We start from the raw sequence: 71161 nt of genomic DNA on the forward strand, positions 1-71161 counted from the left end.
TCATTTACTTTCAGATTACGAATTAATCCTGTCTCATTACACAATACACAATACTAGATATAAAACACTAGATATAAAATATTATAATACTAGATATAAAATTCCCTTGTTGGTTCCTCGACATATTGATCTAGAAAACTGTCTCGAATGCATTCCATGAACGCCAGATCTGCCAGGTGAATTAGATGTTTGCTGCAAGCACGGAGAATTAATGAAACCAAGACTTCCCTGCAGAGCAGGGAGTTGGAAAGAAAGATGCTGGGCATTGAGAGGCGAAGGGTTTTGTGGATAGCAGGATGAATGGACAAAATGATCTCAACTCCCTGCTTCTTTTCTACACTGATAAATCTGGACAAAAATCTCATCTCCGTGCTTCTTTTGGTTAATGAATGTCTTAATGCTCAAGAGAGCGCTGATCAAAGCCAATTATCTCCACTCGCACTCTCCTTCCAATCTTGCACACGTTGCATAGCTTTGCAATTGTGCATTTTTTCACACTGGGATTCAATTTGAAGAAAACGAAGCTGTAATCAACTGGTGTTGTTCAGGAAATGGAGTAAAAGAAGATACATAAAAGGCAATGATAACAGTGACTGTTCGAACACTGTGAGCTACAGTTAAAGATTGACAACATTTAAAGTGTCAGGCAGCAGATCTTTTCCAAATCATGACAGAAATGGCAAGAAAACTTCATGCAGACTTTGATGAGCGGCACGACTTTCGAACAGGAGGCATTTTACAGAAGGCAAGAAAGTGCATTGATTATCGCTCTTATGGGGTTGTAAAATTGAAGAATGATGGGCTGCTGGCTGTTCAGGCAGGAGCGGTGAAATTGCTCATGCTGATCAGGAGCGAGCTTTGTGCTCAGTCGGGGGAATTTGGTTGTTGCTATTTTGAACAACACCAGGAAAGTCAAGTTTCCTGATCGGGAATCAAACATGGTGCCGCGGCGGCGATAGCGCCGAATCCTCAGCACGAGACCACCAGCGAATCTGCTGCAATTTTCATTGAAGCAAGCAGACCAACGCTGCCTTTCCGACTTGTCCCTTTGAAACTCACGTCACTTTCATCCCAGGCAAGTTGCTCGCACAAAATGGAATTTACTGTTAGAACATGAAAGACTTGTTCAGACAACGACAGCACCAAGTGCGGGTAGGCAGGTACATCAAATAGACAGTGAGGGGAAATATTACCACAAGCTGCTGGTGGAACTGTTTCCATTTCCAAAACACACGCACCGAATCAGTGCAGCTCCTGGGAAAGGTGCAAGACAACGCAGGGCTGTCATGTCTCACTTGAAGCAAATGACACACACAAGATTCTGCCATCACGAGCCATCTCCTTCTGTTTCTGTCACTACTTTATCTCCAGCTTCCTCTGCTCCTCCAGATGCCGGTGAAATAGATGTTCAAAGCAAATACTGCGACTAAACGAGTAAAAAACCTTAACTGGAAAGCAGGAGAGAGGAAGAATGATGCTGGGCATTGAGAGACGATGGATTTTGCAGATACCTGGATAAATAGACACAATGATCTCATCTCCCTGTTTCTTCGGATACTGAATATATTCATGCTCAAGAGATGTTCTCACTGCCCCAGGCCCATTATCTCCAGTCGCATCTCCTAACCCTCTTGCATATGTTGCTTCGCTCTGAAATTGTGCATTTCTTCACACTGAGATTCCATTTGAAGAAAATATTGCTGTGATCAGCTAGTGTTGTTACGGAGATGGATCTCAAGGAGATGCATAAAAGGCCAATGATAACAGTAACTGTTTAGACACTGTGAGCTGCAGTTAAAGGTCGGCAACATTTAAAGTGTCAATTAACAGATATTTTCCAAACCTTGACATAAATGGCAAGAAAACGTAATGCGGACTTCGATCAATGTTACGACTTTCAAATAGCAGACATTTTATACACAAGGCAAGAAAGATTTACAAAGATGTTGCCTGGACTGTCGAATTTCAGCTAAGAGGAAAGATTGGATCGGCTGGGGTTGTTTTCTTTGGAACAGAGAGGCTGAAGGCAGATTTAATGGAGGTGAACAAAATTATGAGTGGCCTCGATAGTGTGGATTGGAAGGACCCATTACCCTAAGCAGAGAGGGTAGTAACCAGGAGCATAGATTTAAAGTGATTGGTAGGAGGATTAATGGGGAGCTGTGGAGAAATACTTTCACCCAGAGGGCTGTGGGGGTCTGGAACTCACTGCCTGAAGGGGTGGTAGGGTAGACACCCTCATCCAATTTAAAGATTACTTGGGTATGTACTTGAAGTGCCGAAACCTACAATGCTACGGGCCAAGAGCTGGAAAGTGGGATTAAGCTGGATCGCACTTTTTCGGCCGGAACAACACGATGGACGGAATGGCCTCTTTCTGTGCCGTAATTTTCTTTGATTCTATGATTCTAATCAACAGTAATCGGGGTAGCTCAGGCGTCATGAGAATGCTACTGAAGAAAGATAACTGCTGGAATCCAGGCAATGTGTCCTTGTAAACCACAGACTGGAGAAGTTCCAGCTCCAGTGACAGGGATCGATCACTGCAGTGTATAAAAGTGAGGCGATACTGATGTAAGGAGCAGTCGGAACTGGAGGCACTGGAGATCAAGTTCAGGGCGCCTGAGGTTCCATCCAGTGGGATCATCTTGTCTACACGGGGGACTTGCATGTTTACTCTGGTACGGTAGAGGAAAAAGAATTTGCTCATATATTTCTTAATAAGGTAACAAATTTGCTGACTCTCAGACTTGTTAATTAATCAGACAATGCATCAGTTAGAACCTTCTCCCTGCTCCTCTATTTTTAAACTTTGACCATTTAGTGTACGTTTCATCTCATTTTTCCTCTTTCAAAATGTATCACGTCACATTTCTCTCCATTAAACTTCACCTGCCTGATTCCGAACCTGTGAACGTCACAATGAAGTCACTGACTCCTCTTCATAGTTCCCCACGCTGCCAATTTTGGCGTCATCTAGAGATTTTCACCTTGTGTCCCACATACACAAGCTGAGATTATTCTCCATATTGAGAAGAGCAATGGTCCCAACACTGACCCTAGGCGACACCACTGGTTTTCTCCACCACAGAAGGCAGTGGAGGCCAAGTCATAAGATGTATTCAAGAAGGAGATAGATATATTTCTTCATGCTCAAGGGATATGGGGAAAAAGTATGAACATGGTACTGAGTTAGATATCAGCCATGATCATTTTGAATGGCGGAGCAGGGCCGAATTATCTACTCTTGCTCTTATTTTCTATGTTTCTATGAAATTGACAAAGATAAAACAGTCTGAACCCCCAACAGAATATGACGTGTACCATAGATATTAATGAGAGGAAGTGAGAAGCGCTCCCGTGGATTGGCTCCGTGGCTTAGTTGGTTAAAGAACTCTGGTCCTAGATTCAACTCCCCGTGGTGCTTTTGTGGAATTTATGATGTGCAGTGAATTTGACCAGCAAAAACATCGTGCGGTGTTTGTACTTTGCAATTTGTTCAGGGTCCAATACGGAACTTCTCAGAATGTCTCTTCAAAATGCCCCTTTATTTTATAAACAGATCTCTCATAGAATGTGAGTGTAACACGGTAATGTAAGGACACGTTCTTGTTTCTGAGCTCGTTGAGGTCGGGGTATAATTCACGATTCGAGGTTCATATTCCGGAGAATCCCCAATTTAGCCTTAGAATTTTTATCTTGAGCTGCGGTTGAGACTTTTGCAAAGAGGGATAAGAAGTCCGCAAATCACTCCATCTCAATCTCAAACGCTTTCGGAAGAAGTTCATTTCAAACAATCACTACCCTTAAAGGCACGTCAATGACCTACACTTTCATTGAAAGAGCTTTGCTTGCAATTGCATTCGACCTTGAAACCGCTCTGGCCTTTCATCTCACTGAAGCAGAGTCTGGCCGCTTTGTATCTGTGAGCATGTCACTGACGAGGTTTGCTTTGATATTGGTCTCTTTCAATATTTAAAATTTCACCAAGCCTCATGGAAAAGAAACCGAGAATCGAACTGTCCCTGCAAGTGAAGAATTGAAGGGATTGGTGCAACAAGCAGATCTGGAAAATGCACAGTGCAGTCGCTCAGGAATTTCAAATCCACCCTCTCGCCACTCAGCGATCATATTAACTGAACTTTACTCTGGCCCAGTGTCACCGCGCTGAATTCGAGTATTTCTCCGGCACGTTTCTCTTAACTTCACAGTTGCTGGTTTAAGAGTGAAGACCAGCTCGTTGGATTTTCACTCCTGCAAGCTTCAACCAATCATTTTGGTGAAGTAAACTGACAGTAGACAGCTGTTATATTGGTGGCTGCAATCTTAAAGTTCAGCTCAGTGAAGTACTGGTTTAGCAGGTGATCTCTTCGTCTGTTTCGGTGGTGCTATCACTTAGCGAGAAAGTTTGATGGTTCGAACCCTTATTTCATTTTCCCGAAGGATTCATTGCCTCAAAGTTCCAGGGTCTGAATGTGTGTTTGGTCTGCAAGAAAATGTATCGTGATCATTGCCGGCTGAGCAGGGCTGATATTCCACCACTTACCGTGCGGTCGCAAAGCAGGCACATGAATCAGATAAAGGAATGGAACAGTTGCTTCACGGAAATCACAATTCAGAACCCATTTTTTTAAGCGGGTTTATTTTAAATCAGTTAACGCCTGCCTTAAATGGTAGACTCAGGACTGTCACACAAACAGGTTAAATCTTCATAGAATAATTACCACGGTCATTTTTAGACTGGACGCCGTGCGGCGACTTTGCTGTCAGTGAAGAGAGACGGGAAAGACCAAAGTTCCGTTTGCCCCTCTCAGTGTGGCCCTGAAGGACTGTGTCCAGGCTGAAGTTCTGTTCCCACCGGACGATCCTCCCCCCAGATTGTCCTTTCTGAGCTCTCGCCAGGTGATGCTAAACACTCAGGTGGGAAAGATCAAAATCTACAACAAGGTGTTCAAAACAAAGCTGATTTATTTAACAGATATCCAGAATATTAAACTCCAGCCCAGTTATAGGGGTTATTAACATCAGCAGAAACAAACCCCAACTGTCAGAATGAACATGGTTCAGCCCTGGATGGGATTAACAGCAGAATCCAAGCCCTGTAATCAGATGTTAACTCGCTGATGTCTCAGCATGTGTGATGACTGAGCGAATACCTTCAAACACACGGATCATAGAATGATAGAGAGCTACAGAACAGAAGGAACCCATTCAGCCCATCGTGTCTGTACCAACCGATAAAGAGCTATCCAACTTAATCCTACTTTCCAACACTTGGTCCATAGCCCTGTAGATTACGGCACTTCAGCTGCACATCCAAGTACTTTTTAAATGAGTTGAGGTTTTCTGCCTCGACCACCCTTTCAGACAGTGAGTTCCAGACCCCCACCACCCTGTCCGCTTCTGTGCATCCTGTTACTTTTTCTCTGCTATCCGGAAGTCTATAAACAACTCCCACCAAAGTCTTGTATTCTATTCTGTTACTCATTTCTACGCAAAGCGTTTCTACTGCGTGCTCACCTTTACTGATATGTCTTCTTTCTAATGCAGTAATAGTATCCCTCCTCTATATCGCTGCTCCACCGCCTTTTGCAATGTCCCTATCCTTTCTAAACGACTTATAACTTGAAATATTTATCTTCCAGTCATGCCTATTTGTAGTCAGGTCTCAGTGATGAGCACTACGTCATGCACTATAAGCTGAATTTACGCTTCTGATTCACTTGTTGTATTTCTTATGGTACGTACATTAGTGTATAGAACATTTAATTGGGCATTAGAACGTGTCCTACCCTTATGCCCTGATGTTGTGTTTAACATACTTGGTAAATAAGGTTGGTGAGTTGCAGACACAAGTGGCAACATGGGATTATGTTACAGTATCAGTAACGGAGACCTGGCTCAAACAAGCGGAGGAGTGGTCACTTAAATATTCCTGGCTGCAACGTATTCAGGAAAGGCATGGAAAACAAAGTGGGGGGTGGGGTAGAGGGGAGCAGGCACGATTGATCAAAAGTACTGTTACAGCGGCAGAAAAAGTCGCCATGCTTAAGGGTTCAATGGCAGAATCTATTTGTTTAGAATTAAGGAACAATTGAGGATCGATTACGCTGCTGGATGCATTCTACAGGCGACCAAATAGTGGGAAGAAGATAGAGGAGCAAATTGGCAGGTAAATTGCAGAAAGATGCAACAATTTTAGAGTAGTGATATAAAGGAACTTCATTTATCTGAATATAGACTGGGAAAAAGCAGTGTAAAAGTCAAAGAGGGCGAGCAATTCCTGAAATGTGTACAAGAGAACTTTCTTAATCCGTTTGTTTACAGCCCAACTTGGAAGGAAGCAGTGTTGGATTTATTTAGGGGAAAGAAGTGGGGCAAGTGGAGCATGATTCAGTGGGGGAGCATTTGCAGCAGGTTTAGTGTAGTTATGGAAAATGCAAGGAAAAATCAAGTATGGAAATACTCAAATGGAAAGAGCGAATTTCAGCGAGTTGAAAAGGGATTGGGTCCAATTGGATTGGAATCAAAGATTGGCAGGTGAAACAGTAAATGAGCAATGGGAAGATTTGAGTGAGGAGATAGTTCGGGTACAGACTGGACACATTCTTACTCGGGGAAAGGTTGGGCATGGAAAACTAGAGCTCGCTGGATGACAACAGAGTATTTGAGACAGCATTTTGTACATTCTGAATACCAATGTCCGGACAGGTGTGCCCGCGGTTATCAACCACAACCTCGTCACCTCCACGCTGACAGATAAAAAGCGGCCTCATTCTGCTTCAGTGAGATGAAATCCGAGAGCGGTTTCAAGGTCAATTGCAATTGCGAGCAGAATGCATTCAGAAGACGTGAGATCATTGAGATCCCTCCAAACACCCTGCCAGTTTGAACAGCAGCTCAAGATCAAAAGTCATGGGGGAAAAATGAGAGCTCGTCTGGGATTTGAACCAGGGATTTCTTACATATTTCAAGCAACAAACCCGAAGCAAGAATCATACCCCTAGACCAACGAGCCCGCTTCCAAAAAAAAAGCAACAAGTAGTAGTTTCTGAGTATCAGCGGCCACTTTCCTCAAATCTCCCTTAAAGTACCGTAAATAAAAATGTGTCCGTACATTAGTGAAGAATTATAAAGCAAATTTCTTCTCTGTTGGGTTTTGTTTCGGGCTCCTGACGCTGATAAAGATGATTGGGGACAGTTGATGAGTTAATGGTTGTAAGGGCGCAGATACTCCGGTGTAACGGTGCAGATGCACGGATTTAAGGGTGCAGATACTCCGGTGTAAGGGTGCAGATATTCTGGTGTAAGGGTGCAAATACTCGGATTTAAGGGTGCAGATACTCGGATGTAAGGATTTGTTGCCGCCACTGAAATGCGGCTTCGAACTGTTGTTAGTATCCGAGGCAGCGCTGCAGGATCCTTTCATGATCTCTCCCAAATCCAATGAAACCCATCGGAATGTGAATACAATTTTGCGTTTCCAATATAAAAGGGAGTGATATTTATTGTGGAAACAGTCTGGTGTCGCTCACTGCAGAAATATCCATGTCAGAGTGAAGCGGCTCTCCTGCAACCTTCGGACCTTGTCTGTCCAGAAGAATTCAGATTTCCGCGAAGCCAATCACAGGTTAAATGGTGGAAGATCGGCCGCACTCAGCTGGCCATCGAAACCGGGCATTTTGTTTTGCAGCCAAAACAAACATCAGAAACCAGGAAATACGAGACCATGAATATTAAAGTAAGAATTACCCTATCGTCCCTGGGTGGGCTCAAACCACCAACCTTTCGGTTAACAGCCGAACGCGCTAACCGATTGCGCCACAGAGACCACATACGCACTTAGAATTGAGCCACTGATTCAACGAGCTAAAAATTCAGGTTGCATCGATCAATTTCACCTCTCTCGACGATCAGTTCACTTTTCCAAAATAAAGGGTGTGAAGCTTGCACGAGTGAAAATCTGTGCTCTATTATTTCTGAACATTAAACTCACCTTGCCATTAAACACCTGTGTGTTGGAAGGCTCAGTCCCCTCGTGGTCGAGAGGATTGATTTCTCGAGCTGTGATTCGCCATTCTCTATTCCAGTAATATTCAGGTTTGCTGAAAATGAGATGAGATGAAATGAGCAGGTCAAACGAGCAGGTCTGTGAAACTGCATGGATTTTACAAAGTTGTCCCTTGCACTTACAGTGAAGCGGACGGCAGTTTTCACTTTTAAACTGGTAACTATGATGTTAAGAAAAAAATGTGGCCGAGAAATACTCGATTTCAGCGCGGTGACACTGGGTCAGAGTAAAGTTCAGTTAATGTGATTGCCGAGTGGCGAGAGGGTGGAAAGGCGAACAAAACTAATTCAAAGAAAGTGCAGGTCATTGAGGTGCCTTTAAATTCCTGATTGTTTGCACTGAACTTCCTCCCAAAGTGTTTGAGATTCACGTGGAGCGATTTCGGGACTTATTTTCCCTCTTCTCAAAAGTTTCATCTGGAGATCAAGATCAAATGTCAAGGGCAGAATGAGGCGCCTTCCTGAAATTTGGGAACTAGGGAAGCAGACTTTAGAACGAGGTTCTGTTTATTGAGAAAAAGCAGATAAAACATTCATTCCGGAACGATCCAGAATCCTATCAGCTCTAAAAGTAACGGTTACCCGTGATTTGAACCTTCTGGTGACGCAATGGTAATGTGGATAGAAGCAGGAAGTGGAAAAGTGAAAATTGATGGATTAAGTGAGTGGTCAAAACTGCGACAAAATCGAGTTCAATGTTGGGGAGAGCGAAGTCATCCACTTTAAATCTAAGAAAGGTAAATCAGAGTATTTTCTAAATGGTGAGAAACTAGGAAATGTGGAGGAGCAGAGAGATTTCGGGGTCCATGTACAGGAACCGCTACCAACTGGCGTACAGGTACAAAAATTAATTACAATGCTGAATGGACTGTTAGTACGGCCGGTTAGCTCATTTGCTTAAAGTGAGCTGTAACGCCACGATCACGGATTTGATTCTTGTAATTTACTTAATTTATTTCTGGTTTTTGTAACTTTTAAAATCGAAGCTTTGCAAATAAAATCCACGGACAAATTCACGGAGAAAGTTCTTGAATAACATCCATTGTAACTTTGCCCCTGGGCCGGAGAAATAAATCTTTCTTCTTTGGCCTTTTTCATAATTGATTATATGGCGCAATGGATAGCGTTTTAGACTTCTCCTTGGTTTGTTTGAGAAAACCTTTAAAGATTGTGGGTTTGAATCCTACCAGAGTTGGATTTTCGTTTCGGGTTGTGTGTTTCGGGCGCTGGGAAATGAAACTTTGCAGCAAAACCGCAACAGGGTCATTAATGTCCGTCACGGATGTGAAACCGCCCCCGACACTTCATCTTACACAAGTGGCTCCAGTGACGCTCGAATTAATGATTGGATTGACGAAACACTCTCAAGAAGGAGACTCGACATCTGCTCTAACCGAAAGTCAATCTGCTGGTCTTCCTGCTCTGTCAGACTGCATGTTCCTTCAGACAGGTTTCTAACTGGACACATGCATCCTGCTGCCGTGCGAATATTGGTGCTTGAGGGGTAGAATTCTTGCTTGCAGTAATTCTATTCCTGTAAAACTAGCTCCTGAAGTGTAGGATGGAAAGTATCCTGGCTGAGCGGTCAAAGGCACTGGTTTAAAGCTCCAGTAAAATCCCACGATTTGGAGATGGATCAAAATCATAGTTTGCGTCTCCAAAACCGCAGCCTCCCTCCTGTAAACAAGTAATACTAAACATCCCATCTGCTATTGCAAACAGCGTGGTCCGGAGGAATCACATGGCAATACAAATAAGTAGATGCATTTTGGAACACACCAATTGTACCTTCAACTCCGGTCGAAATGTTCACAGGTGAAAGGTTTGTTTAATCGACCTGAGACTCGAGTTAACATCCCGGCATTTTCCGACCTCATATATTGATCGATTGTGCCTTTAGAGCCCAGTCACTCTGATCACCTGTCCCACTCTGCTGGAAAGAATCTTAAGGTGAGATGTCCTTATCTGTGGAAACGTGTCCTATCACCGTGATGAAACTAATATCTGCACTTTCACTTTCAGCTTCTTTCACGTCCTCTGCTCTGACGCACTACATTCGGGTTTTCTGTGAACAGGTCAAAATGAACTTTGCCAAAAATTCTGTCAGTGGTTAAATTTGAACCCAGAAACACCCCAGACATTGGATCCACGCACCTTTGACCACCATCTCACGCTTCCAAAAAACATAGCCACCGTTTAAAGGTCTGTTTAATGCTCAAATAAATGAATTGGAGCTAATTGACCACATTTACCCCGTGCTGGGGTTGTTCCCCTTGAAGCAGAGAAGGTTCAGAGGAGATTTGATAGAAATGTTCAAAGTCATGAAGGGTTTAGATAATGTAAATAGAGAGAAGCTGTTTTCATTGGCGGAAGGGTCGAGAACCAGAAGAAACAGATTTGAGGTGATTGGCAAAAGAACCAAAGGCAACATGAGGAAAAACATTTTTACGCAGCGAATACTTAAAATCTGGAATGCGCTGCCTGAAAGGGTGGTGGAAGCAGATTCAATCGTGGCTTTTAAAAAGGAATTTGATAAATACTTGAAGGGGAAAAAATAACGGGCCACGGGGAAAGGGCCAAACTGAGTTGCTGTTGCAAAAGGCCGGCACGGATTCGATAGATCGAATGGCCTCCTTCTGTACTGTGTCCATTCTATGATTCTACAATAATTATTATTTTACAAAGAGTGAACTGCCCAACCGAAAAATACTGTCCCTCTCGAAAGCAGAGAGACACTTTACCGCCGTGTAAAATGCGATGACCCCGACGTGCTTCGAACACGCATCCTTCTGATCTGGAGTTAGACGCGCTACCGTTACGCCACGAGGCTCACACCGAAAGGTTGCATCCGAATCCAGAAGAGGGAGATCAGTGCCGACCGCTGCAGGGACTCACAGAGACGGAAGCAGCAACAGCAACAGCGCAGGAGCCCCGCTCTCTCATCCAGCCGCTGCCCGGTCCCGGCCTGAGCCCTGTCTGGGAGCCGCCTGCCGCTCTCTCTTTTACTGAACGGGACTGACCCAGTATCAGCTCACACACAGAGTCAGGAATCCCACTCCTGGCAGATTCACTTCTTTAAACCTTCTTTAGATTCAGTTAATTATGATTGAATTCAATCCTGATCTGCCCTCCCCTCTGTCAGTTCAGGACTTTATTTAAACCGATACTTGGATTTCTGTTTTACAGGGTGCCGGCTGTTTAAGCATTTCCCTGTCCCACTACTCCCATTAATAACACTTTTTGCTGCTAACATGTGCTTAATACAAAGTGCCCAGGAATGAGGAAATTTCGCCTGAGGACTGGGGAACTGACTCGGATTCGGCTCAACCCTCAAATACACAAAGTTATTGTCACTGCTGCTGCACAGGATTAAAGGAAGGGACGGATCCAGAAGCTGTTTAAAATTATTACTGGCAAATCAGGGTAAAAGGCAAAAGATACAGTCTGCTTCTCTGTCTGTCTATCTGCCTGTCTACCTGTATATCCGTCTGAATGCGTCTCTGCCTTATTCTCAGGCTTTTTGATTGCTGGCTGCAGGCCTCCCTCCTCCACTGAATTACCAAGTACCGGACCGTGTGTCGGAATGAATGACTTTGACTGACTGACTGTCTGCCTTTTTATGGACCCGCATGGCCACATTTCTGAGTTCCTGCCTTCGCTTTGTGTCTCGGGCCTGTTTCTGTATCTCAGGATGAAAATACACACACAACATTCACACACCAACTTTGACCACTGAACGCATCTTTACTCTGCTGCAGTGTGTACCAACTACAAGATGCACTGCACCAACTCGCCAAGGCTTCTTCAACAGCATCTACCACCTGGAATGACAAGGACTGCAGGCTCATGTGAACACCACCATATGCACATTCCGCTCCAAGTCACACACTATCCCGACTTGGAAATGTATCGTCATTCCTTCATCGTCGCTGGGTTAAATCCTAGAACTCCCAACCTAACAGCACTGTGGGAGAACATTCACCACACGGGCTGCAGCGGTTCAAGGAGGCGGCTCACCACAACCGTCTCCAGGGCAATTCGGGATGGGCAATAAATGCTGGTCTCGCCAGCGACGCCTAAATCCCATGAATTAACATCTTAGTTCCTTAGTTAGTTCCTTCAGGTTTTTTCCATTGTACCTTGTGAAATTTTGATCATTGAGATGTTTGTGAGGGAAAGCGTAAGAGGATTGCCGGCGTTTCGTGTGGGACAGAAGTGATGTTGTCTAACGGAGAAGCGACACAGTGCTATGAACTGAGCAAAGGTTTCTCTAGTTCAGCGGTCGACACGTTCGCCTCACACGCGAAAAGTCCCCGGTTAGAACCCAGGCGGAAACGTTATTTGGGAAGTTATCCTGATGACCCTCCATGGCTGAGCTTCACCTGTGAAAATGTTTGTTCCTGTTAAATTTAACAACGGCTCTATCACAGTCCTGGTGTCATAAACACTGAACATTTTTAACCAGACTCTTAAAATACTTTCCGGGAAATGAGAACGGATGAAAGTTCGTAACATGCAAAGAACAAAGTTTCGCTGTCACTCGTTAACCATGCTAATATTTCCACCGGTCGGCAGCAGAAACTTATCGGTTCATTAATGAAGATTACAGTTATTCATCTTTCACAGAGAATCATCGGTTTCGTGTATTCAATTCGGAATGTTCATAATTGTTTTGTGAAAATTATTTCCTTGATCGAGAATCGAACCCGCAGCACGAAAACGAAACCATTACATCGTAAACTCAAGCTGCCAGCCAGCAAATTAAGTAACGCAAAGATTTCGGGAGATGAATCCCTGAATCTCTCTGCTCCTCCATACTCCCGAACTTCTCTCCATTTAGAAAATACTCTGATCTATCTTAGTTTCTCAGTGGATTATATCACACTTCCCCACATTGAACTCCATCTGTCACAGTTTTGCCCTCTCAGTTAATCATCAATGGCCCTTTGCTACTTTCTGCTCCCATCTACACTATTTACTGCGCCAACTATCTTGCTGATATAAGGGTGAAAACTGCCCTCCGCTTCACTGTAAGTGCAAAGAGGCAACTTTGTCGATGCCGTGTAGTGTTACAGAACGGCAGGTTGGACCTGCTCGTTTCATCTCATCTCATTTTCTGGTAACGGGAATATTACTGAAATAGAACCTGGTCAAATAACAGTTCAAAAAACCAGTTCTCTCTACCACTGGGGACTGAGCCTTCAAACGTACAGGTATTTATGAGTCTAATGCTCAGAAATAATACAGCACAAATCTTCACTCGTGCAAGCTGCACACCCTTTATTTTAGAAAAGTATACTGATGGTGGACAGCTGCTGTATTGGTCGCTGCAACCTCAAGCTTTAGCGCGGTGAATTAATGGTTTAGTACAAAGCACATAGTGTCTCTGTGGTGTAATCGGTCAGTGCGTTCGGCTTTTAATTGAAAGGTTGGTGGTTTAAGCCCGACCAGGATAACTTTTACCTCGGGATTTATTGCCTCACAGCGTCAGGTTTTCAATGCATGTTTTGTCTGCAAGAAAATGCACGGTAAAAATTGCCAGCGGAGCACGGCTGATATTCCAGCATTGACCCGACGGTCCGATAGCAGGCACATACCAAAAATTTAAAAATCCGAGATTGGCTACACGGAACTCAGAATTCTTCTTCACAGACAAGGTCCGAAGGGAGGACTCAATGGTTGCCGGAGAGATGGTTCACTCAGATATGGATATTTGTGCAATGAGCGAGACCAGACTGCTACCGTGTTTCCACAATGAATGTCACTCCTTTATTTTGGAAAAGCAACATAGTTTGTACATTCCGACCGGTTTCAGTTGATTTGTGAGCGATCATTAAAGGCCCCTGCAGCGCTGTCTCGGCGAAAAACAGTTCTAAGCCGCATTTCAGACGGACAACAAAGCCATCAGTTTCCCGCTGTTCCCCAGCTCCCAAATTGAGAGAGGCTGCGAGAGCAGGATTTATGGAGATCCGGAGGGAGTGAAACTTTATTTGGGCTTCAGTGGGAAATCCAATGAAAGTGAATAAGAGCTCCAGGATTTGAACCAGTGAAACTCCCTGAGCGGGAATCAGATCCAAAAAGCAACTGGCAACAGAGCCGTGCAGCCAATGTAAAATTTCGCTGCAACGCAGCAGATCAGCCATCCTTCCGGAACACTGTGCCCATCCAATCTCGCTTTTTTGTACAATGTACGATATACAGCGATATCAGATTCAACACTAATTATTTCAAGTGAACAATATTTTCCGCTGTTCACCAATTCGTTTTGAATGTACGACTTGCATTATAATGATGAGTTTGCAGAATGAATTGCTCTGAAGCTACATAGATGTGGAGACATTGGCTAAGAACTCATCAGCTGGGTTGTAACTTTACTTTTCCTACCGTCTCAGCCTGCTGATGTTGCAGGTTACATCAGCCTTCGCCATTCAAGGGAGTCTGAGAATTCTATCAGGGGACAAAGCAGAGAGACAAGAGACAGAGTCAGGGACGGATACAGAGATGCAAGTAAATAAACAAAGAATATAAATGCCAGGTTCTGCAAACTAGCAGAATTTAAGATGCTGATTGGGAGATATTCCTTCTCGTGTCTTGAAATCTTGAAAGTGAACATTGGGCGGCCGCCACGGTGGAATGTCTCTCCTGCTTTGAAAAAGGTAAATGGGGTCAATCAGATCCAGTTTATTCATTTGTACATTGAACAGATCGTTAAACCGTAACTCACCGAGTAAAATTCAAACCTGTGCAAGAAAGCCCCAGTGGGGTATGAGACTCACGCTTCAAACACTGGGCCATCGCAGCTGTACACAGCAGTTCTTGCACAGCTGTCGGTCAGACTGCGGGGGGTTATCACAGGGCCTCCGTCAGACTGCATATGCTTGCAAACAGGATTCCAAATGGACACATGCAACAAATGGCCATACGAGGATTGGTGGTATTGGCGTTGAATTCTTGCCTGCTTATCGTGCGACCCGATTTTGATACCTGGCCAATGCAGGATCGTTTTACATTCTGCACCAATGAGGAACACGGGAACAGGAGTCGGCCATTTCGCCCATTGAGTCTGTTCCGCTATTCATTCCATAAAAAGCAGGACAAATCGAATCCGGCCAATTGCCGCACCATCAGTCTGCTCTCAATCATCAGCAAAGTGATGGAAGGTGTCGTCGACAGTGCTATCAAGCGGCACGAACTCACCAATAAGCTATTAATCGATGCTCAGTTTGGGTTCCACCAGGACAAACAGGCTCCAGATCTCATGACAGCCTTGGTCCTACCATGGACAAAAGAGCTGAATTCCAGAGGTGAGGTGAAAGTGACTGCCTTGACAGCAGGGCAGCATTTGACCGAGTGTGACATCAAGAAGCCCGAGTAAATTTGAAGTCAATGGGAATCAGGGAGAAAACTCTCCAGTGGCTGGAGTCATACCGAGCACAAAGGAAGATGGTAGAGTTTGTTGGAGGCCAATCATCTCAGCCCCAGGACATTGCTGCAGGAGTTCCTCAGGGCAGTGTCCTTGGCCCAACCATCTTCAGCTGCTTCATCAATGACCTTCCCTCCATCATAACGTCAGAAATGGGGATGTTCGCTGATGATTGCACAGTGTTCAGTTCCTTTCGCAACCCCTCAGAAAATGAAGCAGTCCGAGCCTGTATGCAGCAAGACCTGGACAACATCCAGGCTTGGGCTCATAAGTGGGAAGTAATATTCGCGACAGACAAGTGCCAGTCAAGTGACTTTCTAACAACCTCGCCTTGACTTTCAACGAGATTACCATGGCAGAATCACTCAAATCAACATCCTGGGGGTGACAACGGATCAGCAACTTAACTGGACCAAACACATAAATACTCTGGCGACAAGAACAGGTCAGCGGCTGGTTATTCTGTGGCGAGTGAATCACCTCTTCATTCTCCAAAGCCTTTCCACCATCGACAAGGCAGAAGTCAGGAGTGTGATGGAATAATCTCCACTTGCCTGGATGGGTACAGCTCCAACAACACTCAAGAAGCTCGACACCATCCAGGACAAATCAGCCCGCTTGATTGGCACCCCATCCTCCACACTAAACATTCACTCCCTTCACCACCGGTGCACAGTGGCTACAGTGTGTACCATCCACAGGGTGCACTGCAGCAACTCGCCAAGGCCTCTTCGACAGCACCTCCCAAACCCGCGACCTCTACCACCTAGAAGGAAAAGAGCAGCAGGCGCATGGGAACAAAACCACCTGCACGTTCCTCTGCAATTCACACCCCGTCCCGCCTTGGAAATATATCGCCGTTCCCTCGTCGTCACTGGGTAAAAATCCTGGAGCTCCCAACCTAACAGCACTGTGGGAGAACCTTCACCACACGGACTTCAGCGGTTGAAGATGACGGCTCACGACCACCTTCTCAACGGCAGTTCGGGATGCACAATAAATGCTGGCCTTGCCAGCGATGCCCACATCCCATGAATATTTAAAAAATGGCTGACCTGTGACCTAACTCCCGATAACCGCCTCAGTCCCATATCTCTTAGTACCTTCGGTTAACAAAAACCTATCAATCTCAGATTTAAAATTAACAATTGAGCTAGCTTCAACTGCCGTTTGCTGAACCGTGTTCCAAACTTCTACCAACCTTTGCGTGCAGAAGTGTTTCCTAACTTTACTCCTGAAAGTCCTGGCTCTAATTTTTAGGCGATGTTCCCTAATCCTAGACTCCCCAACCAGCGGAAATAGTTTATCTCCATCTACCCCTTCAGTTCCCCTTAATATCTTGAAACTTCGATCAAATCACCCCTTACTCTTCTGAACTTCAGGGAATGCAACATCGGACGAGGAATAGGCCATTCAGTCCCTCGTTCCTGCTCTGCCATTTGATAAGATCATGGCTGATCTGTGATCTAACTCCATATACCTGCCTTTGGCCCATATCCCTTAATACCTTTGGTTACCAAAAAAAACCTGTCTATCTCAGATTTAAATTTAGCAATTGAGCTAGTATTACTTGCCGTTTGCGGAAGAGAGTTCCAAAGTTCTACCACCCTTTGTGTATAGAAATGTTTTCGAATCTCTCTCCTGAAAGGTCTGGCGTTAATTTTTAGACTGAGCCATCGACTCCGAGAATCCCCAATCAGTGGAAATAGTTTCTCTCTATCCACCCTATCTATTCCCCTTATAAACTTCGATCAGATCACCCCTTAACCTTCGAAACTCGAGAGAATGCAACCCCAATTTGTGTAATCTCTCCTCGGAACTTAACACTTGAAGTCCGGGTATCATTCTAGTAAACCTACGCTGCACTCCCTCCAAGGCCAAAATGTCCTTCCGAAGGTGCGGTGCCCAGAACTGCACACAATACTCCAGGTATAACCAGACTTTTGTATAGCTGCAGCATAACTTCTGCCCCCTTGTACTCTAGTCCTCTCGATATGAATGCCAGCATTCCATTAGCCTTATTGGTTATTTTCTGCTTCTGTTCATGACACTTCAATGATCTATGTACCTGAACCCTTAAGTCCCTTGGACATCCACTGTTTTTAACTTTTTACCATTTAGAAAGTACCCTGTTCTATCCTGCCTTGATCCAAAGTGGATGACCTCACATTTGTCTGCATTGAATTCCATTTGCCACAGTTTTGCCTATTCACTTAATCGATCAACATCGCTTTGTAATTTTATGTTTTCATCTACACTGCTTACAATGCCACCAATGTTTGTGTCATCGGCAAACTTAGATATGAGACTTTCTATGCCTTCACCTAAGTCGTCAATAAATATTGTGAATAATTGAGGCCCCAAGACAGATCCCTGCTGGACTCCACTATTCACATCCTGCCACTGTGAGTACCTACCCATTATCCCTACTCTCTGTCGCCTTTCGCTCAGCCAACTTCCTAACCAAGTCCGTACTTTTCCTTCGATTCCATGGGCTTCTATCTTAGCTAACAGTCTTTTATGAGGGACCTTATCAAATGCCTTCTGGAAGTCCATATAAATAACATCCATTGACAGTCCCTTGTCCACTACTTTAGTCACCTCTTCAAAAAATTCAATCAGGTTTGTCAGGCACGACCTATCTTTCACAAATCCATGCTGGCTCTCTCTGATTAAATGTAAATTCTCGAGGTGTTCAGTCACCCTATCCTTAATTATAGACTCCAGCATTTTCCCCACAACAACCCGAGTTTGTGTAATCTCTCCTCATAATTTAGCGCTTGGAATCCAGATACCATTCTGGTAAATCTATGCTTCACTCCCTCCAAGGCCAATATATCGCTCCGAAGGTGCTCAGAACTGATCACAGTCCTCCAGGTTTGGTCCAAACAGGAACTTTGTAGAGCTGAAGCATGACTTCTAACCCCTTGTATTCTAACCCTCCAGATATAAAGGCCAACATTCCATTTGACTTTTTCCTGTACCTGTCCATGACAGTTTAATGATGTATGTACATAGACCCCAAAGTCCCTTTGGACCTCAAGAGTTTCGAGCAATTCACCATTTATAAAGTATTCTGATGTAACATTTTTCGGTCCAAAGTGGATGGCCTCACACTTGCCAACATTGAAATCCATTTGCCACAGTTTTACTCATTCATTGAATCTAGTAATATCTCTCTGTGATCTCATTCTTCCATCCACACTGCTTTCAATTCTGTCATCGGCAAACTTGGACATGTGATTCTCGATCCCGCAATCGAATATCAATCAGACCGCTCAAACTCGGGTAAATTCACATTCAGCTTCAATCTCCACATCATCTTGAGACATTTTATTAACTCCGCGTGTGCTGCGCCTTGGAAACTTCCACACTCCGTCCTCTGGAGTTCAAATCTCAGAACTGCAAAGATGTCAAAATCTAATCGGTGACTTCTCACTCAGAAACAGTGATATAAAAGGGCTCGTCCGGGATTTGAACCCGGGACCTCTCGCATATTCACGTAGTTGAAACACCCGAAGCGAGAATCATACCCCTAGACCAACGGGCCGCTTGACAGACCGCCAGTCTAACATTTCACCACCGTCTTCAGCCGATTGGCCATCCTTTCAAACCGCTTCTGTCGATCCAACCTCGTTTTCTATTCCGATGTGCAGCAATATCAAGTTTTACACTAACTATTTCCAGTCACCAATATTATTCTCTCTTTACTAAATTCGTTTCCAATGAACGACTTGTTTTATCAAATAAGACTTTTCAGAATTAGTTAATCTGAAGCTACATTGTCATCTGTCTCGGCATCGTCATAGAATATAAGTTACCATCAGTGCACTTCACTTACAACGCTGTTTTCTTTCACTGTGAGGGCGAAGAGACATAAATGTGGAGACATTAGCTCCGAATTTATCAGCTGGGTTGCACCATTAATTTTCCTACCGTCTCGGTCTTTTTTTTCTTTACCTTTCCCTGATGGTGTTGCAGGTGAGATCAGCCTTTACCGTTCCAGGATGCCTGAGAAGTCCATCAGGGGACAACAGAGAGACAAGAGACAGGGAGAGATAGAGAGATTCATGTAAATAAAGTCGAGTATAAATGGGTGGTTCTGCAAAGTAGCAGAATTTTAGTTGCAGATTGGGCAAGATTCTTTCTTGTGTATTTGAATGTTGCAAGAGTACATTGGGCACCCAATTAAAAGCGCCGGCCACGCTCGAGTATCTCTCATGCTCTGAGAGAGATAAATGAAGTGAATTAGATCCAGTTCATTCATTTGAGCATTGAACTGATCTTTAAACAATAATTCAGCGAGCAGAAATCAAACCTGCGAAGGAAAACTCCATTTGATCTTGAATTTAACGCTTCAACCACTCGGCGATCGCAGCGTCACATGGCAGTACTTACATGGCTGCAGATGCTACTTCAAACTGCCAGTTGCTTCAAACGATGCCCGATAGACCGGCGATGTCTTGTAGCTTTCCAAGCAGCTTCATTTGATTCGGTGGGTCAAGTTTGGGAAATTGAATGAATTTCACTGGCAGCTTGTGGTAGTATATTACCTCATTTTCATTACCGGTAATGAACCACTGCAGCCACTGCAGAATTCGGTGCCACCCACAGCCGATCGGCCATCCTTTCAGACCTCTTCTATCCATCCAATCACGTTTTCTATTCCGATGGAGAGAAATGTCGAGTTGCACACTAACTATTTCCTCCGTTCTCTTTCGCAAACATATCACTGAACCAAACTTCACAAGTCACTCAGGAAAAATAATTCAGTTGAAAATCATCAGCTTACGAAGGACCTGCGAGGACAGACTGACCAAACCTGCGTTCAGTCGTGAAGCTTGTGGGTGTGTTGTGATCCTAAGGGACAGAGACAGGCCTGCGACACAGAGCGAAAGCAGGAACTCAGAAATGTGGCCATAAATGGGCAGACAGTCAGTCACAGTCATTGATTCTGACACACGGCCCGGTAGTTGTTCAGTCAGTCGGGGAGCGAGGCCTGCAGCCAGCAAACAAAAAGCCTGGCCTGAGAATAAGGCAGAGACCCAATCAGACAGATAAACAGACAGACAGATAGACAGGCAGACATCTGACTCAACATCAAAACGCAGCGTGATCGAATCACGTTGCGGTGATATCATTTTCACAGCAGCTCAGAGTCCTGCCCACAGGTTTTAGAGCGGGGCAGTGTTTTATGGATGGGCTGTTCATTGTTAGTAAAATAATATTGATGGGAATTTAATTTGTTGCATTAAAGTGCTCTTTGTTTGTTAATTTTGATCTACATCCTCGACAGTATATACATAAACAAGTAACAATGTTTAAGGGATGTGGTTTATTCAATATTCGTTGTAAATACCTGTCAGCTGGTGTAAAAATAAACACAAACTACCCGACACGCGGGTAAGCCCATAAAGCTAAGATGTATACATGGCCGGTTAGCTCAGTTGATTAGAGCGTGGTGCTAATAACGCCAAGGTCGCGGGTTCGATCCCCGTACGGGCCATAAGGTTCCTATTGCAATATTTTGGTAACTTTTAAAAGTTTGGCAGACTTGAGAAACAAGCGAATCCACACAAAATGTCATGAGGTAATTTTTTTGGAGTAACATCCATTAATATGTTTTCTGATCTATCTTTTTGAGGTCCAAAGTGGACGGCCTCAAACTTGCTTACGTTGAAATCCATTTGCCGCAGTTTTGCCCATTCACTTCATCTTGTGAAATCTCGCTGCAATCTCATTCTTCCATCCACACTGCTTACAATTCTGTCTATCTTTGTGTCATCGGCAAACTTGGAGATGTGGTTCTCGATCCCGTCATCTAATATCAATGAGACCGCCGAAATTGGGGGAAATTCACATTCAGCTTCAATCTCCACATCATCTTGAGACATTTTATTTACTCCGTGTGTGTTGCGCCTTGGAAACTTCTGCACTTTGTCCTCTGGAGCTCAAATATAATTCAATTCGAACAACTGCAAAGATGTCAGAATCCAATTGGTGACTTTTCACGAAAGAGCAGTGAGATAACAAGGCTCGTCCGGGATTTGAACCCGGGACCTCTCGCATATTCCATTAGAAAAACCCCCAAAGCGAGAATCATACCCCTAGACCAACGAGCCGCTTGCTAGAAAGCCCTGCAGCCGGTCTAAAATTTCACCATAGTCTTCAGCTGATCGGCTATCCTTTCCAACCGCTTCTGTCCACCCAATCTCGTTTTCTATTCCTATTTGCAGCAATATCAAGTTGTACACTACCTTATTCCAGTCACCAATATTAGCCTCTCATTACTAAATTCGTTTACAATGTACGACTTGTTTCTTCAAATAATACTTTTCAGAATTAGTTAATCTGAAGCTGCATTGGCATCTGTCTCGGCATCGTCAGAGTATACAAGCTACGATAAGTATATTTTACTCACATTGCTGTTTTCTTTCACTGTGAGGGCGAAGAGACAAAAATGTGGAGACATTAGCTACGAATTTATCAGCTGGGTTGCACCTTTACTTTTCCGACCGTCTCAATCTTTTTTTTCCTTTACCTTTCCCTGCTGGTGTTGCACGTTCGATCAGTCTTTACCGTTCCAGGAAGCCTGAGAAGTCCATCAGGGGACAACATCGAGACAAGAGACAAGGAGAGATCGTGAGATTCATGCAAATAAAGTCGCTTATAAATGGGTGGTTCTGCAAAGTAGCAGAATTTTAGTTGCAGATTGGGCAAGATTCTTTATTGTGTATTTCAATTTTGCAAGAGTACATTGGGCACCCAATTAAAAGCGCCGGCCACGTTCGAGTATCTCTCATGCTCTGAGAGAGATAAATGAAGTGAGTTAGATCCAGTTCATTCATTTGAGCATTGAACGGATCTTTAAACAATAATTCAGCGAGCAGAAATCAAACCTGCGAAGGAAAACTCCATTTGATCTTGAATTTAACGCTTCAACCACTCGGCGATCGCAGCGGCACGTGGCAGTACTTACATGGCTGTAGATGCCACTTTAAACTGCCAGTTGCTTCAAACGATGCCCGATAGACCGGCGTTGTCTTGTAGCTTTCCCAGGAGCTTCATTTGATTCGGTGGGTCAAGTTTGGGAAATGGAATGATTTTCAGCGGCAGCTTGTGGTAGTTTCTTACCTCATTTTCATTACCGGTAATGAACCACTGCAGCCACTGCAGAATTCGGTGCCACCCACAGCCGATCGGCCATCCTTTCAGACCTCTTCTATCCATCCAATCACGTTTTCTATTCCGATGTAGAGAAATGTCGAGTTGCACACTAACTATTTCCTCCGTTCTCTTTCGCAAACATATCACTGAACAAAGCTTCACAAGTCACTCAGGAAAAATAATTCAGTTCAAAATCATTAGCTTCCGAAGGACCTGCGAGGACAGACTGACCAAACCTGCATTCAGTCGTGAAGCTTGTGGGTGTGTTGTGATCCGAAGGGACAGAGACAGGCCTGCGACACGGAGCGATTTGGAACTCAGAAATGTGGCCATAAATGGGCAGACAGTCAGTCACAGTCATTGATTCTGACACACGGCCCGGTAGTTGTTCAGTCAGTCGGGGAGCGAGGCCTGCAGCCAGCAAACAAAAAACCTGGCCTGAGAATAAGGCAGAGACCCAATCAGACGGATAGACAGACAGACATGTGACTCAACGTCAAAACGCAGCGTGTTCGAATCACGTTGCGGTGATATCATTTTCACAGTTGCTCAGGGTCCTGGCCACAGGCTTTTTTGCGGGGCAGTGTTTTATGGATGGGCTGTTCATTGTTCGTAAAATAATATTGATCGGAATTTAATTTGTTACATTAAATTGCTCTTTGTTTGTTAATTTTGATCTACATCCTCGACAGTATATACAGAAACAAGTAACAATGTTTAAGGGATGTGATTTATTCAATATTCGTTGTAAAACCCTGTCAGATGGTGTAAAAATAAACACAAACTACCCAACACGCGGGTAAGCCCATAAAGCTAAGCTGTATACATGGCCGGTTAGCTCAGTTGGTTAGAGCGTGGTGCTAATAACGCCAAGGTCGCGGGTTCGATCCCCGTACGGGCTATAAGGTTCCTGTTGCAATAATTTGGTAACTTTTAAAAGTTTGCCAGACTTGAGAAACAAGCGAATCCACACAAAATGTCATGTGGTCAATTTTTTGGAGTAACATCCATTAATATGTTTTCTCATCTATCTTTTTGAGGTCCAAAGTGGACGGCCTCAAACTTGCTTACGTTGAAATCCATTTGCCGCAGTTTTGCCCATTCACTTAATCTAGTGATATCTCTCTGTAATCTCATTCTTCCATCCACACTGCTTATAATTCTGTCTATCTTTGTGTCATCGGCAAACTTGGATATGTGGTTCTCGATCCCGTCATCTAATATCAATGAGACCGCCTAAATTGGGGTAAATTCACATTCAGCTTCAATCTCCACATCATCTTGAGACATTTTATTTACTCCGTGTGTGTTGCGCCTTGGAAACTTCTGCACTTTGTCCTCTGGAGCTCAAATATAATTCAATTCGAACAACTGCAAAGATGTCAGAATCCAATTGGTGACTTTTCACTAAAAAGCAGTGAGATAACAGGTCTCGACCGGGATTTGAACCCGGGAACTCTCGCATATTCCATTAGAAAAACACCCAAAGCGAGAATCATACCCCTAGACCAACGAGCCGCTTGCTAAAAAGCCCTGCAGCTGGTCTAAAATTTCACCATAGTCTTCAGCTGATCGGCTATCCTTTCCAACCGCTTCTGTCCACCCAATCTCGTTTTCTATTCCTATTTGCAGCAATATCAAGTTGTACACTACCTTATTCCAGTCACCAATATTAGCCTCTCATTACTAAATTCGTTTACAATGTACGACTTGTTTCTTCAAATAATACTTTTCAGAATTAGTTAATCTGAAGCTGCATTGGCATCTGTCTCGGCATCGTCAGAGTATACAAGCTACGATAAGTATATTTTACTCACATTGCTGTTTTCTTTCACTGTGAGGGCGAAGAGACAAAAATGTGGAGACATTAGCTACGAATTTATCAGCTGGGTTGCACCTTTACTTTTCCGACCGTCTCAATCTTTTTTTTCCTTTACCTTTCCCTGCTGGTGTTGCACGTTCGATCAGTCTTTACCGTTCCAGGAAGCCTGAGAAGTCCATCAGGGGACAACATCGAGACAAGAGACAAGGAGAGATCGTGAGATTCATGCAAATAAAGTCGCTTATAAATGGGTGGTTCTGCAAAGTAGCAGAATTTTAGTTGCAGATTGGGCAAGATTCTTTCTTGTGTATTTCAATTTTGCAAGAGTACATTGGGCACCCAATTAAAAGCGCCGGCCACGTTCGAGTATCTCTCATGCTCTGAAAGAGATAAATGAAGTGAGTTAGATCCAGTTCATTCATTTGAGCATTGAACGGATCTTTAAACAATAATTCAGCGAGCAGAAATCAAACCTGCGAAGGAAAACTCCATTTGATCTTGAATTTAACGCTTCAACCACTCGGCGATCGCAGCGGCACGTGGCAGTACTTACATGGCTGTAGATGCCACTTTAAACTGCCAGTTGCTTCAAACGATGCCCGATAGACCGGCGTTGTCTTGTAGCTTTCCCAGGAGCTTCATTTGATTCGGTGGGTCAAGTTTGGGAAATGGAATGATTTTCAGCGGCAGCTTGTGGTAGTTTCTTACCTCATTTTCATTACCGGTAATGAACCACTGCAGCCACTGCAGAATTCGGTGCCACCCACAGCCGATCGGCCATCCTTTCAGACCTCTTCTATCCATCCAATCACGTTTTCTATTCCGATGTAGAGAAATGTCGAGTTGCACACTAACTATTTCCTCCGTTCTCTTTCGCAAACATATCACTGAACAAAGCTTCACAAGTCACTCAGGAAAAATAATTCAGTTCAAAATCATTAGCTTCCGAAGGACCTGCGAGGACAGACTGACCAAACCTGCATTCAGTCGTGAAGCTTGTGGGTGTGTTGTGATCCGAAGGGACAGAGACAGGCCTGCGACACAGAGCGATTTGGAACTCAGAAATGTGGCCATAAATGGGCAGACAGTCAGTCACAGTCATTGATTCTGACACACGGCCCGGTAGTTGTTCAGTCAGTCGGGGAGCGAGGCCTGCAGCCAGCAAACAAAAAACCTGGCCTGAGAATAAGGCAGAGACCCAATCAGACGGATAGACAGACAGACATGTGACTCAACGTCAAAACGCAGCGTGTTCGAATCACGTTGCGGTGATATCATTTTCACAGTAGCTCAGGGTCCTGGCCACAGGCTTTTTTGCGGGGCAGTGTTTTATGGATGGGCTGTTCATTGTTCGTAAAATAATATTGATCGGAATTTAATTTGTTACATTAAATTGCTCTTTGTTTGTTAATTTTGATCTACATCCTCGACAGTATATACAGAAACACGTAACAATGTTTAAGGGATGTGATTTATTCAATATTCGTTGTAAAACCCTGTCAGATGGTGTAAAAATAAACACAAACTACCCAACACGCGGGTAAGCCCATAAAGCTAAGCTGTATACATGGCCGGTTAGCTCAGTTGGTTAGAGCGTGGTGCTAATAACGCCAAGGTCGCGGGTTCGATCCCCGTACGGGCTATAAGGTTCCTGTTGCAATAATTTGGTAACTTTTAAAAGTTTGCCAGACTTGAGAAACAAGCGAATCCACACAAAATGTCATGTGGTCAATTTTTTGGAGTAACATCCATTAATATGTTTTCTCATCTATCTTTTTGAGGTCCAAAGTGGACGGCCTCAAACTTGCTTACGTTGAAATCCATTTGCCGCAGTTTTGCCCATTCACTTAATCTAGTGATATCTCTCTGTAATCTCATTCTTCCATCCACACTGCTTACAATTCTGTCTATCTTTGTGTCATCGGCAAACTTGGATATGTGGTTCTCGATCCCGTCATCTAATATCAATGAGACCGCCTAAATTGGGGTAAATTCACATTCAGCTTCAATCTCCACATCATCTTGAGACATTTTATTTACTCCGTGTGTGTTGCGCCTTGGAAACTTCTGCACTTTGTCCTCTGGAGCTCAAATATAATTCAATTCGAACAACTGCAAAGATGTCAGAATCCAATTGGTGACTTTTCACTAAAAAGCAGTGAGATAACAGGTCTCGACCGGGATTTGAACCCGGGAACTCTCGCAAATTCCATTAGAAAAACACCCAAAGCGAGAATCATACCCCTAGACCAACGAGCCGCTTGCTAAAAAGCCCTGCAGCTGGTCTAAAATTTCACCATAGTCTTCAGCTGATCGGCTATCCTTTCCAACCGCTTCTGTCCACCCAATCTCGTTTTCTATTCCTATTTGCAGCAATATCAAGTTGTACACTACCTTATTCCAGTCACCAATATTAGCCTCTCATTACTAAATTCGTTTACAATGTACGACTTGTTTCTTCAAATAATACTTTTCAGAATTAGTTAATCTGAAGCTGCATTGGCATCTGTCTCGGCATCGTCAGAGTATACAAGCTACGATAAGTATATTTTACTCACATTGCTGTTTTCTTTCACTGTGAGGGCGAAGAGACAAAAATGTGGAGACATTAGCTACGAATTTATCAGCTGGGTTGCACCTTTACTTTTCCGACCGTCTCAATCTTTTTTTTCCTTTACCTTTCCCTGCTGGTGTTGCACGTTCGATCAGTCTTTACCGTTCCAGGAAGCCTGAGAAGTCCATCAGGGGACAACATCGAGACAAGAGACAAGGAGAGATCGTGAGATTCATGCAAATAAAGTCGCTTATAAATGGGTGGTTCTGCAAAGTAGCAGAATTTTAGTTGCAGATTGGGCAAGATTCTTTCTTGTGTATTTCAATTTTGCAAGAGTACATTGGGCACCCAATTAAAAGCGCCGGCCACGTTCGAGTATCTCTCATGCTCTGAGAGAGATAAATGAAGTGAGTTAGATCCAGTTCATTCATTTGAGCATTGAACGGATCTTTAAACAATAATTCAGCGAGCAGAAATCAAACCTGCGAAGGAAAACTCCATTTGATCTTGAATTTAACGCTTCAACCACTCGGCGATCGCAGCGGCACGTGGCAGTACTTACATGGCTGTAGATGCCACTTTAAAATGCCAGTTGCTTCAAACGATGCCCGATAGACCGGCGTTGTCTTGTAGCTTTCCCAGGAGCTTCATTTGATTCGGTGGGTCAAGTTTGGGAAATGGAATGATTTTCAGCGGCAGCTTGTGGTAGTTTCTTACCTCATTTTCATTACCGGTAATGAACCACTGCAGCCACTGCAGAATTCGGTGCCACCCACAGCCGATCGGCCATCCTTTCAGACCTCTTCTATCCATCCAATCACGTTTTCTATTCCGATGTAGAGAAATGTCGAGTTGCACACTAACTATTTCCTCCGTTCTCTTTCGCAAACATATCACTGAACAAAGCTTCACAAGTCACTCAGGAAAAATAATTCAGTTCAAAATCATTAGCTTCCGAAGGACCTGCGAGGACAGACTGACCAAACCTGCATTCAGTCGTGAAGCTTGTGGGTGTGTTGTGATCCGAAGGGACAGAGACAGGCCTGCGACACAGAGCGATTTGGAACTCAGAAATGTGGCCATAAATGGGCAGACAGTCAGTCACAGTCATTGATTCTGACACACGGCCCGGTAGTTGTTCAGTCAGTCGGGGAGCGAGGCCTGCAGCCAGCAAACAAAAAACCTGGCCTGAGAATAAGGCAGAGACCCAATCAGACGGATAGACAGACAGACATGTGACTCAACGTCAAAACGCAGCGTGTTCGAATCACGTTGCGGTGATATCATTTTCACAGTAGCTCAGGGTCCTGGCCACAGGCTTTTTTGCGGGGCAGTGTTTTATGGATGGGCTGTTCATTGTTCGTAAAATAATATTGATCGGAATTTAATTTGTTACATTAAATTGCTCTTTGTTTGTTAATTTTGATCTACATCCTCGACAGTATATACAGAAACAAGTAACAATGTTTAAGGGATGTGATATATTCAATATTCGTTGTAAAACCCTGTCAGATGGTGTAAAAATAAACACAAACTACCCAACACGCGGGTAAGCCCATAAAGCTAAGCTGTATACATGGCCGGTTAGCTCAGTTGGTTAGAGCGTGGTGCTAATAACGCCAAGGTCGCGGGTTCGATCCCCGTACGGGCTATAAGGTTCCAATTGCAATATTTTGGTAACTTTTAAAAGTTTGGCAGACTTGAGAAACAAGCGAATCCACACAAAATGTCATGAGGTCAATTTTTTGGAGTAACATCCATTAATATGTTTTCTGATCTATCTTTTTGAGGTCCAAAGTGGACGGCCTCAAACTTGCTTACGTTGAAATCCATTTGCCGCAGTTTTGCCCATTCACTTAATCTAGTAATATCTCTCTGTAATCTCATTCTTCCATCCACACTGCTTATAATTCTGTCTATCTTTGTGTCATCGGCAAACTTGGATATGTGGTTCTCGATCCCGTCATCTAATATCAATGAGACCGCCTAAATTGGGGTAAATTCACATTCAGCTTCAATCTCCACATCATCTTGAGACATTTTATTTACTCCGTGTGTGTTGCGCCTTGGAAACTTCTGCACTTTGTCCTCTGGAGCTCAAATATAATTCAATTCGAACAACTGCAAAGATGTCAGAATCCAATTGGTGACTTTTCACTAAAAAGCAGTGAGATAACAGGGCTCGTCCGGGATTTGAACCCGGGACCTCTCGCATATTCCATTAGAAAAACGCCCAAAGCGAGAATCATACCCCTAGACCAACGAGCCGCTTGCTAGAAAGCCCTGCAGCCGGTCTAAAATTTCACCATAGTCTTCAGCCGATCGGCTATCCTTTCCAACCGCTTCTGTCCACCCAATCTCGTTTTCTATTCCAAAATACAGCAATATCAAGTTGTACACGACCTATTTCCAGTCACCAATATTAGCCTCTCTTTACTAAATTCGTTTACAATGTACGACTTGTTTTTTCAAATAATACTTTTCAGAATTAGTTAATCTGAAGCTCCGTTGGCATCTGTCTCGGCATCGTCAGAGTGTACAAGCTATCATAAGTATATTTTACTCAGATTGCTGTTTTCTTTCACTGTGAGGGCGAAGAGACAAAAATGTGGAGACATTAGCTACGAATTTATCAGCTGGGTTGCACCTTTACTTTTCCGACCGTCTCAGTCTTTTTTTCCTTTACCTTTCCCTGCTGGTGTTGCAGGTTAGATCAGCCTTTACCGTTCCAGGAAGCCTGAGAAGTCCATCAGGGGACAACATAGAGACAAGAGACAAGGAGAGATAGAGAGATTCATGTAAATAAAGTCGCTTATAAATGGGTGGTTCTGCAAAGTAGCAGAATTTTAGTTGCAGATTGGGCAAGATTCTTTCTTGTGTATTTGAATTTTGCAAGAGTACATTGGGCACCCAATTAAAAGCGCCGGCCACGCTCGAGTATCTCTCATGCTCTGAGGGAGATAAATGAAGTGAGTTAGATCCAGTTCATTCATTTGAGCATTGAACGGATCTTTAAACAATAATTCAGCGAGCAGAAATCAAACCTGCGAAGGAAAACTCCATTTGATCTTGAATTTAACGCTTCAACCACTCGGCGATCGCAGCGGCACATGGCAGTACTTGCATGCATGGCTGTAGATGCTACTTTAAACTGCCAGTTGCTTCAAACGATGCCCGATAGACCGGCGTTGTCTTGTAGCTTTCCCAGCAGCTTCATTTGATTCGGTGGGTCAAGTTTGGGAAATTGAATGATTTTCACCGGCAGCTTGTGGTAGTATATTACCTCATTTTCATTACCGGTAATGAACGACTGCAGCCACTGCAGAATTCGGTGCCACCCACAGCCGATCGGCCATCCTTTCAGACCTCTTCTATCCATCCAATCACGTTTTCTATTCCGATGTAGAGAAATGTCGAGTTGCACACTAACTATTTCCTCCGTTCTCTTTCGCAAACATATCACTGAACCAAACTTCACAAGTCACTCAGGAAAAATAATTCAGTTCAAAATCATTAGCTTCCGAAGGACCTGCGAGGACAGACTGTCCAAACCTGCGTTCAATCGTGAAGCTTGTGGGTGTGTTGTGATCCTAAGGGACAGAGACAGGCCTGCGACACAGAGCGAAGGCAGGAACTCAGAAATGTGGCCATAAATGGGCAGACAGTCAGTCACAGTCATTGATGCTGACACACGGCCCGGTAGTTGTTCAGTCAGTCGGGGAGCGAGGCCTGCAGCCAGCAAACAAAAAGCCTGGCCTGAGAATAAGGCCGAGACCCAATCAGACGGATAAACAGACAGACAGATAGACAGACAGACATCTGACTCAACGTCAAAACGCAGCGTGATCGAATCACGTTGCGGTGATATCATTTTCACAGCAGCTCAGGGTCCTGCCCACAGGTTTTCTTGCGGGGCAGTGTTTTATGGATGGGCTGTTGATTGTTAGTAAAATAATATTGATCGGAATTTAATTTGTTACATTAAAGTGCTCTTTGTTTGTTAATTTTGATCTACATCCTCGACAGTATATACAGAAACAAGTAACAATGTTTAAGGGATGTGGTTGATTCAATATTCGTTGTAAAACCCTGTCAGCTGGTGTAAAAATAAACACAAACTACCCAACACGCGGGTAAGCCCATAAAGCTAAGATGTCTACATGGCCGGTTAGCTCAGTTGGTTAGAGCGTGGTGCTAATAACGCCAAGATCGCGGGTTCGATCCCCGTACGGGCCATAAGGTTCCAATTGCAATATTTTGGTAACTTTTAAAAGTTTGGCAGACTTGAGAAACAAGCGAATCCACACAAAATGTCATGAGGTCAATTTTTTGGAGTAACATCCATTAATATGTTTTCTGATCTATCTTTTTGAGGTCCAAAGTGGACGGCCTCAAACTTGCTTACGTTGAAATCCATTTGCCGCAGTTTTGCCCATTCACTTAATCTAGTAATATCTCTCTGTAATCTCATTCTTCCATCCACACTGCTTATAATTCTGTCTATCTTTGTGTCATCGGCAAACTTGGATATGTGGTTCTCGATCCCGTCATCTAATATCAATGAGACCGCCTAAATTGGGGTAAATTCACATTCAGCTTCAATCTCCACATCATCTTGAGACATTTTATTTACTCCGTGTGTGTTGCGCCTTGGAAACTTCTGCACTTTGTCCTCTGGAGCTCAAATATAATTCAATTCGAACAACTGCAAAGATGTCAGAATCCAATTGGTGACTTTTCACTAAAAAGCAGTGAGATAACAGGGCTCGTCCGGGATTTGAACCCGGGACCTCTCGCATATTCCATTAGAAAAACGCCCAAAGCGAGAATCATACCCCTAGACCAACGAGCCGCTTGCTAGAAAGCCCTGCAGCCGGTCTAAAATTTCACCATAGTCTTCAGCCGATCGGCTATCCTTTCCAACCGCTTCTGTCCACCCAATCTCGTTTTCTATTCCAAAATACAGCAATATCAAGTTGTACACGACCTATTTCCAGTCACCAATATTAGCCTCTCTTTACTAAATTCGTTTACAATGTACGACTTGTTTTTTCAAATAATACTTTTCAGAATTAGTTAATCTGAAGCTCCGTTGGCATCTGTCTCGGCATCGTCAGAGTGTACAAGCTATCATAAGTATATTTTACTCAGATTGCTGTTTTCTTTCACTGTGAGGGCGAAGAGACAAAAATGTGGAGACATTAGCTACGAATTTATCAGCTGGGTTGCACCTTTACTTTTCCGACCGTCTCAGTCTTTTTTTCCTTTACCTTTCCCTGCTGGTGTTGCAGGTTAGATCAGCCTTTACCGTTCCAGGAAGCCTGAGAAGTCCATCAGGGGACAACATAGAGACAAGAGACAAGGAGAGACAGAGAGATTCATGTAAATAAAGTCGCTTATAAATGGGTGGTTCTGCAAAGTAGCAGAATTTTAGTTGCAGATTGGGCAAGATTCTTTCTTGTGTATTTGAATTTTGCAAGAGTACATTGGGCACCCAATTAAAAGCGCCGGCCACGCTCGAGTATCTCTCATGCTCTGAGGGAGATAAATGAAGTGAGTTAGATCCAGTTCATTCATTTGAGCATTGAACGGATCTTTAAACAATAATTCAGCGAGCAGAAATCAAACCTGCGAAGGAAAACTCCATTTGATCTTGAATTTAACGCTTCAACCACTCGGCGATCGCAGCGGCACATGGCAGTACTTGCATGCATGGCTGTAGATGCTACTTTAAACTGCCAGTTGCTTCAAACGATGCCCGATAGACCGGCGTTGTCTTGTAGCTTTCCCAGCAGCTTCATTTGATTCGGTGGGTCAAGTTTGGGAAATTGAATGATTTTCACCGGCAGCTTGTGGTAGTATATTACCTCATTTTCATTACCGGTAATGAACGACTGCAGCCACTGCAGAATTCGGTGCCACCCACAGCCGATCGGCCATCCTTTCAGACCTCTTCTATCCATCCAATCACGTTTTCTATTCCGATGTAGAGAAATGTCGAGTTGCACACTAACTATTTCCTCCGTTCTCTTTCGCAAACATATCACTGAACCAAACTTCACAAGTCACTCAGGAAAAATAATTCAGTTCAAAATCATTAGCTTCCGAAGGACCTGCGAGGACAGACTGTCCAAACCTGCGTTCAATCGTGAAGCTTGTGGGTGTGTTGTGATCCTAAGGGACAGAGACAGGCCTGCGACACAGAGCGAAGGCAGGAACTCAGAAATGTGGCCATAAATGGGCAGACAGTCAGTCACAGTCATTGATGCTGACACACGGCCCGGTAGTTGTTCAGTCAGTCGGGGAGCGAGGCCTGCAGCCAGCAAACAAAAAGCCTGGCCTGAGAATAAGGCCGAGACCCAATCAGACGGATAAACAGACAGACAGATAGACAGACAGACATCTGACTCAACGTCAAAACGCAGCGTGATCGAATCACGTTGCGGTGATATCATTTTCACAGCAGCTCAGGGTCCTGCCCACAGGTTTTCTTGCGGGGCAGTGTTTTATGGATGGGCTGTTGATTGTTAGTAAAATAATATTGATCGGAATTTAATTTGTTACATTAAAGTGCTCTTTGTTTGTTAATTTTGATCTACATCCTCGACAGTATATACAGAAACAAGTAACAATGTTTAAGGGATGTGGTTGATTCAATATTCGTTGTAAAACCCTGTCAGCTGGTGTAAAAATAAACACAAACTACCCAACACGCGGGTAAGCCCATAAAGCTAAGATGTCTACATGGCCGGTTAGCTCAGTTGGTTAGAGCGTGGTGCTAATAACGCCAAGATCGCGGGTTCGATCCCCGTACGGGCCATAAGGTTCCAATTTCAATGTTTTGGTAACTTTTAAAAGTTTGGCAGACTTGAGAAACAAGCGAATCCACACAAAATGTCATGAGGTCAATTTTTTGGAGTAACATCCATTAATATGTTTTCTGATCTATCTTTTTGAGGTCCAAAGTGGACGGCCTCAAACTTGCTTACGTTGAAATCCATTTGCCGCAGTTTTGCCCATTCACTTAATCTAGTAATATCTCTCTGTAATCTCATTCTTCCATCCACACTGCTTATAATTCTGTCTATCTTTGTGTCATCGGCAAACTTGGATATGTGGTTCTCGATCCCGTCATCTAATATCAATGAGACCGCCTAAATTGGGGTAAATTCACATTCAGCTTCAATCTCCACATCATCTTGAGACATTTTATTTACTCCGTGTGTGTTGCGCCTTGGAAACTTCTGCACTTTGTCCTCTGGAGCTCAAATATAATTCAATTCGAACAACTGCAAAGATGTCAGAATCCAATTGGTGACTTTTCACTAAAAAGCAGTGAGATAACAGGGCTCGTCCGGGATTTGAACCCGGGACCTCTCGCATATTCCATTAGAAAAACGCCCAAAGCGAGAATCATACCCCTAGACCAACGAGCCGCTTGTTAGAAAGCCCTGCAGCCGGTCTAAAATTTCACCATAGTCTTCAGCCGATCGGCTATCCTTTCCAACCGCTTCTGTCCACCCAATCTCGTTTTCTATTCCAAAATACAGCAATATCAAGTTGTACACGACCTATTTCCAGTCACCAATATTAGCCTCTCTTTACTAAATTCGTTTACATTGTACGACTTGTTTTTTCAAATAATACTTTTCAGAATTAGTTCATCTGAAGCTACATTGGCATCTGTCTCGGCATCGTCAGAGTATACAAGCTATCATAAGTATATTTTACTCAGATTGCTGTTTTCTTTCACTGTGAGGGCGAAGAGACAAAAATGTGGAGACATTAGCTACGAATTTATCAGCTGGGTTGCACCTTTACTTTTCCGACCTTCTCAGTCTTTTTTTCCTTCACCTTTCCCTGCTGGTGTTGCAGGTTAGATCAGCCTTTACCGTTCCAGGAAGCCTGAGAAGTCCATCAGGGGACAACATAGAGACAAGAGACAAGGAGAGATAGAGAGATTCATGTAAATAAAGTCGCTTATAAATGGGTGGTTCTGCAAAGTAGCAGAATTTTAGTTGCAGATTGGGCAAGATTCTTTTTTGTGTATTTGAATTTTGCAAGAGTACATTGGGCACCCAATTAAAAGCGCCGGCCACGCTCGAGTATCTCTCATGCTCTGAGAGAGATAAATGAAGTGAGTTAGATCCAGTTCATTCATTTGAGCATTGAACGGATCTTTAAACAATAATTCAGCGAGCAGAAATCAAACCTGCGAAGGAAAACTCCATTTGATCTTGAATTTAACGCTTCAACCACTCGGCGATCGCAGCGGCACATGGCAGTACTTGCATGGCTGTAGATGCCACTTTAAACTGCCAGTTGCTTCAAACGATGCCCGATAGACCGGCGTTGTCTTGTAGCTTTCCCAGCAGCTTCATTTGATTCGGTGGGTCAAGTTTGGGAAATTGAATGATTTTCACCGGCAGCTTGTGGTAGTATATTACCTCATTTTCACTACCGGTAATGAACCACTGCAGCCACTGCAGAATTCGCTGCCACCCACAGCCGATCGGCCATCCTTTCAGACCTCTTCTATCCATCCAATCACGTTTTCTATTCCGATGTAGAGAAATGGCGAATTGCACACGAACTGTTTCCTCCGTTCTCTTTCGCAAACATATCACTGAACAAAACTTCACAAGACACTCAGGAAAAATAATTCAGTTCAAAATCATTAGCTTCCGAAGGACCTGCGAGGACAGAATGACCAAACCTGCGTTCAGTCGTGAAGCTTGTGGGTGTGTTGTGATCCTAAGGGACAGAGACAGGCCTGCGACACAGAGCGAAGGCAGGAACTCAGAAATGTGGCCATAAATGGGCAGACAGTCAGTCACAGTCATTGATTCTGACACACGGCCCGGCAGTTGTTCAGTCAGTCGGGGAGCGAGGCCTGCAGCCAGCAAACAAAAAGCCTGGCCTGAGAATAAGGCCGAGACCCAATCAGACGGATAAACAGACAGACAGATAGACAGACAGACATCTGACTCAACGTCAAAACGCAGCGTGATGGAATCACGTTGCGGTGATATCATTTTCACAGTCGCTCAGGGTCCTGCCCACAGGTTTTATCGCGGGGCAGTGTTTTATGGATGGGCTGTTGATTGTTAGTAAAATAATATTGATCGGAATTTAATTTGTTACATTAAAGTGCTCTTTGTTTGTTAATTTTGATCAAGATCATCGACAATGTATGCAGAAACAAGTAACAATGTTAAAGGGATGTGGTGTTATCAACATTCGTCCAAAAACCGTGTCAGCCGGTGTAAAAATAAACACAAACTACCCAACACGTGGGTAAGCCCATAAAGCTAAGATGTATACATGGCCGGTTAGCTCAGTTGGTTCGAGCGTGGGGCGAATAAAGCCAAGGTCGCGGATTCGATCCCCGAACTGGCCATAAGGTTCCTATTGCAATATTTCGGTAACTTTTCAAAGTTTGGCAGACTTCAGAAACAAGCGAATCCACACAAAATGTCATAAGGTTAATTTTTTGGAGTGACATCCATTAATATGTTTTGTGATCTATCTTTTTGAGGTCCAAAGTGGACGGCCTCAAACTTGCTTGCGTTGAAATCGATTTGCCGCAGTTTTGCCCATTCACTTAATCGAGTAATATCTCTCTGTAATCTCATTCTTCCATCCACACTGCTTATAATTCTGTCTATCTTTGTGTCATCTCTCTCTATGTTGGCGGAATCCATAATGAGGTGTTTTAATCTTGAAATTGGAGACAGACCAATCAGGCAAGAAATCAGGAATTACTTTAGCAAACAAAATACGGCCGAAAGCTGGAACTCTCTCGGCCAAAAGGATGTGGATTGTGGCTCAATTCAAATTTTCAAGACTGATATTGGTCGATCATTTCTCGGTTTGGGTTCCAAGGGATTTGTGTCCAAGGCGGGGAAGGAGAGTTGAGTTGCAGATCACGTCATGATCGAATTGAATGGCACAGCAGGAAGAGGGGCTGAATGGCCCTCTCCTGTTCCGATGTTCCTTTTCAGCTCAGCGTGGTGCTGAATGACGTGCAAAAGGCATCAGACTGACTCCAGAATGAAAATCAGGTGCACAGAAGGAGAAACCCTGAGATTGCAGAACGAACTGAACCCCTGCAGCAAAGCCAACAGCTGTCTCTCTACAATAATAGAATGGGAAAAATTTTGGCAACCAGCCCGGCTAGCTCAGTCGGTAGAGCATGAGACTCTTAATCTCAGGGTCGTGGGTTCGAGCCCCACTTTGGGCGCATTTGTGTTCTAATTTTCACAATGGGTAATAAAATTTTCAAATTGCAACCTCTTTTCTCGAGTTCATGAAATCCAGTTAAAAAACAGACACAACACTGAGCTGTGTGAAATGAAACCTTGAGCGTTGCCAAATATCCAGTCCCTCCCGATTCTACCTTCTCATTCCCTCCAGATGGGACACGGCAGATTATCGGTTCAATCGGCTTCATTTATTGCTGTTATAAAAAATGTTGAAGGTTAGAAATTGTAACATTTAGAAGATGACATCTCTGGATCCATTCGCCTCTCTGATACATCTTGAGCCCCCCTTACCCTCTTTGATTCTCGCTGAGCTCCTTAACTTCTCTGATACACTCTGTCTCTGACCTCAGAGAGTCCATGATCATCTTTGAACCTTGTCAGCGTTCTTTACCTTCTCTCATACCCACTGAGTGCCCCTTACACAGATCTGCCCTGAGCCCCCTTACACTCTCTCAGACTCGGCAGTCCTTCCCCTCTCTCAGTTCTTAATGTACTCTCCGATGCCCTCTGACAGTCCCTTCCCTTCTCTGAGCCCCCTGACACTTTCTGATGACATCTGACTATCCCTTCCCCGCTCTGAGATCCCCTTACACTCTCTGATACCCTCTGACAGTCCCTTCCCCTCTCTGAGATCCCCTTGCCCCGATGGATCGCCACTAAGAAGCCATTAGGCTCCCTGATACATTCTCAGAACCCATTACCCTCCCTGATATCCAAGTGCGATGTAATTTTACAGGTGGATCGACCGGTCTGTGTTGAGGATGAGATCCAGGATTTGTTCGGTCGCTGCTCCTTCGGACTCTCGGAATCTGAGAGATCTATCGGCGATCGGTACCGATCTGCTACTATAAACTGGGTGTGGGTGTATGAGCGCGCTGTTGCTTTATAAACCGAATGAGTTTATATATGAGAGCGATGTTTATATGTGAACTGTGGGTGTAAAAATATGAGTGCGATGTTTATATATGAACTGTGGGTGAGTATATATGAATGCGATGTTTATATGTGAACTGTGAGTGAGTATAAATGAGCCACAGCAATGTGGTTGATTCTTAATTGCCCTCTGAAAAGGCCTAGCAAGCCACTCAGTTGTAAAATCTCGCTAATAAAAGTCATAATAAGAATAAAACCGGACGGACCACCCGGCATCGGACCACTAGGCGCCTGCTCTCCGATCGCCGGCGAATTGGTGGAATATCAGCCGTGCTCAGCTGATAGCAGCAAATAAGAGACACATTCGAAACCTGGCAATGTGAGACAATGAATGTTAAGGTAACAGTTACCCCCTTCTCTCTGTGAGTGGACTTGAACCACCAACCATTATCAATAAGCAATTGTGCGACAGAAACACAATGCCTTACGAACTGAACCATTAATTTTCGGAGCGAAAGCTTCAGCTTGCAGCGATAAATATAACTGCTGTCTTATCATCAGTTTACTTTTCAAAAATAAAGGCTGTGCAGCTTGCACGATTGAAAATCGGTGCTGTCATATTTCTGAACTTCAAACTCCCCTTGCCCCTAAATGCCTCTGTGTTGGAAGACTCAGTCACCCAGTGATGGACAGCATTGATCTTTCGAGCTGTGATTCACCATCCTCCATTTCAGTAATTTTCAGGTTTGCTGAAAATAAGATGAGTTGAAATGAGCAAGTCCAACGAACCGGCCTTTTACGCTACACAGCATCTATAAAGTTGTCTCTTGCACTCACAGTGAAGCGGACCGTAGTTTTCACTTTTAAACCAGTGGTTGTAATGTTAAGAAAAAAATGTGTCCGAGAAAGACTGGATTTCAGAGGGTGACTCCGGGCCACAGTAAAGTTCAGTTAAAATTTATGATTGCCGAGCAGCTGAACAGTGGATATGGAACTCCTGTGAGACTGCACTGTGCGCTGTCCAGATCTGCTTGGATCCATATTCCTTCAACTCATCACGAATAGGGACAGTTCGACTCCAAGTTCCTTTTCCCTGGCGCTTGTGATATTGCAAAAATTGGATAAGACCCGTGCCTGATCCAAGCTCGTCACTTACACGCTGACAGATACAAAGCGGCGACAGTGAGCTTCGGTGAGATGAAAGCCGAGGCCGATTTCACGGTCGAATGTAATAGCCAACAAAACCCATTCAAAGCAAGTGCAGGTCACTGAGGTGCCTTTAAAGTTCTGATTGTTTGCACTGAACTTCTTCCCAAAGCGTTTGAGATTCACGTGGGGCGATTTGGGGACTTCTTTTCATTTTATGCAAAAGTTTCAACTGAAGTTCAATGTCAAAAGCCCTGGGACCACTGTTGTTCTCAATTTATCGGTGCTGGGACCACTGTTGTTCTCAATTTATCGGTGCTGGGACCACTGTTGTTCTCAATTTATCGGTGCTGGGACCATTGTTGTTCACAATTTTTCTGTGCTGGGACCGTTGTTGTTCACAGTTTATTGGTGCTGGGACAGTTGTTGTTCACAGTTTATCGGTGCAGGGACCACTGTTGTTCACAATTTATCGGTGCTGGGACGATTGTTGTTCACAATTTATCGGTGCTGGCGCCACTGTTGTTCACAATTTATCGGTGCTGGCGCCACTGTTGTTCACAATTTGCATTAATGATTTGGACACGGAAATCGGAAGTACAATTTCAAAATTTGCGGACGACACCTAATTGGGTGCTGTAGTTAATACAAAAGAAAAATGCGAAAAATACAGGAAGACATTAGTAAACTTGCAGAATGGGCGTGCAAATGGCATATTAATTTCAATATAGTTAAGTGTGAGGGGGTGCATTTTGGTAGAAAGAATAAGTAGGCCACATACTGCTGGATAATAAGAGTCGAAATGGAGGAGAGGAGCAAAGGGATCTATGGGTACATAGACAAATCATTAAAAGTCACGACGCAGGTTAATAAGGCTATAAGAAAACAAACCAAGCACCGGGGTTCCTTTCTAGAGGGATAGAATTGAAAAGCAGAGAAGTTATATTAAACTTTCAGTGAGCCTAGGTTAGACAACATTTGGAGTGCTGGCTACAGTTCAGGTCTCCATATAATAAGAAGGATATAGGGGTAATGGGGAAGGTGCAATAAGATTCACAAGGATGCTACCAGGGCTGAGAGGATATACTTATCAGGAAAGGCTGAACAGGCTAAGGCTCTTTTCTCTAGAAAAGCGAAGGCCGAGATGTGACCTGATAGAAGTAATGAAGATAATGAAATGGTTTGATACGGTAGACATGGAGAAAATCTTTCCACTTGCCTTGTGGAGGTGTCCAAAACGAGTGATCATAAGTATAAGATAGTCACTGATAAATCCAATAGTCAATTCAGGATAAACTTCTTTACCCAGGCTGTGGTCGAAATGTGGAGCACGCTAGCACAAAGAGTAGTTGAGACAAACAGCACAGATATATTTAAAGGAAAACTAGTTAAGCACACAAAGGAGAAAGGAATAGAAGGATATGCTGATCGGGATGGATGTGGAAGGGTGAGAGAAGGCTCGTGTGGTGCATCAACGCCAGCATTGACAAGTTGGGCCGAATGGCCTGTTTCGGTGCTGTCGACTCTATGTAAAAGTCGAGGGCAGAAAGAGACACCTCCCTGAAACTGGGGAACTCGGGAGACAGACTTTAGAGTAAGGTTCTGTATAATTAGAATGAGCAAATAAAACATTCATTCTGGAACATCCAGAATCCGATCAACTCTAAAAACAACTGTTAGCCCCGCGTGATTTGAACACGCAGCTTTCCTGTGACACAATAATAATGTAGATGGAAGCAGGAAGTTGAAAAGTGACGTTGACAGATTAAGAGAGTGGGCAAAACTGCGGCAAATAGAGTTCAATGTGGGAAAGTGCGAGGTCATCCACTTTTGTCCGAAGAAAGATAGATCAGAGTATTTTCTGAATGACGAGAAGCTAGGAATTGTGGCGGAGTCGACAGATTTAGGGGTTTATTTACAGAAACCACTGCCAACGAGCGTGCAGGTACAAAACATAATTCAGATCAATAACGGACTATTTGAATGGTTCGTTAGCTCACGTGATTAGTCAAAATCGCGGGTTTGATCCCTGTACGGGCAATCAGAAGCTCACTGTATTTGTTCCGGTTTTTTGCAACTCTTAAAATCCAACCTTTACAAGCAAATCCACACTCCGAGTCAAGGGAATTTTTCTGGTTAACATCGATTGCATCTTTGCCCCCGGGGCGGAAAAAACAGATCATTCTTTTTATTTGTCTTCCTCTGGTTTGCAGATAAACGTTTAACTCGCGGCCTGTTCCCATTAATGGCCAGAAGCAGTAACAGACAGGCAGAGCGGGTCTGACCGTCCCGAGATCTGGAAAAGACATCAGTTTAGGACAAATGCATCAAATAAAATGGTCACCTGGAACCGGGGGAGACAAAACCAAGAGAAAAAGGCAGAGGGGAATCGAGAAATAAAAGCTAAAGGAATACGATCGAAATTTTCCCAAACTTCATTCCTTTCTATTCCATCCTCAATCCTTCAGTGGCGGATATAAAATATCACTGTAAATAAATGCAAGAATCGACCCAAATCTGATTCTGGGGAATGAGATGGGCCCAGTGGAGCAAATGTCAGTGGGGGAACGTTTAGGGAACAGCGATCATAGTATCATAAGGTTTAGAATCCATAATGTTTATGGAAAAGGACAAGGAGCAATCTAGAGTAAAATTAGTTAATTGAGGAGGACCAATTTCAATGGGTTGAGAACGGATCTGGCCAGGGTAAATTGGAATCAAAGATTGGCAGGCAAAACTGTAATTGAACAATGGGCGTCCTTAAAAGAAGTGATGGTTCAGGTACAGTCTAGGTACATTCCCACGAGGGGGAAAAGTAGGGCAAATAAAGCCAGAGCTCCCTGGATGACGAAAGAGACAAAGAGTAAGGTGAAACAGAAAAAAAGAGGCGCAGGACAGATGTCAGGTTGATAATACAAGTGAGAACTCGGCAGAGTGTAGAGAGTTCAGAGGGGAACTGAAAAGTGAAAAAGGGGCATAGAGTATGAGTATAGACTGGTGGCTAACATAAAAGGGAATCCAAAAGTCTTCTTTTGGCACATGAACAGTAAACGGGGAGGAAGAGGAGGGGTGGGACCGATGAGGGACCAAAAAGGAGAGCTACGCATGGAGGCAAAGGGCATGGCTGTGGTACTGAATGAGTACGTTGCATTTGTCTTTACCAAGGAAGAAGATGCTGCCAAGTTACAGTAAAAGAAGGAGTTGAGATACGAGGCGGGCTATAAATTGTTAAAGAAGAGGTATTAGAAAGGCCAGCTGTACTTAAAGTAGATCAGTCACCTGGTCCGGATGGGATGTATCCAAGGTTGCTGAGGGAATGAAGGGTGGAAATTGTGGAGGTACTGGCCATAATCTTCCAATCATCCTTAGATACGGGGGTGGTGCCAGAGGACTGGAGAATTGCAAATATTACACCCTTGTTCAAAAAGGCGTGTATGGAAAAACCCAGGAACCACAGGCCAGTCACTTTAACCTCGGTGAAGGGGAAACTTTTAGAAACGATAATCCGAGACAAAGTTAATCGTCACTTGGACAAGTGTGGATTAATTAAGGAAAGCAGCACGGATTTGTTGAAGGCAAATCGTGTTTAACTAACTTGATTGAGTTTTTTGTTGAAGTAAGAGAGAGAGTCTATGAGGGCGATGTGGTTGACATGATATGTATGGACTACCAATAGGCGTTTGATAAAGTGTTGTATAATAGGCTTGTCATCAAAGTTGAAGCCCATGGAATAAAAGGGGCTGTGACCGTATGAAATTGGCTAAGTGACAGTAAACAGAGAGCAGTGGTGAACGGTTGTTTATCAGACTGGAGGGAGGTCTACAGTCGTGTTCCCCACGGGCCGGTACTCGGACGACTGCTTTTCTTGATATATATTAATGACTTGGACTTTGGTGTACAGGGCACAAATTCAACATTAGCATATGACACAAAGCTTGGAAGTGTAGTGAACAGCGAGGGGGATAGTGATAGGACAAAGACAGGCTGGTGGAATGGGCGGACACATGGCAGATCAAATTTAATGCAGAGAAGTGCGAAGCGATACATTTTGTGAGGAAGAACGAGGAGAGGCGGAATAAACTAAAGAGCACAATTCGAAAGGAGTTGCAAGAACCGAGAAATCTGAACAAATATTTAAAGGTGGCAGGGCAAATTGAGAAAGCGGTTAAAAATGCACACGGGATCGTGGGCTTTACAAATAGAGCCATAGAGTGTAAAAACAAGGAAGTTACAATGAGCCTTTATAAAACACTGCTTCGGCCACAACTGCAGTATTGTGTCCAATTCTGGGCACCGCACTTTAGGAAGGCTGTGAAGGCCTTAGAGAGGGTGCAGAAGAGATTTAATAGAATGGTTGTAGGGATGAAGGACTTCAGTTCCGTGGGTGGACTGGAGAAGCTGGGGTTGTTCTCCTTAGAGCAGAGAATGTTGAGAGGAGATTTGGTCGATGTATTTAAAATCATGAAGAGTCCAGACAGGGTAGATAGAGAGAAACTGCTCCCATGGTCGGAGAGTCAAGAACCAGAGGACAAAGATTTATGGTGATTGCAAAAGAATCAAAGTCGACATGAGGTAAAACGATTTTACACAGCGAGTAGTTAAGATCTGGAATTCACTGCCTGAGTGAGTGCTGGAGGCAAATTCAATCGTGGCTTTCAAAATGGAACTGGATAAGTACTTGAAGGGAAAAGGTCCTGGGCTACGGGTAAACTGCGGGGGAGTGTGACGAGCTGGATTGCTCTTGCAAAGGGCAAGCACGGACCCGACGCGCCAAATGGTCTCCTTCCGTGCTGAAACCATTCTATGATTCTAGGATTCAAAGAAGCAGAAACTAAATAACTCAAACTGCCGAAACACGGGATCAGAAGACCTTTAGTCTAACGCCCTCCCAACTGAGCTATTTCCGCCCCACTGTTAATTGAACGTTGTGTCCTTATGTTGGAAGAACGTATAACCCCGGGAGGAATTGCCCCTCCCGGTCATTCCGCAATTCATGTATAAACATCGCACTCATATATACACACCCATAGTTCATATATAAACATCGTACTCATATCTACACTCCCACAGTTCATATATAAACATCGCACTCATGTCCACACTCCCACAGTTCATACATAAACATCGCACTCATATCTACACTCCCACAGTTTATAAAGGAACAGCGCACTGCTACACCACACCCACTTTATATGTCCCCAAAGTCTTGTTTATAGTTCTCATCAAAGTCTGAACACTGAAAGTTCAACTGTTTTCCAGATACTGTCCGTCCTGCTTTGTGTTTTTCAGCATCGGATTTCCCGCAGACCGGCAAAGGGAGCGGAATAGCGGTCCTGCCGGTGAATGCTGCTTTTAACGAAAGTCTCGGCGTCCAGGAGCTGGCGGGGATTGGAAAGCTCTTGTGTCACACGAAGTGTCTGAACGGCCCGGATACACCTGAAGGTCATCAGCGCGGTGCCTCCACGTCGTGCTGCAATGTTCGTGTGTCTGACATCAAACGAAAAGGCGGCTTGTTGGAAAACGTTGTGGTCACAGATTCTTTTTGTAATTGAACCTAAATCTTTCAAGATGGAATGTTTTCTTTCCTGCTTCACCATAAACAATATCTTATTACGAAATTTGATTCTTCGTTCCCCAGTGTCAGAGATAAAATTGCATGAACCCGAGCCAGGTAGGAGTCGAACCTACAATCTTCTGATCCGTAGTCAGACGCGTTATCCATTGCGCCACTGGCCCAAGTCATGGGAGTTGATGTATTTTATTTCACTTTTCATTCAGAATCAACCGACAGGTTGACAGATAAAAACAGCGAAATGTGCAAGCGAAATCGAAATGAACCAAACGGCCTCAAAATCCAACACAGAGTGGCGAGTATCTGACAGGTGTCAGTGAGAGGAGATGGTGAATTTGCAGCTTGATTTGGCTCCGTGGCTTCGCTGCTCAAAGGGCCTGTTTCGTCGGGTCCTTTATTGTCTTAAGCCTCCGATGTGATATTTACCCAATTTGTGAGTTCAACAACAAAATGATCTTTAACAAAATAATATTTGTATTAGTTTCGGAGTCAACAAGGAAAGGATTCCAGAACTGCAGTGCGGAAGTGCTCCTTCATTGAACAGATGGAGCTCTCACACAATGTCTCCGAAACACGTTTCGAGGATACTGTTCCAGAGGGCTGATTTTACAAACTACTTTAGTTACAACCAGCAACCCATCTCCATTAAATTTGCGAAGCGAAACTCGTTTCAGAGCAGTTTCGCTGTTCAGCTTTTGTAAAATTAGCAGAAACTCATTTTGAACACATCATAGCATTAATGAGAATATCAGACACATGACAATTGGGATGAAACCGTCTCTTGCAATAAGTACAAAGTATAATCGATTACAAAGTGAAAAAGCCAATCCAATCTCTCAGTCTCTCTGTCACTTTCTCTGTGAGTGAACGTAAACCAGCAGAAGAAGCTAAAACAAAGAACTGAGCAGTTTTGTTTCTTTCCTTTTCCTTCGGGCGAGTACAGTTGAAGTGAATGATTTCTGTTTCCTGCTGGACAAATAACTGGAATGAGCAGTGTATCTGGTTCCCATGGTACCCAATGAAACATCCACGTTTATATCTCCCATTTACACTGATACCTTCCTTCCTCACAAATTATAGGAAACTTTTGGGAAGGTTCAATCAGACTTCAGAAGTCCAGAAGCAAAAAGGAAGGTGGACACCTCATGGTGACGTCACCTCCAGGCGAGAGCGGTTTGCAGTTTTACCAGGAGCTGTAAATGTATAAACTCCTTCCAATGTACAAACTCCCCTCACCAACAGTAATTCAATTCTAACTGATCTGAGACTTTGGTCATTTATGGTGATTATACTTTGTGGAGTTAAACCAGCAGTAAAATCCGTTGTGTGTTATACACATAGCCGTTCAGTCAGTATAAAACATTGTCATCCGACCTGCCATGAGCAATGCCACACGGGGTATGTTAGGAGACAGTTCTGCCTCCAGCAATTGTTCTCTCGGTCACACATCCGGCATCACCTCTCGGTCTCACACTTCAGAGTCACGCCTCAATATGAACACATTTCTGATTCAGATTTTTACCTGAAGGTCGACAAATCACGAGTCGAGATGAAGGGAACAAACAAATCAAATATTTAAGAACGTTAACGGATAGAAAATTCACCATAAATGACTGAAAAAAATGAAGCAAACGGATCAAGATGAACAATTAGCAAAAGGTAACAATTAAAGAAAGGAGAAGGGGAACCGATCAAATCGCTCCAAATAGTTTTTGAAAAATCCTTTTGGTTTTCATCTGAGTTTCTCTGTTATGTTGGGGACGGACATCTTGAAATATTTTTCGCACCATCATCAAGACAATTAGAATACAAATTTCACAAAGTCAGCCTTAATCTTACTTATACGATCGCGTGTTATGTGTTTGTAAAATCTGCAATTGTTTTACCATTCTTTAAGTTTAGAGAGATGCTCTGAATATATGTTCGACATTGAAACGTAAGTGGATTCATAAAATAAAATGAGGAAATTTGTTGAAGAACATGAAGAGCTGCTTTTCCATGTTGGATATCGCGATATATTTATTTACGCAACTGTCATTTGTGAAATGATGGAATGTATTTATTTCTATATCTGTACGGGTAAGGAAATCCCCACTGGAACATTTCCAGGAACCAGGCAAGTAATAAATTAGTTTGTCAAACCCAAAACACCCGTTGGGATTTGCTGATTGAAAATTTCAATGGAAATCGAGATCATCACAAAGCATTGGAACAAATATACCCGCTGAGGTTTCTGAGTTGTTACTGATTTATTTATATCACTGAGTAACCCATTTTAAACAGGGTGAAGCTACAAATCTAATGATAAGGGTCTGGATTAGAGAAGGAATAGATGAAAGTATCAAATTTAATTACACTGATTCCACAAACACTGCACACCGCATCCCTTAAACATTGTTAACTGTTTCTACATAAAACTGGAGAGGGTGTAAATAGAAAGTAACAGAAAAAAAGCTCATTCATGTATCAAATTTAATTTTGATATTATTGCACAAACACTGAACATCCCATCACTAAAACACTATCCCGATCTAAAATCAGTCGGCAGGATCCTGAGCCACAGTGAAAATGCTGTGATTTCAACCTGGTTCAAAACACGCAGCCTTCTGATTTGGAGTCAGACGCGACTGTTCTTGCACCAGGACCACAACAAGCGGCTGGAACCAGATCCTTTGGAGGGTGATCCGTGCAGACCGCCACCGCGGCTCTCGGAATGTGAGAAACAGAAGCAGGAGCAGCATGACCGCCTCAACCACAGCACAGGATCACCGCTCTCCCACTCATTGCATAACTGACTCTGTGGCGCAATGGAAAGCGTGTTGGACTTCTACCTAATAATTGGAGGAGATATTCAAAGGTAGTAGGTTCGAGTCCTACCGGAGTTGAATTTTAGTTTTGGGAGCTGGGAAGTGAAATTTTGCAGCAAAACCGCAACAGGGTTATCAATGTCCGTCAAGGATGTGAAACTGCCCCCGACACTTCATCTCACACAAGTGGCTCCAGTCACACCCGAATTTATGATTCTAAATCCACTCTGAGCTGGATTGGCGAAACACTCTCAAGGAGGAGACTCATCCTCTGCTCAGACCGAAAGTCAATCTGCTGGACTTCTGGCTCTATCAGACTGCATGTTCCTTCAGACAGGTTTCTAACTGGACACATGCATCCTGCTGCCGTGCGAGCATTGCTGCTTGAGGAGTAGAATTCTTGTTTGCTGTAATTCTATTCTTGTAAAACTACTCCTGCAGTGCAGGATGGAAAGTATCCTGGCTGAGCGGTCAAATGTGCTGGTTTGAAGCTCCAGTTAAATCCCACGATTGATAGATGGATCAAAATCATAGTTTGAGTCTACAAAACCGCAACCTCCCTCCTGTAAACAACTTACTTGACCTCGTCCTCACCAATCCACCTGTCTCAAATGCATCTGTCATTGATAGTATTGGTAGGAGTGACCACCGCACAGTCCTTGTGGAGACCAAGTCCCGCCTTCGAACTGAGGAGACCATCCAACGTGTTGTGTGGCACGACCACCGTGCTAAATGGGATAGATTCAGAACAGATCTGGCAGCTCAAAACTGGGCATCCATGAGGTGCTGTGGGCCATCCGCAGCAGCAGATTTGTATTCCAGCACAATCTGTAACCTCATGGCCCGGCATATTCCTCACTCTATCATTACCAACAAGCCAGGAGATCAACCTTGGTTCAATGAGGAGTGTAGAAGAGCATGCCAAGAGCAGCACCAGGCGTACCTAAAAATGAGGTGCCAACCTGGTGAAGCTACAACTCAGGACTAGATACGTGCTAAACAGCGGAAGCAACATGCTATAGACAGAGCTAAGCGATTCCACAACCAGCGGATCAGATCAAAGCTCTGCAGTCCTGCCACATCCAGTCTTGAATGGTGGTGGACAATTAAACAACTAACGGGAGGAGGAGGCTCTGCAAACATCCCCATCCTCAATGATGGCGGAGTCCAGCACGTGAGTGCAAAAGACAAGGCTGCAGCATTTGCAACCATCTTCAGCCAGAAGTGTCAAGTGGATGATCCATCTCGGCCTCCTCCCGATATCCACACCATCACGGAAGCCAGTCTTCAGCCAATTCGATTCACTCCACGTGATATCAAGAAACGGCTGAGTGCACTGGATACAGCAAAGGCTAGGGCCCCGACAACATCCCAGCTGTAGTGCTGAAGATTTGTGCTCCAGAACTAGCTGCGCCTCTAGCCAAGCTGTTCCAGTACAGCTACAACACTGTCATCTACCCGACATTGTGGAAAATTGCCCAGGTATGTCCTGTCCACAAAAAGCAGGACAAATCCAATCCGGTCAATAACCGCCCCATCAGTCTCCTCTCAATCATCAGCAAAGTGATGGAAGGTGTCGTCGACAGTGCTATCAAGCAGCACTTACTCACCAATAACCTGCTCACCGATGCTCAGTTTGGGTTCCGCCAGGACCACTCGGCTCCAGACCTCATTACAGCCTTGGCCCAAACATGGACAAAAGAGCTGAATTCCAGAGGTGAGGTGAGAGTGACTGCCCTTGACATCAAGGCGGCATTTGACCGAGTGTGGCACCAAGGAGCCCGAGTAAAATTGAAGTCAATGGGAATCAGGGGGAAAACTCTCCAAAGGCTGGAGTCATACCGAGCGCAAAGGAAGATGGTAGTGGTTGTTGGAGGCCAATCATCTCAGCCCCAGGACATTGCTGCAGGAGTTCCTCAAGGCAGTGTCCTTGGCCCAACCATCTTCAGCTGCAACATCAATGACCTTCCCTCCATCATAAGGTCAGAAATGGGGATGTTCGCTGATGATTGCACAGTGTTCAGTTCCATTTGCAACCCCTCAAATAATGAAGCAGTCCGAGCCCGCATGCAGCAAGACCTGGACAACATCCAGGCTTGGGCTCAAAACTGGCAAGTAACATTCGCGCCAGACAAATGCCAGGCAATGACCATCTCCAACAAGAGAGAGTCTGAGCACCTCCCCTTGTCATTCAACGGCATTACCATCGCCGAATCCCCCACCATCAACATCCTGGGGGTCACCATTGACCAGAAACTTAACTGGACCAGCCATATAAATACTGTGGCTACGAGAGCAGGTCAGAGGCTGGGTATTCTGCGGCGAGTGACTCACCTCCTGACTCCCCAAAGCCTTTCCACCATCCACAAGGCACAAGTCAGGAGTGTGATGGAATACTCTCCACTTGCTTGGATGAGTGCAGCTCCAACAACACTCAAGAAGCTTGACACCATCCAAGATAAAGCAGCCCGCTTGATTGGCACCCCATCCACCACACTTAACATTCACTCCCTTCACCACTGGCGCACTGTGGCTGCAGTGTGTCCCATCCACAGGATGCACTGCAGCAACTCGCCAAGGCTTCTTCGACAGCACCTCCCAAACCCGCGACCTCTACCACCTAGAAGGACGACAGCAGCAGGCACATGGGAACAACCCCACCTGCACGTTCCCCTCCAAGTCACACACCATCCCGACTTGGAAATATATCGCCGTTCCTTCATCGTCGCTGGGTCAAAATCCTGGAACTCCCTTCCTAACAGCACTGTGGGAGACCCGTCACCACACGGACTGCAGCGGTTCAAGAAGGCGGCTCACCACCGCCTTCTCAAGGGCAATTAGGAATTGGCAATAAATGCCGGCCTCGCCAGCGACGCCCACATCCCATGAACGAATAAAAAAATACTAAACTTTGCAACAGAGTAGTCCGGAGGAACCACATGTCAATTCAAATAAGTAGATGCATTTTGGAGCACACCAATTGTACCTTCAACTCTGGTCGAGATGTTCACAAGCAAAAGGATTGTTTGACTTAGCTAAGACTCGAATTAACAATCTCTCCATTTCCCGATCATGTCCTGTCATATAAGGACCGCGCACTGACTGATTGCGCCGCGAGAGTCCGGTCACTTTGATCACCTGTCCCACTCTGCTGGAAAGAATCTTAAGTGTAAGAGGCCCTTACACGTGGAAACGTGTCCAGTCACTGTGATCAAACTAATATCTGCACTTTCACTTTCAGCTTTTTTCACATCATCTGCTCCATCGCACTACAAGCGGGTTTTCTGCGAACAGGTCAAAATGAACATTGCCAGAAATTCTATCAGTCGTCGGATTGGAACCCAGCGCCCACGCAGCGATTAGATTTATTGTCTTAAAGCAACGAGCTTTGTTCGCAAATCGCCTTGCCAGTCTTTCACGTTTTGTTTAATGCCCAAATAAATAAATTGGAGCAAATTGACCGCATTCACACCGTGCTGGGGTTGTTCTGCTTAGAACAGAGAAGGTTCAGAGGAGATTTGATAGAAGTGTTCAAATTCATGAAGGGTTTAGATAAAGTTAATAAAGAGAAGCTGTTCCCATTGACGGAAGTGTCGGGAACAAGACGACACAGATTTGAGGTGATTGGCAAACGAACCAAAGGCGACAGGATGAAAATCTTTTTTACGCAGCGAATAGTTATGATCTGGAATGCGCTACCTGAAAGGGTGGTGGAAGCAGATTCAATCGTGGCTTTCAAAAAGAATTTGATAAATACTTGAAGGGGAAAATGCAGGGCCACGGGGAAAGGGACGGAGAATGGGACCAATGGGATTGTTCTTACAAAAGGCAGGTAAGGAATTGATGGGTCGACTGGCCTCCTTCGGTGGTGTGTTCATTCTATGATCAATATTATTTTACATACAGTGAATGGACCATCCCTGAAAGACTGCCCCGCGATAAAACAGAGTGACACTGAAACGTTGCGAAAATGCAATGACCCCGACGTGATTCGAACACGCATCCTTCTGATCTGGAGTCAGACGCGCTGCCGTTGCGCCACGAGGTCCACTGCAAGTAGCTGGATCCGGATCCATTGGAGGGAGATCGGTACCGACCGCCACAGGGACTCGAAGAGGCGGAAGCAGCAACAGCAACAGCGCAGGAGCCCCACTCTCGAATCCAGCCGTTCCCAGCGAAGAGCTGCCAGTCCCGGCCTGAGCCCGGACTGGGAGCCGCCTGCCATTCTTTCTTCACAGAACGGGACCGATCCAGTTTCAGCTCACACACAAGCTCAGGAATCCCACTCCTGACAGATTCACTTATTTTAACCTTTTTTAGATTCATTGAATTGGGATTTAATTCAATCCTCATCTGCCCTCCGCTCTGTCAGTTCAGGACTTTATTTAAACCGATATTGGAGCTCTGTTTTACAGGGTGCCGCCTGTTCATGCATTTCTCAGTCCCACTACAAACACTGATTGCTGCTAACTTCTGCTTAATACAAAGTGCTCAGGAACGAGGGAATTTCTCCTGGGTACTGAGTTCGAGTTAAGGAACAATAGAGGTGCGATTACACTACTTGGTGTATTCTATTGGCCAACAGCTGGTGGGACGGATATCGAGGAACAAATTTGCAGGGAAATTACAGAGAGGTGCAAACGCCATAGAGTATTAATAACCGGGGATTTCCAATATCCTCATGTAGACTGAGATAACAATAATACAAGGCACAAAGAAGGGGAAGAATTTTTGAAATGTGTTCAGGATAACATTCTCGACCAGTACGTTTCTGGCCCACTGAGGAAGGAGGCATTGCTGGACTTGGTTCAAATGAATGAGGCGGGCCAAGTGGAGCAAGTGTCAGTGGGGGAGCATTTAGGGAGCAGCGATCAGTTTCATAAGGATTAGAATAGCTATGGAAATGGACTCTGTCAACTTTAAGTAAAAATACTCAATTGGAGGAGGGCCAATTTCAGTGGGATGAGAACAGATCTGGCCCCGGTAAATTGGAATCTAACATTGTCTGACAAAACTATAATTGGACAGTGGGCGGCTTTTAAAAAGATGATTCGGGTAGAGAGAAGGTACGTTCCAACGAGGTAGAAAGGTAGTGGAAATAAAGCCAGAGCTCCCTGGATAATAAGAGAGATAGAGAGTAAGATGAAGGGGGAAAAAGTGGCGTATGACAGGTGTCAGGTTGATAACACAAGTACCAACCAGAGATAATAGAGAAAGATCAGAGGGGAAATGAAAAAGGAAATAAGAGGGGCAAAGAGAGAGCAAAAGAAAGCGGAAAACATAAAAGGGAATCAAAAAGTCTTCTACAGACAAGTTAACAGTAAACGGGTAGTAAGAGGAGGGTTGGGGACGATTCGGGACCATCAAGGAGATCTACTCATGGAGGCAGTGGGCATGGCAGAGGTACTAAATGATTACTTTGCATTGGTCTTTACCAAGGAAGAAGATGCTGCCAGATTCTAGGTAAAGTAAGATATCGTTAAGATACTGGATGGGCTAAAAAATGAGAAAGAAGAGGTACTAGAAAGGCTTGCTGTACTTAAAATAGATAAGTCAACTGGTCCGGATGTGATGCAACCTAGGATGCTGAGGGAAGTAAAGGGGAAAATTGCAGAGGTACTGGCCATAATCTTCCAGACATCCTTATATATGAGGATGGTGCCAGAGGACTGGAGAATTGCAAAGTTTACAACCTTGTTCAAAAAAAGGGTATAAAGATAAACCCAGCAACTATAGGTCAGTCAGTTTAACCTCGGTGATGGGGAAAGTTTTGGAAATGATAATCCGGGACAGAATGAACAGTCACTTGGACGAGTGTGGATTGATTAGGGAATGCCAGCACGGATTTGTTAAAAGCAAATCGTGTTTTACCAACTTGATAAAGTGTTTGATGAGGTAACAGAGAGGGTAGATGAGGTCAATGCAGTTGACGTGGTGTATATGGACTTTCAAAAAGCGTTTGATCAAGTGTCACGTGGTAGGCTATTGATCAAGATTGCAGCCCATGGAACACAGGGGGCAAAAACAATATGGTTACAGAACTGGCTAAATGACAGGAAACAGAGAATTGTGGTGAAAGGTTGTTTTTCGGACTGGAGGGAGGTGGGCAATGGTGTTCCATAGGGGTCGGTGCTGCGATAACGTCTTTTCTTGATATATATTATTTACTTGGGCTTGGGAGTAAATGGTACAATATCAATATTTGCAGATGACACAAAACGTGGACGGGTAGAGAACAGTGAGGTGGATAGACATGAATAGGATATGGACACGCTGGTGACATGGACGGACACGTGGCAGATGAAGTTTAACGCGGAAAAATGCGATATGATGCATTTCGATGTGAAAAAAGAGGAAAGGCAATATAAACTAGAGAGCAGAATTCTAAAAGGGTGAGAGGAACAGAGGGACCTTGGGGTATATGTGCGCAAATCGTTGAAAGTGGCAGGGCAGGTTGAGAAAGCGGTTTAAAAAGCAGTCGGGGTCCTGGGCTTTATAAAGAGGAAGTCATGATGAACCTTTATAAAATACTATTTCGGCCACAAATGGAGTATTGGGTCCAGTTCTGGGCAGTGCACTTTTGGAAGGATGTGAAGGCCTTGAGAGGGCGCAAAGGAGATTTACCAGAATGATTCCAGCGATGAGGGACTTAAATTACATGGATAGACTGAAGAAGCTGGGATTGTTCACCTTGGAACTGAGAAGGCTGAGAGGAGATTTGACAGAGATATTCAAAATCATGAAGGGCCTAGACAGGGTAGATAGAGTGAAACTCTTCCCATTGGCGGAAGGGACATGAACCAAAGGGCATAGATTTAAGGTGATTGGCAAAAGAACCAAAGGTGACATGAGTAAAAACTTGTTTACACAGCGAGTGGTAGGAAGCTTTGATTTCTGTGCTTTGCATGTGATGAAATTTTATCATTTTACAGACTGTATCTTAAGAGTGGGATTAAAAGTTTAGTGTTTACGATGCCCGGAATCTGGTGTAGCCGTTGTTAAATTTATCAAGGCAGGCAATTGTCGCCGTTTATCACAAGAACGACCTAACTGGTTATGCGATCAAGATGAAAATAATGCAAAGATGGACAATTGATACAACACGAAAGGCATCGGGCTATGACTAAAATCCCCACCGTTTTGCTTTTCCAACATAAAGGGTGCGACATTTATTCGCTGAATATAGAAACAGTGTGGTCTCGCTCATTGCAGAAATCTCCATGTCACAGAGAATTAGCCTTTCGGGACCTTGTCAGTCAAGATGAATTGTGATTTCCGTGAAGCCAATGTTCCATTCCTTTATAGGTTTAATGTGCCTGCTTTGCGATCACAAGGTTTTTTTTTTAGTCCACATGGTAAATGGTGGAATATTAGCTCTGCTCAACCGGCAATGATCACGGTACATTTTCTTGCAGACAAAACACACATTACCCCTGGAACTTTGAGGCGATGAATCCTCAGGAAAAATAAAATAAGGGCTCGAATCAATCTAACCAATAGCACCATCGAGACAAGTGAAGAGTCCACCTTCTAAACCAGTAATTCACTGAGCTAAACCTTGAGGCTGCAGTGACTAATACAACAGCTGTCTCCTGTCAGTTTACTTTTCCACAATGAATGGTTGAAGCTTGCGGGAGTGAAAATCCAACGAGCCGGTTTTCACTCTTAAACCAGCAACTGTGAAGTTAAGAGAAACGTGCCGTGAAATACTCGATTTCAGCGCGCTGACACTGGGCCAGAATAAAGCTCAGTCAATATGATCGCCGAGTGGCGAGAGGGTGGATTTGGAACTCCTGATCGACCGCACTGCGCATTTTCCTGATCTGCTTGAAGCACCAATCCCTTCAATTCATCACTTACAGGGACAATTCGATTCTCGGTTTCTTTTCCCTGAACTTGACGAGATCTTCAAAATTATAAGCGACCCATATTAGAGCGAACCTCGTCACCGACATGCTCACAGATACAAAGCGGCCAAACTCTGCTTCAGTGAGATGACAGCCCAGAGCGGTTTCAAGGCGGAATGCAATTGCAAAGAAAGCTCGTTCAATGAAAGTGTTGGTCATTGAGGTGCCTTTAAAGTCCAGATTGTTTGAACTGAACTTCTTCCGAAAGCGCTTGAGATTCAGGTGGAGTAATTTGTGGACTTCTTTTCCCTCTTTACAAAAGTTTGAACCACACGTCAAGATCAAAATTCGAGGGCTAAATTTGGGTTTCTCCGGGGTATGAAGTTCGAATCGAGAATTATACCCTGACCTCATCGAACCCAGAAATAAATCAAGGGGATTCAATCGAAGTAAAATAATGGTATTGGAGAAAATAATTAGATTAAAGATAGACAAATCTCCAGGACCTGATGGTGACCATCCCAGGGGATTAAAAGGAGTAGGTGAGGAAATTGTACATGTTTCAGTCATGATCGTTCAAACTCTCTTGTTTCAGGAATTGTTCCATGGATTGAAAAATTGCCAATGTCATTCCATTATTTAGGAATGGGAGGAGAGATAAAGTAGGAAATTATAGACCTATTAGTCTGACGTCTATTGTCGGGCAGTTACCAGTATCTGCTATTAGGGAAGAGTGACTGAGCACTTGGATAAATATGAATTGATCAGAGAAGCCGACATCGATTTGTAAAGGGTAAGTCAAGTGTAACAAAACGAGCTGAACTTCTTGAAGATGTAATAATGTGGTAGATAATGCAGTGTCTATGGGTGTTATATGTATATTGACTTCCAGAGGCAATCGATAAGGGAACACATAAGAGACTGTTAACAGAAATGAGATCACATGGAAATTAAAGCAACCTATTTACATGGGTAGGGAGTTGGTTTGGAGGTAGGAGACAGAGAGTAGGGATAATGGATCTGTGCTCAAATTGACAGGATGTGATTAATGGTGTCCCCCAGGGATCTGTACCGGGGCGTCAGCTTTTTACTATATGTATAAATGAGGCAAATGAAGAAATAGAGAGCCATATATCCAAGTTTGTCGACGACACCAAGTTAGGTGACACAGTGAGTAATGTAGATGGGAGCATAAAGTTGCAAAGCGAAATTGATAGATGAAGTGAGTTGGTAAAACTGTGGCATATGGAGCTTACATAGAATGACATAGAATGTACATCACAGAAACAGACAATTCGGCCCAACTAGACTATGCCGGTGTTTATGTTGCAGACGGGCCTCCTCCAACCCCTCTTCATCTAACCCTATGAGCAAACCCGAATATTCCTTTCTCCTCCCTGTGTTTATCTCGCTTCCCTGTAAATGCATCCATGCTTTTCGCCTTAATTACTCCTTGTGGTAGTGAGTTGCACATTCTAGCGAGCCTCATTGTAAATAAGGTTCTCTTGAATGCCATATTGGATTAAATGTGACGATCTTATATTTATGGCCCCAATTTTGGACTCCACCCCACAAAATTGCAAATACCTCTGACCTCTCAAACCCTTGCATAATCTTAAAGTCCTATTTCATGTCACCCTCAGCCTTCTACTTTCTATGGAAAGTGCCGTACTCTGTTCAATCTTTCAATAAGGGAAAGTGTGAGGTCATCCACTTTGGACCTAAGCAAGATAGATGAGAGTATTTTCTAACTGGTGAGAAACTAGGAACTGTAGAGGAGGAAAGATGTTTACGGGTCCAAGTGCAGAAATCATTAAAAGTCAGTGGACAGTTACAAAAAAATAATTAAAAAGGCAAATCGAAATTTGGCCTTTATCTTAAGGGAGCTGGAATTCAAAGGGGTGGAAATTATGTTACAGTTATATAAACTCTGATGAGACCACAGTTCGAGTCCTGCATTCAGTTCTAGGCACCACACCTCAGGGAGGATATAATGGCCTTGGAGCGGGTGCAGCGCAGATTCACCAGAATTATACCGGAGCTAAAATGGTTAAATTATGCGGACAAGTTGAATAGAAAATGTTTGTATTTCCTTGTGTATTGAAGATTAAGTGATGATGTAATCGAGTTGTTGAAGGTGATTAAATGAGTCAATGGTGTGTGTGTGAGCTGTGAAACAGCTTGAAATACCAATCCTCTCCACCACTGGGGACTGAGTCTTCCAACATAGATGGATTTTCACTCGTGCAAGTTTCATCCACATTTTCTGCTCTTCATTTCTCCGACCTGCTTGTTGTGCCTTTTCCTTCAATTCAGGACTTACAGGGAAAACTCGATTCTGCGGTCAATCTTCGGGTCACGTGGTGAGATATCAAATAATTGAAATCGACCCTTTTCAACCTCAATATCGTCACCGACACGTTTGACGAATGCAAAGCGGCTTCTCTCGCGGTTTTGCTGCACAACTCGATCAAAGATACTGTCGGTAATTGGAGGGTCTTTCAAGTCATGACACGAACATAACAGTTCGCACTGCCGTTTTCCCCAAGACGCTTCAGATTCATGTGGAATGATTTCGGTCTGGCGGTTAAATCCGTTCCCTTTTTACGAATCCGCCTTTGAACCCTGGACTTTAATATTTTTGATAACCGATACTAAATCGCTTTGTCCTGTACTGTACATTACTTTTTAAATATTACAGATAAGCGGAGCACTTGAGCTGTCACAGCTGTGACTTTGACTTTTCTCCCTGTCCTCTCGATCTCCCCGACAACTGCCACTAACCACAATCTTCTGTCACTCTTCTCCATCAGAAAGTTCCGAGTCTCGGTTTTCAAATCAAATAACGCCCATCTCTTCAATCAACGACAGCACAGAGAGAGTTTCTTAGTTTCAGCTCCCAATTTCTCCAATTCCTCAAAGTAGCATGAAAATAATTGTCCTTAAGTTAATAATAATAATATAATTAAAAGTTCTGATGGTCTGGGTTTTTTTTTCCCGATGCCACGGCTTTTAACGGTCACTGCGGATGTTTGACGAATCGCCTCTTGGTTGGAGGCTTCTGTGTGGGAAAGATCAGGAAGCGATAATTGAGAGACCGAGGATGAAGCTGTTTGATGGGAGCACTGGTGACACAGACCGTGCGCGGCTCCAGTGGCGCAATCGGTCAGCGCGCGTTATTTCTACAATAATTATACGCTCGAGAAATGCCGAGGTTGTGAACTCCAGCGCCGTCTAAAGTAGATGAAACTGCTCAACATTTCGAATGGAGTTCAAGGTACAACCGGTTCCATAACGCATCGACTTCTTCATGTCCCCATGTGGGCACTGAGGCTCCTCTGGTCTCCCGTCTTGCCATAGCAGGTGAGAGTTTATTTGTTAAAAGGAGGGACAGGGGGCAATTGGCGACAGCTGAAATGGTAAAGCGGCCGGCACGGCATCTTTAAATCGAAAGAACCAAACACACAATTCTTCTTTCAGTGAAGCAGGTATTGATCGGTTTGAAGTGTCGTGTAGGGAAAATTCGGGAGGCAAATCTGCTGCCTGGTGTCACGGTGCAACGGGTGAAATTATTCCGCTTTCAATTGTTGATCGGCTGAAAGATCGAGAGGCGTTTTCCAGCTCCCGTGTGGAACAAGTTCAGCTTTGGAGCCATTGGGTAAAGTATTTTTTTTAATTGCTGCTTACGAATGACAAGACATTTTGTACAAACAAGAAGAATTGCAAAATCACGAGTTCCCTGTCCATGTTTCTTTCATCATATTCAACAGAAACAATGATTCTCCTCAACACGTTGCTGAAAATTCGATAAAAGGGACACTCCCCCGAATTCGACATCGACAGGGATAATTCAGAGTCCGACCATGAATCTGTATGATGGAAACTAATCCAACAGCGAGCCTGGATAGCTCAGTCGGTAGAGCATCAGACTTTTAAGAGCAGGTAGTGATCTGAGGGCCCAGGGTTCAAGTCCCTGTTCAGGCGAAAACTTTTAAAAGTTCTGCTTTTCCAACGGACCAAAATAAGCGAAAGGAGCAAGAGTTGGCCATCCAGTCCCTCGAGCCTGCTTCGCCAATTTGATAAGGTTATCGCTGATTTTCGACCTCAACTTCACTTTCCCGACCTGTCCCCATATCCCTTGATTTCCTTCGTGTCCAGCATTCTATCTATCTCAGTTTTGAATCTATTCAATGGCTCAGCATCCACAGCCCTCTGGGGTAGAGAATTCCAATAGTTCACAACCTTCTCAGTGAAGAAATTATTCCTCATCTCTGTACTGAATGGCCGGCCCCTTATCTTGAGATTAACACCATTAGCTCTAGACTCTCCAGCAAGGGGAAACAGCATCCCAGCATCTACCCTGTCAAGCCCTCTAAGGATTTTATATGTTTCAATGAGATCACCTGATCATTGAAAACTGCAGAGAATATAGACCCATTCTACTCAATCTCTCCTCACAAGACAACACTCTCATCCCAGGAATCAATCGAGTGAACCTTTGTTGCATCCACTCTAAGGCAAGTGTATCGTTCCGCAGGTAAGGAGATCAAAACTGTACACAGTACTCCAGATGTGGTCTTACCAAACCCTATATAATTACAGCAAGGCTTCCTTATCTTTGTACTCCAACCACCTCGCAATAAAGGGCAACATACCATTTGCTTTTCTAATTGCTTGCTGCATCTGCATGTTAACTTTCTGTGATCCGTGTGCAAGAGCACACAAATCCCTCTGAATACCAACATTTCGCAGTCTCTCACCTTTAGAAAGATATTCTGCTTTTATATTCTTCCGACCAAAGTGAATAACCTCACATTTCCCCACGTTATAATTCATCTGCCAACTTCTCGCCCACTCACTTAACCTGTCTGTATCACTTTGCATCCTCTTTGCGTCCTCCTCACAGCTTACTTTCCCACCTAGTTTTGTATCGTCAGCAAACTTGGATACATTACACTCGGTCCCCTCATCTCAGTCATTAATATCGATTGTAAATATCTGAGGCCCAAGCACTGATATTCACGGCACCCCACTAGTTAAAACCTGCCAACCCGAAAATGACCTGTTTATTCCGACTTTCTATTTTATGTACATCAACAAATCCACAATCTATGTTAATATATTACCCCCTATCCCATGAGCCCTAATCTTGTCTCACAAACTTTTGTGTGGCACCTTATCGAATGCCTTTTGAAAATCCAAATATTCTATATCGACTGGTTCTCCCTTATCTACCCTGCTATCTGCACCCTCATAACCTCTAACAGAGTTGTCAAACACGATTTCCCTTTCACAAAACCGTGTTGCATGTGCCTAATCATGTTATGATTATCTAAGTGTCCTGTTATCAAGTCCCTAGTAATAGATTCTAACATTTTCCCTCCTCCTATTGTCAGGCTAAATGGCTTGTAGTTCCCTGCTTCCTCTCTCCCTCCTTTCTTGAATAGCGGGGTTACTTTTGGTACCTTCCAATCCATGGGGACCTTTCTAGAATCATGGGAACTCTGGAAGATAAAACCAATGCATCCACTATCTCTGCAGCCACCTCTTTTAAAACCCTGGATGTAGGCCACCAGGGCCAATGAATTTGTCAGCTTTTAGTCCCATTAATTCCTCCAGTACTTTTTCATTACTAATCTTAATTGCTTTAGTACAGCAATTTTATTTTAAATTCACAAGCTTTCGGAGACTTCCTCCTTCCTCAGGTAAATGTTCAGGAGCTCCTTGAAGCCTACGCATTTATACATATAGAACAATACATGGTGTTTGCAGAATGCCCCTGCAACTGCCCGTTGCCAAGGCAATCACCGTGTTCAGACAGAGAGGTGTCACCTGCAGAACCCCCGAATACACATTCAACAAAAAAACAAACAGGAAAAAAAACAGAGAGAGGCAGAAACATCCGGAAGGCATAGAAAGCCAGCAAATGACCCATTATATTAAAAACAGATAACATTTGTTCGCTGGTGGGGTAACGTGTAGCGTGACATGAACCCAAGATCCCGGTTGAGGCCGTCCTCATGGGTGCGGAACTTGGCTATCAATTTCTGCTCGACGATTTTGCGTTGTCGTGTGTCTCGAAGGCCGCCTTGGAGTACGCTTACCCGAAGGTCGGTGGATGAATGTCCATGACTGCTGAAGTGTTCCCCGACTGGGAGGGAACCCTCCTGTCTGGCGATTGTTGCGCGGTGTCCGTTCATCCGTTGTCGCAGCGTCTGCATGGTCTCGCCAATGTACCATGCTCTGGGGCATCCTTTCCTGCAACGTATGAGGTAGACAACGTTGGCCGAGTCACAGGAGTATGAACCATGCACCTGGTGGGTGGTGTCCTCTCGTGTGATGGTGGTATCTGTGTCGATGATCTGGCATGTCTTGCAGAGGTTACCGTGGCAGGGTTGTGTGGTGTCGTGGACGCTGTTCTCCTGAAAGCTGGGTAATTTGCTGCGAACGATGGTCTGTTTGAGGTTGGGTGGCTGTTTAAAGGCGAGTAGTGGAGGTGTGGGGATGGCCATAGCGAGGTGTTTGTCCTCATTGATGACATGTTGAAGGCTGCGTAGAACATGGCGTAGTTTCTCCGCTCCGGGGAAGTACTGGACGACAAAGGGTACTCTGTTGGTTGCGTCCCGTGTTAGTCTTCTGAGGAGGTCTATGCGATTTTTTGCTGTGGCCCGTCGGAACTGTCGATCGATGAGTCGAGCGTCATATCCCGTTCTTACTAGGGCGTCTTTCAGCGTCTGTAGGTGTCCATCGCGTTCCTCCTCGTCTGAGCAGACCCTGTGTATTCGCAGGGCCTGTCCATAGGGGATGGCCTCTTTGACGTGGTTAGGGTGGAAGCTGGAAAAGTGGAGCATCGTGAGGTTGTCCGTGGGCTTGCGGTAGAGGTGCCCGTCTTTGATGGAGATTCGTGTGTCCAAGAAAGAAACTGATTCTGAGGAGTAGTCCATGGTGAGCTTGATGGTGGGATGGAACTTGTTGATGTTATCGTGTAGTCTCTTTAGTGATTCCTTGCCGTGGGTCCATAGAAAGAAAATGTCGTCGATGTATCTGGTGTATAGTGTTGGTTGGAGGTCTTGTGCAGTGAAGAAGTCCTGCTCGAACTTGTGCATGAAAATGTTGGCGTATTGGGGTGCGAATTTGGTCCCCATGGCTGTTCCGTGTGTTTGGGTAAAGAACTGGTTATCGAAGGTGAAGACATTGTGATCCAGGATGAAGCGGATGAGTTGTAGGATGGCGTCTGGGGATTGGCTGTTGTTGGTGTTGAGTATTGTTGCTGTCGCAGCGATGCCGTCATCGTGGGGGATACTGGTGTATAGTGCCGAGACGTCCATCGTGGTGAGAAGTGTTCCTGGTTCAACTGGTCCGTGGGTACTGAGTTTTTGTAGGAAGTCTGTAGTGTCGCGACAGAAGCTGGGGGTTCCCTGTACGATGGGTTTCAGGATGCCCTCGATTTATCCAGAGAGGTTCTCACACAGGGTTCCGTTGCCTGATACGATAGGACGTCCGGGTGTGTTGGCTTTGTGTATCTTTGGGAGGCAGTAGAAGTCTCCCACGCGGGGATTACGTGGGATGAGAGTGCGTAGGATGCTTTGAAGGTCTGGATCGAAGGTCTTGATCAGTTTGTTGAGCTGGTGGGTGTGTTCTTTGGTCGGATCTGCGGGTAACCGTCTGTAGTGTTCCTGGTTGTCCAGTTGTCGGTATGCTTCTTTGCAATAGTCTGTTCTGTTCTGTATGACTATGGCTCCTCCTTTGTCCGCTGGTTTGATGACGATGTTGCGGTTGGTCTTGAGAGCGTTGATGGCGTTGCGTTGTGCTCGGGTGATATTCTGGACTGTCTTCTGAGTGCGGCTGATGAATCTGGCATTGACGCATTTCCTGACAGCTTGAGCATACATGTCCAGCTGAGGGCAGCGACCCTCCGGAGGAGTCCAGTTTGACTCTTTCCTCTTCGGTTGCTGTACCGCGGATCCCTCTGTCTGCTGTTCCGGATCGTCGATTGTCTCATTGGGTTCGCTGCTGAAATCTTGGGGTTTGTGGTAGAATTCCCGGAGCCTCATTCTCCTGATGAATTCCTCTGTGTCCGCCGCGAGACTAGTGGGATCCATTTTGGTAGTGGGGCAGAAATTGAGCCCTCGGCTGAGAACTTCGATTTCGTCTGCTTGAAGGGTGTGGTCGGATAAATTGACAATAGACTTCCCTGTGGTTGCAACCGTGGTACCAGGGGAAGCTTGGTCGTTGCTGGTGGTGATGCCGAGTTTCTCAAGCTTCCTGCTCTTGGTTTTCATGTAGGCAGCGTAGTTCCGTTGCCTCGTCTGTTTGGCAGTATGACGTAGCTGGTCTGCTATGTCCTGAGTACAGGTTGAGAGTATGGACTCTATCTTGGTTTCGAGGTTGTGGCGTCTGCTGTAGAGTTGGTGTATGAGATGGTTGCGGAGTGTACGAGAGGTACGGCGGCAGAGTCTCTCAGCGTAATCCGAGTTGTATGTGGACCTGAGTGGGTTCGTGATCTGGAGTCCTTTCGTGGAGGGTCGCTGCCCTCAGCTGGACATGTATGCTCAAGCTGTCAGGAAATGCGTCAATGCCAGATTCATCAGCCGCACTCAGAAGACAGTCCAGAATATCACCCGAGCACAACGCAACGCCATCAACGCTCTCAAGACCAACCGCAACATCGTCATCAAACCAGCGGACAAAGGAGGAGCCATAGTCATACAGAACAGAACAGACTATTGCAAAGAAGCATACCGACAACTGGACAACCAGGAACACTACAGACGGTTACCCGCAGATCCGACCAAAGAACACACCCACCAGCTCAACAAACTGATCAAGACCTTCGATCCAGACCTTCAAAGCATCCTACGCACTCTCATCCCACGTGATCCCCGCGTGGGAGACTTCTCCTGCCTCCCAAAGATACACAAAGCCAACACACCCGGACGTCCTATCGTATCAGGCAACGGAACCCTGTGTGAGAACCTCTCTGGATACATCGAGGGCATCCTGAAACCCATCGTACAGGGAACCCCCAGCTTCTGTCGCGACACTACAGACTTCCTACAAAAACTCAGTACCCACGGACCAGTTGAACCAGGAACACTTCTCACCACGATGGACGTCTCGGCACTATACACCAGTATCCCCCACGATGACGGCATCGCTGCGACAGCATCAATACTCAACAGCAACAACAGCCAATCTCCGGAAGCCATCCTACAACTCATCCGCTTCATCCTGGATCACAATGTCTTCACCTTCGATAACCAGTTCTTTTCCCAAACACACGGAACAGCCATGGGGACCAAATTCGCACCCCAATACGCCAACATTTTCATGCACAAGTTCGAGCAGGACTTCTTCACTGCACAGGACCTCCAACCAACACTATACACCAGATACATCGACGACATTTTCTTTCTATGGACCCACGGCAAGGAATCACTAAAGAGACTACACGATAACATCAACAAGTTCCATCCCACCATCAAGCTCACCATGGACTACTCCTCAGAATCAGTTTCTTTCTTGGACACACGAATCTCCATTAAAGACGGGCACCTCAGCACCTCACTCTACAGCAAGCCCACGTACAACCTCACGATGCTCCACTTTTCCAGCTTCCACCCTAACCACGTCAAAGAGGCCATCCCCTATGGACAGGCCCTGCGAATACACAGGGTCTGCTCAGACGAGGAGGAACGCGATGGACACCTACAGACGCTGAAAGACGCCCTAGTAAGAACGGGATATGATGCTCGACTTGTCGATCGACAGTTCCGATGGGCCACAGCGAAAAATCGCGTAGACCTCCTCAGAAGACGAACACGGGACGCAACCAACAGAGTACCCTTCGTCGTCCAGTACTTCCCCGGAGCGGAGAAACTACGCCATGTTCTCCGGAGCCTTCAATATGTCATCAATGATGACGAACACCTCGCTATGGCCATCCCCACACCTCCACTACTCGCCTTTAAACAGCCACCCAAACTCAAACAGACCATCGTTCGCAGCAAATTACCCAGCTTTCAAGAGAACAGCGTCCACGACACCACACAACCCTGCCACGGTAACCTCTGCAAGACATGCCAGATCATCGACACAGATACCACCATCACACGAGAGGACACCACCCACCAGGTGCACGGTTCATACTCCTGTGACTCGGCCAACGTTGTCTACCTCATACGTTGCAGGAAAGGATGCCCCAGAGCATGGTACATTGGCGAGACCATGCAGACGCTGCGACAACGGATGAACGGACACTGCACAACAATCGCCAAACAGGAGGGTTCTCTCCCTGTCGGGGAACACTTCAGCAGTCATGGACATTCAGCCACCGACCTTCGGGTAAGCGTACTCCAAGGCGGCCTTCGAGACACACGACAACGCAAAATCGTCGAGCAGAAATTAATAGCCAAGTTCCGCACCCATGAGGACGGCCTCAACCGGGATCTTGGGTTCATGTCACACTACACGTAACCCCACCAGCGAACAAATGTTATCTGTTTTTAATATAACGGGTCATTGACTGTCTTCGTTCTGTCTCTCTCTCTTTTTTTTGGGGGGGGGGGGGGGGTTGTACATTCAGTGGCCTTTTAGATGACACCTTTCTGTCTGCTCACTGTGATTGCCTTGGCAACGGGCAGTAATCACCAGGCATTGTTCTGTGATTTTAAAATGCGAAGGATTCGAAATTGTCACTTCCACACCACCTGAGGAAGGGGAAAGCCCCCGAAAGCTTGTGGGATTAAAAATAAAATCGTTGGACTCTAACTTGGTGTTGTAAAATTGTTTACAATTAGGAACAGGTGTAGACCATTCAGCCCCTCGAGCCTGTTTCACCATTCATTGAGATTGGTATCAGTGACTGTGGGGTTATTTTTTATCAGACAGGAGGATGTTGGTATCAGTGACTGTGAAGTTGGTTTAAATCAGTTAGGAGGTGATTTGTGTCAGTGCCTGTGGTGTTTTTTTTATCAGTGTGGAGGTGATTGGTGTCAATTACTGGGTTCAGAAACTGAAATTAGCCATTCAGCCCCTGAAGCCTGCTCCGCCGTTCAATTGGATCAGGACTAATCTGTGTCACAACGCCATTTACTCGTCTTTGCTCCATATCCCTTGCAACCCTCACACAACTCAAATCTATTGAGCTCAATATTGAAAATTTCAATCGAGCCCCAGCATCCACAGCCTTTCGGGGAAGTGAGTTTGTAATTTCCACTATCGTTTGTGTGAAAAATTGCCGCCTTATTTTGCTCTTAAATGAACTAGCTCTATTTTTAAGATTATCAAGAACTTGGCAGATGGAGTCCAATGTGGGGAAATGTGAAAATTATTCACTTTGGGAGGAAGAATAGAAAAGCAGAATATTTTTTAAAAGGTGAGAGTTTAAGAAATGTTGGTGTTCAGAGGGATTTGGGTGTCCTTGTACACTGATCACATAAGTTAACATGGAGGTACAGCAAACAATTAGGAAAGCAAATAATATGTTGGCCTTTATTTTTAGTGGGTTGGAGATTAAGAGTAACGAAGTCTTGCTGCAATTATATAGGGCTTTGGTGAGACCACACCTGGAGTAATGTGTACAGTTTTGGTCTCCTTACCTGAGGAAGGATATACTTGATTCGAGGGGGTGCAACGAAGGTTCACTAGATTGATTCCTGGGATGAGAGGGTTGTTGTATGAGGAGAGATTGAGTAGAATGGCCCTATATTCTCTGGAGTTTAGAAGAATGAGAGGTGATCTCATTGAAACGTCTAAAATTCTGAGAGGGCTTGACAGGGTAGATGCTGAGAGGCTGTTTCCCCTGGCTGGAAAGTCGAGAACTAAGGGGCATCGTCTCAGGATAAGGGATCGGCCATTTAGGAATGAGATGAGGAAAAATTTCTTTAATCAGAGGGTAGTGAATCCTTAGAATTCTCTACCCCAGAGGGCTGTGGATGCTCAGACATTGATTATATTCAAGAATGAGATGGAGAGATTTTTGTGCACCGAGAGAATCAAGGAATCAGGCAGGAAAGTGGAGTTAAGGTTGAAGATCAGCCATGTACTTACTGAATGGCAGAGCAGGCCCGAGGGGCCGTATAGCCCACTCCTGCTACTATTTCTTATGCCCTCTTGTTCTGGATTCCTCCTCCAGAAGAAATCATTTCTCTGTATCTACCTTATTGTATACCTTTATTATTTTAAACATCTCGATGAGATCACATCTCAATGTTATAAACTCATTGAAATAAAAACCAAGTTTATGCCACCCGTCCTCATAATTTAATCCTTCTAACACAGGTGTCATTCTGGTGAATCTGCACTGTATCTTTCCCAAGGCCGATTGATCTCTCTCTCGGTTCGGTGCCCAGTTGTTCAGGTGGGGTCTGACCAAGGTTCTTTACAACTGAAGCATCACTTCTTTATTCCAACCCCACTCAAGATAAAGGTCAACATTCAATTAGACTTGTTGATTATTGTCAAGATTTGTAAGGAATTTTCAAAGGATTCGAGGGGATCTGAGAGTTGGGATTTTTCTTTATTCTGTGATGCATTTTGGTAGTTTGAATCGTGCCAGGACCTGCTCCGTTAATGGTAGGGCGTTGGGGAGAGTTATAGAACAAAGAGATCTAGGAGTACAGGTTCATAGCTCCTTGAAAGTGGAGTCACAGGTGGATAGGGTGGTGAAGAAGGCATTGAGCTTGCTTGGTTTCATTGGTCAGAACATTGAATACAGGAGTTGGGATGTCTTATTGAAGTTGTAAAAGACATTAGTAAGGCCACACTTGGAATACTGTGTACAATTCTGATCACCCTATTATGGAAAGGATATTATTAAACTAGAAAGAGTGCAGAAAAGATTTACTAGGATGCTACCAGGACTTGATGGTTTGACTTATAGGGAGAGGTTGGATAGGCTGAGACTTTTTTCCTTGGAGAGTAGGGTGATCTGATAGAAGTCTATAAAATAATGAGGGGCATAGATAAGGTAGATAGTCAAAATCTTTTCCCAAATGTAGGGGAGTCTATAACGAGGGGGCATAGATTTAAGGTGAGAGGGGAGAGATACAAAATGGTCCAGAGGGGCAATTTTTTTACTCAAAGGGTGGTGAGTGTCTGGAACGAGCTGCCAGAGGCAGTAATAGAGGCGGGTACAATTTTGTGTTTTAAAAAGCATTTGGACAGTTACATGGGTAAGATGGGTATAGAGGGATATGGGCCATGTGCAGGCAATTGGGACTAGCTTAGTGGTATAAACTGGGCGACATGGACATGTTGGGCCGAAGTGCCTGTTTCCATGTTGCAATCTTCTATGATTCTATGATTCTATGTCCACTCAAAGAGTTTGATAACAGAATTATTCCTTTGAATTTACTGCTGGATTATTGGGCCGTGATGTGTTTACTTGTTTGTATTTTGTTGAATACATTTGGAGAGTGGATTTAAATTTAAGCCGAGATTCCCATACCTGATGCTCTATTCACACATCGAAGGTCAACGAGATGCTGTGGGACACACGATAAGTCCAGGAGCTGAAAGTGATTCACAGACTGGGTTTTGTGTTTAGTGATCCCGGGTACATTACTGATACCTTCCCTGGATCCCAAGGCTGGGAGAGGCACTCGGGAAGGACCGGGGAACTGGGACTTGGCCATGAGAGTAATTGAAGGTATGTGAACTGAAATAATGTACAGTGAGAAAGGAGGAAGACATAATAATCGGTCATTCGGACATCAATTAGTCTCTTATCTTGAATTCATCAAGTAATTGACCCATTCTGTTTGTAACAAAGTTGATTTATTTGACATATATCCAGAATATTGAATTTCAGCCCAGTTATAGCGGTTATTGACATCAGCAGAAACAAATCCCAACTTCCAGAATGAAGTTCTGCTGCTGAAACCCTCATCCGTGCCTTTGTTTGACTCGAGACTCGACTGTTTCACGAGTCTGAACATGTCAACAGGCGCACGGTGAACAATCACCAAAGACAATCCTTTCTATCACTTCCCTTCGATAGCTCAGCTGGTAGAGCGGAGGACTGTAGTGAATTAAACCAAAGTAAAGTCATCCTGAGGTCGCTGGTTCAATTCCGGCTCGAAGGAGTGAGTGTACTTTTGGAATAAGCAACAATTACCTCAAGGTCGCTCTCTGAACTTTGCAGGCAGCTCACAGATTAACATGTTGCCACTGAGTCACAGGACACCACTTTTCATTTCTCAAATCTTGAAGCTTTCTGTGTGTGCCCGAGCACGGCTGTTTCACTCGAGCATTTCCCTCTGCTCACCAGCAGGGAGTGCCTTTGAGCAGCAACACTTCAAATCGCCCTCAATTTCAGGCAAAAAGGTCTTCGATCAGTCAGTCAGTCAGTGCTCACGCTGCTCCCTCAAGCTCGGGCGGCTGTTGCTTTCCGGTGACCTCGTCTTCCTTCCGCAGGCTCAGGCTCTTCTCAGCATCATTCATTACTGTGGCTTCCCGTTCTGCTGTTCCTCACTTGCTGATGCTGGATACCGCCGATTAGAGCAAAGTATTTAATATATTCAGGGATCCATAACCCAAGGCAAGATTTCTCTGCTGGTCGTGGAGCAGCTTGGAGGCGAGTGTGAGGCAGGAACTGTGAAGGGCGATTTACAAACAGCAAACGAGGTTTAGCTCAACTGGCAGATCGCTCACTTGGCATGTGAGAAGTAGTGGGATCGTTGATTATATTCTCCACTCACCGATTGTCTTGGTGCAATTATACAGAAACAAGAGTGTTGTCAGCGAGTCCATAGCCCATGCACTTCCTAATCTTCGCTGTGTGTTTGGGTGCAGAGAGGTCAAGAGGCAGCAAATCTGCAGTAAGCAAAAGTTCTTGATTTTGCTCTGCAGCAAAGATGGAAAGATGAGGTGAGAGATAGAAAAAAAGCTTTGTAATCCCTGATGCCTTCTCTGAAGATTGAATTCAGGACCTTCAGATTTTGACACTGATGCACTGCTTGCTGCAATAAGAAGGCACTTACCAGGTATGCAGCCAGGCAGCATCAGCAATTAGGACAGCTATAAAATAATGCACAGTTTGCAAAAAAAAACATCTGAGCCAGGAAGGAATCAAACCGATAGTCTTCTGATCCGTAGGCAGATGCGTTATCAATTGGACCACTCACCCAGGTTATAGTGAGGAAGTAGCAGAGGGAGGCAGTGGGCATGGCGGAGGTACTAAACAAATACTTTGCATCTGTCTTCACCATGGAAGAAAATGCTGCCAGAGTGTCAGTAAAGGAAGATGTCGTTGAGATACTGGATTGGCTAAAAATCATAAAGAGGAGGTACTTGAAAGGCTGGCTGTACTTAAAGTAGAAACGTAACCTGGTCCGGATGGGATGCATCCTCGGTTAGTGAGGGAAGTAACGGTGGAAATTGCAGAGGTACTGGCCATAATCTTCCAAACATCCTTAGATATGGGGGTGATGCCAGAGGACTGGAGAATTGCAAATGTAACACCATTGTTCAAGAAAGGGTGAAAGACAAAACCCAGCGTCTACAGACCAGTCAGTTTAACCTCGGCAGTGGAGAAAGTTCCAGCAACGATAATCGGGGACAGAATTAGCAGTCACTTGGACAAGGATTAGGGAAAGCCAGCACGGATTTGTT

The 71161-nt window shown here is 44.5% G+C and overlaps 18 non-coding genes across 18 annotated transcripts; 10 read left to right on the forward strand and 8 right to left on the reverse strand.

The window, feature by feature from the left end:
- Positions 1-7757: 7757 nt before the first annotated feature.
- Positions 7758-7831, reverse strand: trnan-guu (transfer RNA asparagine (anticodon GUU)). Its single transcript has one exon. It is a non-coding gene; the product is annotated as a tRNA-Asn (tRNA).
- Positions 7832-18952: 11121 nt separating this feature from the next.
- On the reverse strand, positions 18953-19043 carry trnap-cgg (transfer RNA proline (anticodon CGG)). The gene is given in 2 exon segments: positions 18953-18988; positions 19008-19043. It is a non-coding gene; the product is annotated as a tRNA-Pro (tRNA).
- Positions 19044-20925: 1882 nt separating this feature from the next.
- Positions 20926-20999, forward strand: trnai-aau (transfer RNA isoleucine (anticodon AAU)). Its single transcript has one exon. It is a non-coding gene; the product is annotated as a tRNA-Ile (tRNA).
- A 526-nt stretch (positions 21000-21525) lies between these two features.
- Positions 21526-21615, reverse strand: trnap-ugg (transfer RNA proline (anticodon UGG)). The gene is given in 2 exon segments: positions 21526-21561; positions 21580-21615. It is a non-coding gene; the product is annotated as a tRNA-Pro (tRNA).
- A 1873-nt stretch (positions 21616-23488) lies between these two features.
- trnai-aau (transfer RNA isoleucine (anticodon AAU)) lies at positions 23489-23562 on the forward strand. The gene has a single exon. It is a non-coding gene; the product is annotated as a tRNA-Ile (tRNA).
- A 2489-nt stretch (positions 23563-26051) lies between these two features.
- Positions 26052-26125, forward strand: trnai-aau (transfer RNA isoleucine (anticodon AAU)). Its single transcript has one exon. It is a non-coding gene; the product is annotated as a tRNA-Ile (tRNA).
- Positions 26126-28614: 2489 nt separating this feature from the next.
- Positions 28615-28688, forward strand: trnai-aau (transfer RNA isoleucine (anticodon AAU)). Its single transcript has one exon. It is a non-coding gene; the product is annotated as a tRNA-Ile (tRNA).
- Positions 28689-29214: 526 nt separating this feature from the next.
- Positions 29215-29304, reverse strand: trnap-ugg (transfer RNA proline (anticodon UGG)). Its single transcript is given in 2 exon segments — positions 29215-29250; positions 29269-29304. It is a non-coding gene; the product is annotated as a tRNA-Pro (tRNA).
- Positions 29305-31198: 1894 nt separating this feature from the next.
- Positions 31199-31272, forward strand: trnai-aau (transfer RNA isoleucine (anticodon AAU)). The gene has a single exon. It is a non-coding gene; the product is annotated as a tRNA-Ile (tRNA).
- A 526-nt stretch (positions 31273-31798) lies between these two features.
- Positions 31799-31888, reverse strand: trnap-ugg (transfer RNA proline (anticodon UGG)). The gene is given in 2 exon segments: positions 31799-31834; positions 31853-31888. It is a non-coding gene; the product is annotated as a tRNA-Pro (tRNA).
- A 1894-nt stretch (positions 31889-33782) lies between these two features.
- On the forward strand, positions 33783-33856 carry trnai-aau (transfer RNA isoleucine (anticodon AAU)). Its single transcript has one exon. It is a non-coding gene; the product is annotated as a tRNA-Ile (tRNA).
- Positions 33857-34382: 526 nt separating this feature from the next.
- On the reverse strand, positions 34383-34472 carry trnap-ugg (transfer RNA proline (anticodon UGG)). The gene is given in 2 exon segments: positions 34383-34418; positions 34437-34472. It is a non-coding gene; the product is annotated as a tRNA-Pro (tRNA).
- A 2734-nt stretch (positions 34473-37206) lies between these two features.
- On the forward strand, positions 37207-37279 carry trnak-cuu (transfer RNA lysine (anticodon CUU)). Its single transcript has one exon. It is a non-coding gene; the product is annotated as a tRNA-Lys (tRNA).
- Positions 37280-44983: 7704 nt separating this feature from the next.
- On the reverse strand, positions 44984-45056 carry trnar-acg (transfer RNA arginine (anticodon ACG)). Its single transcript has one exon. It is a non-coding gene; the product is annotated as a tRNA-Arg (tRNA).
- Positions 45057-47685: 2629 nt separating this feature from the next.
- On the forward strand, positions 47686-47777 carry trnar-ucu (transfer RNA arginine (anticodon UCU)). The gene is given in 2 exon segments: positions 47686-47722; positions 47742-47777. It is a non-coding gene; the product is annotated as a tRNA-Arg (tRNA).
- A 3898-nt stretch (positions 47778-51675) lies between these two features.
- Positions 51676-51747, reverse strand: trnaw-cca (transfer RNA tryptophan (anticodon CCA)). The gene has a single exon. It is a non-coding gene; the product is annotated as a tRNA-Trp (tRNA).
- A 7697-nt stretch (positions 51748-59444) lies between these two features.
- Positions 59445-59530, forward strand: trnak-uuu (transfer RNA lysine (anticodon UUU)). Its single transcript is given in 2 exon segments — positions 59445-59481; positions 59495-59530. It is a non-coding gene; the product is annotated as a tRNA-Lys (tRNA).
- Positions 59531-69538: 10008 nt separating this feature from the next.
- On the forward strand, positions 69539-69633 carry trnay-gua (transfer RNA tyrosine (anticodon GUA)). Its single transcript has 2 exons — positions 69539-69575; positions 69598-69633. It is a non-coding gene; the product is annotated as a tRNA-Tyr (tRNA).
- Positions 69634-71161: the final 1528 nt, after the last annotated feature.

This window comes from Heptranchias perlo, chromosome 20, assembly GCF_035084215.1.
Source record: "Heptranchias perlo isolate sHepPer1 chromosome 20, sHepPer1.hap1, whole genome shotgun sequence".
In the NCBI taxonomy this organism is placed as follows: domain Eukaryota; kingdom Metazoa; phylum Chordata; class Chondrichthyes; order Hexanchiformes; family Hexanchidae; genus Heptranchias; species Heptranchias perlo.